At 52.6% G+C, this 68,819-nt stretch overlaps 3 protein-coding genes across 4 annotated transcripts; 2 read left to right on the forward strand and 1 right to left on the reverse strand.

The window, feature by feature from the left end:
- The first annotated feature begins 10,205 nt into the window (after positions 1-10,205).
- On the forward strand, positions 10,206-17,084 carry DUSP19 (dual specificity phosphatase 19). Its single transcript, XM_014892513.2, has 4 exons — positions 10,206-10,490; positions 10,571-10,617; positions 11,911-12,063; positions 15,948-17,084. Exons 1-4 carry the CDS (start codon positions 10,271-10,273, stop codon positions 16,167-16,169), a joined length of 642 nt encoding a protein of 213 aa, XP_014747999.1. The 5' UTR covers positions 10,206-10,270; the 3' UTR covers positions 16,170-17,084.
- Positions 17,085-17,367: 283 nt separating this feature from the next.
- On the forward strand, positions 17,368-26,468 carry NUP35 (nucleoporin 35). 2 transcript variants are annotated; one of them, XM_014892510.2, is made up of 9 exons: positions 17,368-17,966; positions 18,658-18,828; positions 20,550-20,677; positions 22,372-22,432; positions 23,030-23,171; positions 23,548-23,617; positions 23,721-23,849; positions 25,645-25,812; positions 26,173-26,468. In XM_014892510.2, the coding sequence occupies exons 1-9, from the start codon at positions 17,948-17,950 to the stop codon at positions 26,248-26,250; spliced, it is 966 nt and encodes a 321-aa protein (XP_014747996.1). In that variant the 5' UTR covers positions 17,368-17,947; the 3' UTR covers positions 26,251-26,468. The 2 variants fall into 2 exon arrangements, with proteins under 2 accessions (XP_014747996.1, XP_088023849.1); XM_088167723.1 differs by lacking the exon at positions 17,368-17,966 and adding an exon at positions 18,104-18,214.
- A 2,250-nt stretch (positions 26,469-28,718) lies between these two features.
- On the reverse strand, positions 28,719-33,751 carry LOC148223145 (maestro heat-like repeat-containing protein family member 7). The gene is made up of 15 exons (XM_088167503.1): positions 33,503-33,751; positions 33,114-33,172; positions 32,868-33,020; positions 32,537-32,685; positions 32,117-32,264; positions 31,689-31,876; positions 31,463-31,600; positions 31,086-31,200; positions 30,775-30,912; positions 30,337-30,513; positions 30,056-30,211; positions 29,793-29,894; positions 29,338-29,440; positions 29,194-29,250; positions 28,719-28,921 (listed from the first exon to the last, which is right to left on the reverse strand). The coding sequence occupies exons 1-15, from the start codon at positions 33,606-33,608 to the stop codon at positions 28,719-28,721; spliced, it is 1,992 nt and encodes a 663-aa protein (XP_088023629.1). The 5' UTR covers positions 33,609-33,751.
- Between the last annotated feature and the right edge of the window lie 35,068 nt (positions 33,752-68,819).

The following is a 68,819-nucleotide window of genomic DNA, read 5'->3' on the forward strand; positions in this document are numbered from 1 at the left end:
AAGTTAAACTATCTTCATGTACCTACAGAGCCTTTTTGGGCAGGCAGGTACAAACTCTTGATCTACTTTTTTCAGCCTGTGTTACACTTCTGTCCTAGATAAATGGGGTAGCACACAGTTGCAAATGTACAAAAATAACCTATTAGAGGTTACTTTGTCTTCTCCCTTCCTCTCCCTTTCTCCCATGAGAACACAGTGGAATAGCGTGTCCCTCTTTAAATACAATAGCTTTTACAATCTATCCAGCAAAGATTAAAAAAAAATTCCTTCCTTAAATTTACCTTACATTTAAAGGAGGAAAATTTGAACCAAGGAGTATTCAAAGAATGAAGGGGTTTCCCTCACTGTTCCTAGGAATCACATTTACTAGTCAGTGGGGATTTTTGAAAGTTAGAGGTTTATACATGTGACAGAACAGTGCAGTGGCAGATTTTTGTAGATAAAATTGTGTCAAAAAGCAAGCTAGTGGAGAAGAATTACATGAGTACCACCCCAATTGTCTCACCTATGATCAAACTGGGGAAAAGATTGAAAAACCACTACAGTTATCTTCCACATTTCCATCTGTAATGTTTTTTCCATTTGACAAAGAAATATTAGTTCTTTGAGTGTGTAAAAAACCCCAGCTGTTTCATACAGCACAGAAATATAAAACTTAGACCAGACATAGAATATATGACAAAAGTCTATCCCAATATGCAGTGTGAAACCTGTGTGTGAAGAAAGGTAGGACAGGATAAGGCTGTGGAAACTAAGGAGTGCTTCCACTCCAAATAACTGTAGCTAAGAACTGAAGTGGTTATTAAGATTTCCACAATAAAAAATTATGTGCTGCCATCAAACACATCACTCAATAAAAACATATGAGATGAATCTGCATCTTAACTTTAGCTGTTTAAATAGCCTAGTTCGAGTTCTTCTTTGGAACAAAATGCAGACAATTTTCCTTTTGGGGAAACCTGGTACAGTAATTTTCCTGCAGGAAGCATGAGTACTTTGAAAGTACTTATTTCCTAATGATTTGCTCTCTAGGTAAACAGCCCTTGGCTTCCTTTACTGAAACACAGGACTAGATATCAAAGAATTTGCTTGTATAGATGAGTCAAACAACTTGGATTTTGTGTGTTTAAAATTTGCTTTTTCAACTTAAGTAATACTGTTAAGAGTTATAAAGCAGAATGTGAAGTAACAAAAACACTATTTTAAGGATTTCTAACAGGTAATAAAACCATTAATCAGAAGATCTATACCAATCATTGCTAGTGGATTTCCTTACACAGATTAGTTCTACTGCACTTAGAGCTTTCCACATACATTTCTTTAGTGATAAAATGTTTAGGGTTCTGTTGTTGTTGTAATGTTCAGGGTTTTTTAATTTTAAATATTTTTAAGGATGTTAATAGCATAAATACCTTTTAACGTGGTTGAAAGAAATTTGGCTTATAGGTATAACTCACTATATATATCTTCCAGGTTTGTTTTGGTTTGTTTTCCCTGCAATATTTTTTGATGTTGATAATGAAATTGTTAATGATCAAGCATTACTCACACAAAATAATCATGTCTAATCCAGAAAAATCTTTTCCCTTCTTAGTGTTCATGTCAAAAATAGTCTCTTGTTTAACTTGCTGAATTAACGAGGAATTAACAAGGAATGCCATTAGCAAAGTAGAATCAGAGATTTCATCTGCTTCAATTAATGAAGCTCATTGTTTAGAGTTGGACAGAAAACAGCCATTACATCTTATGAAAAATTGTGAAGTTTTAATATTAAGATGAAGCCAAGAACACTTAGTGCTGCTCACAAAGAGTCATTGACTGGTACTCCAAACACTAGATGGCCTTTTTGGTAGGATATTTGTCTTATCAATCAAACTTGAATGGAAATCTTTGATATTTGAGGACTGTTCTAAAGTGAACTTTTGGTGATTTTGAAATTGTGGTTAAAAATATGGGATGGAAAAGGAAGAAAGAAAATTCTCTTCATGACTTGTTTTTACAAGATAGTTCCAAAGGAAAGAAATCTTCCTAGTTAAGATGTTAGCAAGATAGTAAATGAGTTACATCAAATCTATTCATAATGATATCCAAATCTAGTTTTCTACCATTAGTTTAAGTCTAAATGATATACAAATTTTATCTAAAGTAAATCATAAAACATGGCTACATCATCCTGAACTTCATTTATGGTTTACATATAGAAATTAATTTCATATAAAAGTAATAAAATAATGAATTACTTTAATAGGCAATCAGAATGGAAACTTCTGGCTACTTTAAAAGTACATTAAAAGTAAGGTGCGTTTAGGAACAGCTTCTGAGTTCAGGTAAAATGTTTCTGTACATTTTTTACTGAAATATCCAAAGAGAAAACATAATTAAAAACCCCCTGACCTTTCAGTCTGCCTCGTTATTGAAGAAAAAAAAAAAAAAGAAAATAATTAAACACTAAGAGACAGTTTAGGTCAATCTGGGTCATTCTTTGACTCTGGAGTATATAATGAAATTTTTTTTTTCTGAGTGTGCCTCTGTGGGTGTATTCCAGGATGTCATCTCTCTTTCTAGAAATGTCTTTCTTTTAAGTCACCAATTTTCTTCCTTCTGAAGCCCTGGCTTTCAAGCACTTTCATCTATCCTCCAAATGTTGATACATCTGTCTCAGACCTCATGGCAAAAAAAAATCCTAGAAGTACCATTTTCTTTGCTGACACATAATATCTCATTACAAGCTTGGATAACATAGTTTTTTCCCATCAATGCTATTTACAGGTTTGCTTTGCTCTGTCATCTGCAATTTTCATTCTCTCCCAGTTCACAGATGCAGCCTCTGGAGTCAGGGATTTATGTAAATGAAATATGATTTGATGGAAATTTTTAACTTTATCAGGCTGATCTTACTAATTTTTATTATTCACTTGTCCAGAAGGAAAATAAAAACCCAAGAATCTGGGCAGATTAAAAACTCATCAAGTTCACTTCTAGGATCCTGTAGCAAAGGCTCACTTAGCTTCACTGTGTCTTGTATACAGGAATTTAAAGAAATAACATAGGTGACATCCTGCCTCAATATTTTGAGAGAAAAAGGAAAGTTAGGTCTCTTCTTGTGAGTGGAATGGAAGTTATTAGGCAGCTCTGGGCTGGCTGGATCAAACTATAGACATAGAAAGAGGCAGATCTTGGACAGCTTAATTTTCCTCCCCTTTGTGCAGGGAACTGCTTCCAGCACACAAATATTAAGTACAATGCAATGTCAGTGATAAGGTAAGGCAAAAAAAAATACATGAAGAGGAATAGTATTCTCCAGTTTTTTCCTTTCAGGATGTGGGATGCTGTGTTTCTGCATGTTTCACTTCACCTTTGCCCTGATCATAGAAGGCATCTCTTCATGATGAACAGTAAGAGCAGGTACTACTTACAGGCCTAACTACACTAATCTATAAAATATTTTTTCTACTGTATTTACTGTTTTATGATCCTGACTAGAAGTTATAATGGTTTCCATCCTGAACGTGGTGAAACAAAAAAAAACAAAACCTTGCTATGCTTCCTGCTACAAATGGTAACATTAATATTTTATTATGCATGTGGAAGCTACATATTAACAGAAGTTATAAATAAGATGCTACAGGAACTCTGAAGTAAAATTTGATTTTTGCCTTCTTTTATTTTAATTTTGAGGCTGTAGGCTTGGTGTAGCAAGAGAAATTTTTGTGGATTTTTTTTCAATTAGCTCTCTTGTCTTAGAATGACCACTGAAACCTGTAGAGAAACAGAAAGGTTGTGAGACAGATTAATTGCATTTTTGGAGTAGACTGTTAAAAACTGAGGTACAAAATGGAAATTTGAGTATTTTGACAAAAAAAAATAAATTAAGAGCAGTCGTAATAACCACTGAAAAATCATAACCTTTTACTTCATATTTGCCAGCTAAAATAGAGAAAGAAAACTATATTTCAGGTTTCAAAGGATTTGAAAGCATTGCAGAAATTCACTTACATTAACATAACCTCTCAAAGAAGAGCTCAGATTTTCTTATTTCTTTTTGAGCGTCCTGACCCTTACAGGGTTTTTCAGGTTTTACTGCAAGGTTAACTTCTCTTAGGTTGCTTTTTCTGAAGTGAAGGTAAGTGTTTAAAAGGAAATAACACACAAGTGGTGGAGAAAAACTGCCCTGGTGACTGGTGGTCTGTGCTAACTGAATAGTTACTCATCACTCCTTTGCAGAGCAGCTAGCCTGAATGGAAGGTATTTCATACATGTGCATTTTTGTTAAAAAATTCTTGTAGTCTCTTGATATTGTTCCTTTCCCTAACTAACTTTGCCTAACTCCCGCTGAGCTGACATACTTGGTTTTACACCAAGCTACATGAAAAATGTATATATATGTGTGTGTGTGTGTGTGTGTGTATCTCTGTCTACCTTTGCTAACACATGACTGCAGAGAAGCAAGTTCAAGTCCACTTGGAGAACAGAAATCTGGGCACAAATGGAAGTGGAATTCAAATCCTACTTATGTAACATAGACATGAGTTTCCAGACCTTCCTCATACCGAGTCCCCAGGGGTACTCCCTTTGGCTACTAAATATTTTAGTTTTGCATTCTACCCTAGTCCTCAGCGCTCTTCACTAAGTACAATCCCTGATGCGCCATAAAAACACACATCTTTAGATCTGTGAATCTGCTCATTTATATGGATTGCTCACAAAGTGTGGTGAGAGCAGAGAGGAATGTCCTGGTGTTTGTAGGGCCATGCCTTTGGTCATGGGCATGACTTTGCTTCTGGGGAGATTTCCCTGCAGCAATATGAGAAGATATGCCAGTGGAAACACCACTGGCTCAGGATAGCTTTCTAAAAACCAGCAAACTTTGCTGCTTGAAATAAAATATTAAACAAAGAGCAGCTGCCTACCCTTCAGGCCAGGAATACAAGGCAGTGTTTGAAGAAAGTTCGCAGACTTAATAATATTAGAAGCAACTATTGGGCCTCTGTTTGCAGTCTTTAGCAGTCTGCACTGGGCTTCCATATTGTACCTTATCAGAGCTAGATCACCAACTCAGTCCCTCAAACTCCAAAGAGCTGAGGAACTGACTCTGTTTCTGGGCTTGACCAAGATGCATCATATGTTCTTACCTGACATGCTACATAGACAGAGCTGGTCAAGAATGAAGCAGCATATATTAGCAGCATGGCTTTAATGGATGCTTTGATTTGTATGCCAAAGGTATATAGGAAAAGAGGATTATGTAAATGTGTGCTTAGGATATATACTGCCCCTTACAGTGGAAAACCCTCTGCAGCAGTACATGAGCACACACTTATGAAGAAACAAAGCACAAAAAACACGTACAGATGACTCCCACCACCTCTGGTTTCACCCTATTCCCACACACAAGTAACTGCACTTTGTTTAGCCAATAGGGTCTAGCACTTCCAATGTGTTACAAACTGGCAGATCCAGAAATTCAGAACAAACTAACACCTTCCAGCAAAGCCTGGCTAGCTAACAACCAGGTCACAGTATGTGTAACTGCAGCACTTCGTGCAGGAATGCCCTGTTAGCTTTCTGTACACAGCCTTCAGCACAGCCCTGCTTCCCATTTAGTCCAGCTTCTACAGCAACACATTTAAAATGCTATATACTTAGTCTGCTCCTGCTTTCACCCCTTATTCCTGCCATCCTAGGAAAAACCCCCTAAACCCTCAATAAATGGCAAACTTAAAATTTCTTAGGCCTTCACAGTTCACCTCAGCAATTAACTCAGTGCACAAAACTGAGAATCCTTGTGGACTTTTCACTCTTCACTATATTAAGTTCTGTAAGAGGCCTTGCTATAAATTCATTCTTCCTCATAAAATAACATTTCAAGATTTTGTCTGCACTCCACTAGCTTTTTGAAATCTCACTTTCCAGTCAGGATTCCACTTACAATAGATTGTCCAGGCATGTTACTGGATACGAGAACAAAGGAGTTAATATCTGCATCCTCATTCTGGATGTGGGACAAAGGTACACAACCAGGAAAAGGGGACCAATCACTTTCCATCAGCATTGCTGAGACTCTAGTTTTCTTCCAGAATATTCCTTCCCTAGCAGATATTGGCAAGTCTAAAGGATGCAAAACAAACTGATGAGAACAAAGGAGTAGTTGTCTCTCAGCCAAAACCTCTCGACATGAAGGAAAGGGCATGGAGCACAGACACAGGCCACTGAAGGGAAATGGGAGCATGTCATACTCCAGCCACCCTCCCATGTACTACCTTTCCCTGTTGCTCAGGGTGTGAATGATCCTGAGCTTGTGACTCCTAACTGCTTCAGAAAGGGAAAAGCCAGCAGGAATAGGCATCATGTCTTGACAACTTAGGAAAGCTGAAACCAAGACTCTGCTCCAGCTAAGGGCCTCCAGGTTGGTAGGAGACAGCATCCTGGAAAGTATGAAGCAGGTACACTTGGAAGTGTTTATGTGTGTTTTGGCACAAATGGTGATGAAATAGTCCCCCTGCAGAAGGCTACTCCCTCCCAAGTCATCATGGCCAGGAGCTGCCTGTCCCAAGGGGTCCACGTGCCACACAGTGCTTTGATGAAAGTCTGACATATGCAGTGCAATTTAAAGCTTTAAACCATTCTTTGCACTGTTTCAAGTATGAGATCAACTTTCCTGAATACTGTCATCCCCAAATGGCACAATGCACTTCCAAAAAGGCTTATTAGAACTTCATACAATGACATTATTATTTCCCTCCCTCTATTTTAAATACCTCCTCATGCATTTCACTGTCACACTTGCATTTCTCATCACCACACTACATTCATGATTCACACTCATCCAGTCACTAACTGGTGCACAGAGTTATTTTCAACTTCTCTGTTATTTTCAATCAGAGTCTGAAGCAGAGGTATTATTAGAGTTAGATTTTAGCTGACAATAGTTTGATTTTCTCCCCCATTTCTCTTACTCCTCAAAGTAATCTGGCAAATGCAGTTTGAAATGTGATGTAATTTGTGTACTAATTAGGGTTCAGTTCTCCACTTCTGTTAAATTACCAACCTAAGAATCAATTTTCAGTGCGTTTTACACTCCAACATGCATTTTTCAGAGTGCAAGGCTGGTTTTCAAAGTCTCTGGTTATCACTTTTCTGATAGAAGCCAGCTCTTTTGCATCAATAAGTACAGGCAGTACCTAGACCAAAAATAATAGTGGAAGGAAATAGATACAGCAGGGAGATGATGTACTGCCATATGAGCTCTTTGAATATGTACGAGCTGCTTTTTGTAATAATTAGTAATTACAGTACACATTTCTTAATTTGTATACATAGAACAGGTTCTGCTGAATTTCTTGACAGACAAAACAGAAGAATCATAACATTAAAAATTACTTAAAACTACTGCATTTGCATTAATATGTAGCTTATTCAAAACCTGAAGATCCAGAAATACCATAAATACATTCAGCCAAGGAAGTAGAGAAAGCATCCAGCTCCTGCCACGCCTTTAGAGAAGTCTTTTACTCTCAGCAAAGCATCAAGAGGAATATAGGAAATCATCTGTGAACTGAAATCCCAGCTTTAAACTCTAATTCATTATTATATTGCCTTCTACCCTGTAATGAACAGTATTAATAACTTGACATCATCACGGAATGCCTGCTCTATAAGTAGTGTCTATGAATATTCAAGCTGTATCAAATGCTTATGACATGAATGGACACACAAAATAAAAAGATAATAATTCTGCATATAAACATCTGCAGTGTGTTTGGATTTCAGAGAGAAAAGAGCCGCACAGATTTTTTTTGTCCAGTAGGGACCCCTGGTGTTTAAGGCAGTTATAACAAGGATCAAGATCCCTGGCAGAAAATGAATCCATTCCTTTGGAGTCAGCTGCCTTTCTGCATCCGCACCTATTGCATCTTCCTCCTCTAAATACAAGGAACAACACCTAGTTAATTTTGAGTGTCTCACAGATTTGTCTTAGTCTTGCAAATGGTTACACAGCACACTTACGCAGGCCAGAAGTTGGCTACAAAGTACCTGGTTACTCTAAGGGGAGGATGCTGGGGCTTGTCGGCAAGCAAATTTTGCTCAGGCATTGCCAATTTCCTGACACAAGGCTGAATTACCCCAGATCGGGCCAGGAGACATTTCCGAGACAAAGTCCAAGAAGTGGGTATTTGCTTTATTCAGCAGGGACCTCTCCTCCTAACAACGCACACCCAGGCACACAGAAATTACAATACATGGCTACATTTCATGCATATTCATCCTTTTCCTTAGATAAGGTGCGGTTATGCAAACTATTTCTTAAAACTATTTTCATTAGCACCCGCGAAGCGCAGGCTCTGTGCACCCTGGTGGTGGCACTGAGGAAGGCTCCGCATCTTCCTCCTTTGATGAAGGCTGGACGTCTTCACCACTGTGCCCTTTTCACCTTTCTCCTCTAGGCATGTGCTGTTAGTTGTTTCAGCCATTTCCTCACTGGTTTTAGCAAGCTTCCTCCTTCATTTTTTGCAAGCTTTGTTCCCTATTTCTTGCCAAGTTTCATCTAGCTTCTGTATTGGTTACAATGTAGAATTGTATATTCTTGCCCAAGTGTGCCGAGGCTCAATGCTTTTAACCCTTTCAAGATACCCTAAAATCCTTGTCTTTCACAGAGGCAGTGAGCCAACGCAGCCTGAAAACAGCAATGAAATTCTATGTAATTGTTGGCTTGGGCCACCTAAAGCTTTCCTTCGCTTCCTCTCTGATCATCTTCATCAAAATAACTGATAAAGCCTTAACCAAAACAAATCAATCAACTTCTGCATCATTGTTTTACGTTAACTGCTTTGAAGCACAGTCTACTTGTAGCAAAAGGGAACAAAAAAAAAAACAAAAAAACCCCAATATTCCACATCCACTTTCAGAGAGGCCACATATCTACCATGCAGAATGTAACAAAACCTCTTCCTTGTACTTCAAGGTGCCTTTATCATCCTAATCTCTGATCCAGCCCTTTAAATCTCTGTTCCTCTCTCTACACTAAGCATCATCTTTGATTTTATCTTAGTTTAGCTTCTGCAGATAGTGTGTGGGGTATTCTGCTTTTTTTAGATTACCTTGCTTTTGTTTTTTGTTCCTGTTACAAAACTGTCTCTGGCATTCCCAGAAATAATTAATGCTCTTGCAGTTCCTAACAGCGTTCTCTGCTTCTTGAATTGCCAAGGCATTTGTAGACCTCTTTACATGGAACTAAGTTGCCTTTGGTCTGTATTGCATTCTGGGGGATCTTTTCAGAGTCATCATATCCCTCCAGCGTAAATTTGAGGAATATTACAAGAGGAGAAGTACTATAGTAATATGTCCTCATTCTATAAGCCAGCAGAGAGGACTGATAGCAAATTGAAATGTATTTCTGGCTGAATTTATGTTAACAGTATCACCATCTCACTTGGCAAACAAACATTTCACACGCTTATGTAGGCTTCCATTATCTGAAGGGACCTACAAGGAAGAGGGATTCTTTATTGGAAACTTCAGTGATAGGACAAGAAAGAATAGGTTCAAAATGAAAGAGAGGAAATAGATATCTGGAGGAAATTCTTTACAGAATTCCTGCTTTACCACCGTGGAGGGGGTGGTGAGGCAGAAGTGCTCAGAGAAGCTGTAGATTCCCCAGCTCTGGAAGCATTGGAAGCCAGGACCGAGCTCGGAACAACCTGGTCTGATGGAAGGTGTCCATGCACATGGCAGGGAGGTTGGAATGAGATAATGTTTAAGGTCCCTTCCAACCCAACCCATGCTATGACTATGTAACAGCAGTGGAATATTACAAATGATACACTGTAGAGAATACAGGACAACATAGGCATTAAGTTGTTTGGAAATGAGGGGGAAGCAGGCTCACTTTGGCCCTCTTTTCTTCATTTTGCCTCTTTGGTGAAATGTCTAGGAGACATAAGAAACATAAGAAGCTGATTTTGTTTAGTCTTTGGTCACTAGTCAAAGACACTGGGGGGAAAAAACTAACCCAATATATTTAATTCTAACACTTTCCATGTAGCTCTTTACAATGTTTTCCCATGCTTCCCGACAAGCAGGTCCCAGTTAGAGTCAGACAGGCATTGCTGCACAGCCTGGAAAGATGGCTTTTCCATTTAAAGGCTGCTTTAGTTACGACAGAACGGAGCGGGGGGGTCATTGCACGCCGAGGCACCGCCCCGGGGCAGCGTCACCGGCGGCCGGCCCGGAACAGAACGGAACGGAGCGGAGCGGTGCCGGCAGTCGCGCCATGCACTCCCTCGCCCAGGAGATCCGCAGCTTCTCCAGGGCCAACCTGCGCAAGCAGCGCACCCGAGTGACCACGCTGACCGGCCGCAGGATCATCGAGACGTGGCGCGGCGCCTGCCTGCACATGGAGGAGGAGGAGGAGGAGGCGCCCGGCGGCGGCTTCGTGCAGGATCTCAGCGCGGACCTGCAGGTCGGAGTGGTGAAGCCCTGGCTGCTGCTGGGTGAGTGCGGCGGGGGGCGGCGGGCACGGACAGGGGCCGGGCAGGGGCTCAGCGCAGCAACGCTCTCTGTCTCTCCGCAGGGTCGCAGGATGCCGCTCACGACCTGGAGACGATGAGAAAACATAAGGTAGCGTTACACCGACAAACAAATGCATCTCGCGTAATGCGCGCAGTGCGTTTCTCCCGTGAATTAAAAATCCTAAAATAGTCTCTAGCGAATCTGAGGAAAACTGTATCCCACTTGCATTTTCAAAAGGCTGCTCCATTTGCAGGTGGATGGGTTTCTGTTGGCTTCACGAGAAGCTGAAATGCTTTCAGAGAATCCCAGAACCTTCCAAGGGACTTCTGGAGATTATCTAGTCCAAACCCCTTGCCAAGGCAGGGTCACCCAGAGCACGTGACACAGGAACGTGTCCAGGTGGGTTTGGAATGTCTCCAGACAGGGAGACTCTGGGACCTTCCTGGGCACCTGTTCCAGTGCTTGGCCACCCTCAATCTAAAGAAGTTCTTCTCCTGCTGAGGTGAAACTTCTTATGGTTTATCTTATAGCAATTGCTCCTCATCCCGTCGCTAGGTACCACTGAAAAGAACCTTGCTTCCCTGCAAGAGTGATGATTGTTTAGAGCTGTTTAATGGAACAGATTCCTACACTGCCATATGCATTTCCACTTCAGACACTAAGCAGCACCATTCCCCCTTGCCTTATGTGGATTGATGACACTAGAAAAACAAAGCAGCGTCTTTAAGTCTGTCCCAAAATTTTGTCTTTTTACTCTTCTCTGTTGCAATAACGGGGTGATAAGGCCTTCGGACGGTGGTGGTTCTGCAGGACAGGGCATACACCAGGTTGGCATCTGGTGCCACCTAAATGTCACTTTTCTGTAACTTTAAATAACCCACAAGCTGGCTGTAGCCTGGACAGAGCAGAGATGGCAGGAGGCTAGAGGTGGTGTCACCTACCAAGAACAGGTGTAGTTTACTCTGAAATCCTTCAGCAAATGTTTCTGGTAACTAACCAGAAGGAATGTTAAGCTGATGGGTTAGAGCTGGCTTGAAATTTGGGCAACTGTTGGGTGGTCTGTGCTCTCATTCCTATTGCTTTCTCTTTTATTTTCCAACCCTGTGATGAAAACTCCCTTTTCTGTTGAAAATCCATTTTTTAGTCTGTGTTTGAGCACTGTTCTTTTCATTTCCTCTCAGAAAACCCCCGAGATTTATCACATTATGTTTTAGCACACTTTGAAATTTTGCTTGGAGTAAAGCATACCATAGACATTTGTATGTAAAACTGAACATTGCATCAATGTAAGGTAGAGTCTGTGTATGCCTAAAGATTAATTTAACTTTGTTACTGCTTGGTTTGCTTGCTATCTTCAGAAAATGCCTTTTCCTTTTTTTTCCTTTTATTTTTTTGACTTAGGTCACTCACGTTCTAAATGTGGCATACGGAGTCCAGAATGCCTTCCTCAATGACTTTATATACAAGACCATTGCCATTCTGGACCTCCCAGAAACTGATATTACCTCCTACTTCCCTGAATGTTTTGAGTTTATTGAGGAAGCCAAGATCCAGGTATGCTCTATCAATAATTAATGTTAGTAGTTATCCTGTTTAGATTATTTATAACACTACTTAAGAACTAAAGCAGCTTCTTTTATTAAAAGAAGATATACCAAGTGAATAAACCAAATTAATAGTTTTGCCATTGTCTTTTTAAATTTTAAATAGAAAATCCATGTAATTTCTAAGCATTCCTAGAGACATAGTGCTGCTGTTAATCTTCATTCCCTCCAGCACTGCTTTTTCAGAATGACTGTCTTGAGTTTTAGAGAAATGCTTCTTTAGTACAGTTCGACCAGGGTTTGACTTTAGCTTACACAACTGCATCCTAAATCCAAGTCACTACCCCTGACAGAAGGAAATAAAGAAAATTTATTTATCCATTGGGGATGTTGTTTTGGGTTAGAAACCAACCAGGATTAGAAGCAAGAAACAGGGCTTTTACAGATCTGCGTGGTTTATCATCAGGTGTTCACCATCCTTGTGCTTTTCATTATAGAATCATTGAATGGTTTGGGTTGGAAGGGACCTTAAAGATTATCTAGCTCCAACCCCCTGCCATGGGCACAGACACCTCCCCCTAGACCAGGCTGCTCAAAGAACATGCTATGAATCCACATACATACCAAGAATACCAGAAAATGTATTAGTAGTCTTGGAGCCAAAAGTGACTCAACAGCTTACAAAATCCTAAAAGGATGTGATATAGAAAATAGGCTGAAAAACCTTCTGGGTTTTTTTGGCAGAGTTGTCTGTGGCCAGGAACATGCCCAACTCAGAGCTGTTAAATTCAGGTTTACTGTGCAATTTACAACAATCATTGTTTTGGTATCTAAACTATAACTCACCAACCAAACATTATTGCATGTTATTCTACCATATCTATCAGGTTCACTGTTTATGTAGATTGGGATAAAAGATGATCTTGCCCCAGTTTTGTGTCACAGTGTTCTTTCCTTCTCTCATTTATAATTTACAAGCTATGTGATAACATATTGTCACTACGTTACCTTTTCAAGGTTTCTAATTACAGTTTCCAGTTCATTTCTAAATGAGAGTTGCCATTCACAACTGCACAATTTTGCTTTCTGCCTCTGGTGTTTATATCTCAGTTACTATTTTTTAGGTTAAGGAGTTTACAGGAAAACGTTTACAATAACATTTGTAGTTTTCTGATGGAAGAGGTGGATGAAAGAGAAGGTAATTGGTGGAATAGTTGTTCTCCAGGATCAGTTCAGAAAGTACATGATAGTGGTATACAGAGACAAATCTCTGGGTGGTTTGAATTACTTTATTTGCTTTGTCAAAATAGTGTTAAAAGAGCATATGATAAATTGTGTCATGAAGTGCTCTTCTGTTTAAGTAGCCACATTTAAGTAACTACAGAGATACTACTGTTTCAACTCCTAAAATGGGGGAGGAAGACATGTTGACTGGTGGGAGAACATGCTATATAAGAAACTATTTCTAGAACATGGTTAACTCTGTGAAGGAAGTATTGAGAGCATGTGAATTTGAGGATGCTAGTGAAGCCTGCACTGTCCTGTAAGTCATTGCCAGCTGGGTACTTGTAACAGGATTCATGTTTCTAAAACTGTAATGGCTCAAGTCTCTAGACATCATGGTACAAATTCTGATACTGATCAGAGCTCAACTTTTCTTCTAGGCTCCAACTTGGCAGGCAGGTTTTCCATGACATGTTCAGTGACCCATGTCAAGTCATAACACTATGAATGAGGGATACTTTTTAATATGCTTAATATCTAAGAATAAAACTTCTGAAATCTTGTGTTTCCAAAGAGAAAATCTTTGCTTATTCATGAACATCACTCCTTTTTGCTCCCCCTGGCTTTCCTAAGGAAAAAGCCTCCATTTCACTGCAAAGTAAAATGGATCCATAAGGAATTATATTAGCCTTCAACTTCACTAAAACCTTTATGCTTTATTTAAATTTCTTTCCTTGGTGAGGCTTTTTGCCCACTGTGTATAACTATTGTATAATCACCTTTTCTGTTGGTGAAAGGTGATTTCGTTTCTCTCTCCATAAAAATTTAAAAAAACCCCACAACTTGGTCTTGAATCTCACATGATTCTTGCAAGTCCACAGACCATTTCTGGGCAGGAAAACTTTTAGGGTATCAGGATCAGAGCAAGGAGTTCTTGGTAAATAGAGATGAATTTCCTGTTTGCAGTCTGTTTCTCACTTTTATTCTGTATTCATAGCTAATACAAAATAAGAATGACATGCCAAATTAATTTTTGTATGAATTCTAAACAATCGGCTTTAGCAAGGAAAGATAAATATTCTCAGTATTGGAGCTGGTTTAATATTATGGCCCAGATTAATTCATGTTCAATAATTTTCAGGATTCATGGGTATCACGATATAATTTTTGGCAGTGTAAAACAAACCAGTTATTTAAAAAGATACATCAAGCTTAAATGTGAAAGAGGGAAATAAAGCATGAACTGTACAAAGGAAAAGAAAAACTGCTTCCAATGCATTTTATTTGCCCTCAGTGCCTCTGCTTAGAATTTCTCCAACAAGGATAATAACACTCAATTTCATACTTCTTTGTCTTCTTTTTTAAACTGGAAGATTTTTGGAGCAGGAACCATTTTCTGGTCTGTGTGTCTATTAAAATACCAGATAATTGCAGCTCCCTATTCTGTAACATAAACTGTTAAGTTCCTGGAAAGGAACCCTGATACTTAAAGGACCTTTTTGTCTCTGGGTAAAATTCCCACTAAGTAACTTGTGCCTGTTAAGGGCAGACAGAACAGGCTGTTTTTAACTAGAACAGTTTTGTTTAGCCTCAAGTATCTGAACACATCATGTCATGTTTCAGTATTTTCATTTAGAATGTGGAAGTGCTGGGAGTTTAGTGGTTTCTTTTTGTGCCAAAGGGGCATTTGGATTGAGACAGTTTGGACTGAGGCTTTTCCAGGTCATAGTCTGACATACAAACATGACAACATCACAAAGCCTGGGCCTTGCAAACATTGCTTAGGACACGCTAGATTGTCTAGTTGTCTTTGTATTGATTTGAGTTTCTTATTTCTTAACAAAACTTCTAGTGTGTAAAAAGAGCCATTCACGTGTCTCAAAGGTTGTGTGGGAAATATTTTAAGTAGGATAAAACCCATTATATTTATATATAATTCAGGATAAGCCATTGAATTCAAAATTCTGGGATTGAATTCAAATGCCAGAAGAAGCATTTGTGAATTTATGGGGGGTTGAGTAGATTTGGATTTTGCACCCTAGCTCCCAGTTAAGGAGCCTTAGTTGTACCAGTGGTGTAATGGGAAGGAAAAGATCTGTTGCAAATCACACAGTATCTTTAATTTTTCTGTTCCCGTGCATGATCCCTGTTACCCAGAATCTTCCCTCCAGAGTACACAAGAAACATGTGGCTGGAACTACAAGATGTTCTAAAATCTGCCTCTGTGCCTAGGTGTTTGCTGCCTTGCTATGTTTTTAACTTTTAACAAGACACTGTCAAATCCCTTTCCATATTGCCAATAAAATCTATTTCAAAGTTGGCACCCAACTAGATCAGATACTTTAGTATCCCAGGTGCCTGTGATTTGGTTTTTACATGAATGGGCAGCTGTAAGGCTTCAGGAAGAAAGAAAGAGGATGTGTTTTAGTGGATGTGTTTTAGTACTATTGCATGAAGTAAGTTTGACAAATTTGGTAATAATGAAGCATTATGGGTAGAAAAATACTTAATTTCATGCTTATATCTGTGTTTGGACTTATATGTGTAAATATTTGCTTTGAGCTCAGCAAGGAGCTTTGAATAAGTCTTACAAGAATTTTATATCAAGTTTCTTACACTTGTCATCTACCTCATGAATATCCCAACTTATGTTTGATTTCTTTCTTGGAGGATGGTGTGGTACTGGTTCACTGTAACGCAGGAGTCTCCCGTGCAGCAGCTGTAGTCATTGGTTTTCTAATGAATTCAGAAAGACTGAGCTTTGCCAGAGCCTTCTCTTTGGTGAAAAACGCAAGGCCTGCAGCTTGTCCAAATCCTGGCTTCATGGAGCAGCTTCACAAATACCAAGAACAGATTTTAAAGGCAAATGGAAGCATAAACAGTCATGACTGATCCAAAGGGAGAAGTGAAATAACCTGTTTTGACTAGAGAGGAACTGTTGGATGTACTTTAACCTGTCATTTTGAAATCCCCTTTTACATGTGAATTTCCAAGTCTTTATATATTTTTTTCTTACCCTCCTTTGACCCTGTTTTTTTCCAGCATGTCATCAAAAGGCCAAATGGTGTTGTACTGACTTCAGAGAAGTTTTGCCTAAAACCAGAGCACTAATAAAAAGCTACAGCTCCGTTGTTCTTGAAATACTAGAAAACAATAGGTTTGCTTACTGAACCATCAAAAAATGCAGACAAATAGAGAAAGGAAGTAAAATAACTGAGATAAGTTGCTTTCTTTCCAAATCGGTGTATTCCTAGTTGGTTGTAAAATCTAGACAATAAAACGTTCATATAATGAACGACCTTAATATTGGATTTTAAAATTATGTTGCAACTATAAATGATATTATTGAATTTTGTGGACTAGCCAGTCTTTTTTTTTTTTTTAATTAAAACGATGGTCTTTTGAGGATGCTCAAAATGTATAGGATGTTTGAATGCTTTGTGTATTTATATTGTTTCTCATCTAGTAGTGATTTGATTTGCATTAACATGACAAGTCCATGGAACTAGTGGGGGTTTTTTCCTGTAAATCATTTCAGTAGAGATACAAAATATTTTGATAATGATCTATCTCTGCTCATGCTACCATCTTTTTCTTCACATCTGGACCTCACTTGCTGTCTCCTCACTCCATTCCACACCATATGTAAAAACCAGACCTCATAGGGTCTGTAATTTTGGTAATTTTGACCCTCCTGAGAGATCCCAGGCTGAAATCCTCTACAAAATTTTAATAGTATTTTGTGGCTCTTAATGATTTGATATATTAATATGCAACAAAATAAAGAGAACACTGTGTTTGGATAAATTGTGTGCTAAAGTGATTTTTTTAAAGTTTGGTTTCAAGTTTGGCTTTCTGTCCTGGTACCAGTAGTTTGAACTGTACCGCACCATTGTGTTTGAACCACCAGCTCTGTTGTTCTCAACATGAATTGCTCATGCTCAAGAACACGTAGTGACAGGACACGGGGGAATGGGTTCAGAGAGAGAGAGTAGGTTGAGATTAGATTATTTACACTGAGGGTGGGGAGGCCCTGGCTGCTCAGAGAAGCAGAGTAAGCATCCATCGCTGGGAGTGTCCAAAGCCAGGCCGGGCGGGGCTTGGAGCAACCTGCGATAGTGGAAGGTGTCCCTGCCCATGGCAGGGGCTGGATGAGCTTTAAGATCCCTTCCAAGCCAACCCATTTCGTGATTCTATGCTAAACTTTAATGCGAGGATTAGGCAACCCCAGTGCATCTGATGGCTGTTGGCGGTCACTGATCCCCCGTGTCCGAGAGGACCAGCTCACGGCGTTGTCCAGGGGGACGGGTGTGGCGGCGGTGCTGGCAGCCTGGGCCGGGACTGACAGCCCTTTCCCTGGGGAGGCTGCTCTGGGTTCCCGGCCCTTGCGAGGTAACCGCGCTTCCCTCAGCTCTGCTCACCTCCTGCCCTTTCTCGGAGGCACCTATTGCCATGGGGTGCTGAGGCCACAGGCCGGCACAAGGTAACTCCTGACCCCGACAGCCTGACGGCCTAGCAGGGCTCCTCCCTCCCTCACACCATGTCCGGGGACGGGTCGGAAGTGACGGTCGGCAGGAAGCTCTGTGCTTTTTGTGCCGTTTGAAAGCGCCCGGCGGAGCCGCCGCCGCCTCCTCTTTCCCGCCATCCGGCCCGACGTGGCCGCCTTCGCCATGGAGCTGCCGCCCGCAGGTGAGCTGGGCCCAGGGCTCCCCCTCACCCCAAGCGCGTCGCTTTGCTGGGCTCCGCTCAGGGGGGCGCGGCTGCCCGGCGGGTCCCTGTGAGGGGAGCGGGGCCGGAGCCGACGCCCTGCTCGCTCTAGGCGGGGCAGTGTGGGAGACGGCGCCGGTGAGGGGCGGTTCGCGCCGCGGTGATGCGGAAGGAGAGCTGGTTAAACCGATCGGCTGCCGCTTGTAGTCGCGAAAAATGCGGAAAGTGAGGTTGTGGTAAACTACGCTTAGCTGTAAAATGAATGATTAAGCCGCCTTTGAGCTCGTCAATACCTGTAAATATCTCAAAGGCGGGTCGCAAGGGCATGGTGCGCAGCGGCTGGGCGAAGAGTAATGGCCGTAAACCAAAGCACAAGGAGTTCTATGTCAGCATGAGGAAAAACTTATCTACACTGAGGGTGACCGGGCAGTGGAAGAGGCTGTGGAGTCTCCCTTTCTGAAGACATTCCAAACCCATCTGGAGATGTTTCTGTGACCCTGCCTTGGCAGAGGGTTTGGGCCAGATGATCTCCACAGGTCCCTTCCAACCCTAACGATTCTGGGGTTCTGTGTTCTTAATCTCTTGCTGTATCTTGTATTATGTCTCTTTAACAGAGCCCACAATGGAAAAAGTTAGGTTGCTTGTCTTTTTAATTTTAAAATTTTGTTTTCAGGTGCTGAACCAATGACTCTAGGCTCCCCAACATCTCCAAAGCAAGGAACTAGTGCTCAATTCCTGCCTGGGTTTTTGATGGGTGACTTACCTGCCCCAGTGACTCCGCAGCCACGTGCTTTATACGGCCCTTCAGTTGGTGTAATGGAAACAAGGTCTCCGCTACTGGCAGGTCAGAATTTGTTAAATGTTGGAAAATTGTCCTGAAAGATAAAAATTGGTTTGTCTCATCATTCTGCATGACTGTTGCAGATATAAATCCTTATAGATTTATTTCTTTTTATAAGTAAACTCCACTGATTGAATACACTGAGTTCACCACTTATTCAATTATAATAAATGTTTTAAATATGGCAGTTTTGGTATCAGGAAGAGTTTGTTTCACAGGGAAGGTAACATGAACCTCTCCTAATACAGAATCAATTTATGTGATTCTTAACAAGTCAATTACACATATATCAATGTTGAAAACAGAGATACCTGCTGGCATACTAAATGCAGCTTGTGCAAACTGCTGTTTTCTTTCCAGAAATTTTTCTATTTCTTTGAATTCTAAAAGGTCACTTGCAGATTGTCAAACTTATAAAAACTGAGTGGACAAAACCTGAAAATATACTTCTTAATTAGTATCTAGTGGTTGTAGCTAAAGTCTTGATGTCTGCTGTCATTGGACTGGAGTAGTGACTTTTCCTAGCTGTAGATGCTCATTTCTCTTCAACCACCTAATTAATCAGAAGTTCTTACCCCTGTTAGTTTTGTATGTCTGTTTTCTTCTCTGAGACTTAAAATGTTCCATAATTGGAGGTTTGTTGGTCTTCAGCTTCTTGCTCTTTTCTGCCTGGCCAGATGTACTGGGAGCAAACCTCTTATGAAAATATTTATGTAATTGAAGGTAGTCACGTGAATTTCACCAAATTGTTTTTAATGGGTTTATTACAGCCTCAGGGTATCAATTTTAGGAAGAGGGGCGCCAGTAAAATCCTAACACAGTGATCAAGTACATCACCAAAAATGAAAACCTTGATGGGAGAGTGCTTTACATGATGCACATTACTCTATGTAACAGTAGCAGTTCTTGTATGTGTTAAACAGTTCAGAGTAGAGTCTTGAAGCTCAGAATTTAGGATTGAAGAGTACTTTGGAAAAGCTTGGTTTCCAAACGTTTTGCAAGTGAAAACTTGATGCAGGCTACTTTTTTTTCCCCCCTGGGGTAAAGCCACGCAAAGTGTTAAGGTGCATCAAGTTCTTCCAAGAAGTTTAATTCTCAGTTATACAGGAAGTCCTAAAGTTTACAAAATGGGTGGGCAGCTGGTTTAACTTCATCCTGTCTATATGCAAGCTAATCCCTGCTCTAAAGAGTTTACATTTTATTTAACATGAAATTAGCTGGGAAGCCAAGGAATTTGGGCAGTGGGAATGTAATGGTAATTTGCAATGTCTCTGTGCATTCTGGTATGGCTCTTTAACATGTAGGAAGGATATCTCAATTTTTAAAAATCTTGCTTTTGCATCTGTGCTATAGGCAAGTTAGTCTGAAACAATTCAGATAGATTTCTGGCCTGGCTTAAAATTGAAAGATACAGCCATGCTCAGAACTTCAAAAAAAGAAATGTGAACAGTGGATATAATAGGTTAATAAGAGGTCTGAAAGTTCTAAATGGTACTTCTGTAGGATGCTGTTTGAGACACATGATGCTCCTACCTGGAACATTCAAACCTGAACAGTTTAGTAGGACAGATGGTTTTGTTAACCTCCAGTGAAACAATCAACCACCTCAACAGCAATCAACTTGACAACATGGCTGAATTTATTTTTGAACTTTCAAGAGAAACTAGCACTAAAGCAAAATGACAAGTTTTCTCATGCTCTTCTTTTGTTCCTTTGAATTGCAGGAGGGTCTCCCCCACAACCAGTTGTCCCTTCACATAAAGATAAAGGTGGTGCTCCACCAGTTAGAAGCATTTATGATGAGTTATCTAGTCCTGGGCTTGGATCAACACCTCTATCCTCAAGAAGAGCAGTAAGTGTCTTTGGTACTGGGCTGTTCTTAGCAGAAAAGATGTGAGGCAGCTTACTGCCTCGCTGAATTCTCAAACTTAATTGTATAAGCTGCTGTAGGAAAATGACTGGTGACCCTTCAAATCATGCTGTTGCTTAGTCTGGGTTGTTTGGTGTATCTGTTCCTGTTTAAGCTAAACAAGAGCTGTGGTCATGAAGCAAATTCCTGTTATTGCCAATTTTCAGTACAGTAGGAAGTGAAAAATGCAAGTCATTCCTCAGTTATTCTTTGTAATACAAATTTGGTTTGGTTTGTCAGCTTTTCACTTTCTTGTAAATGTATTGGGCTGCTGATTCTCAGGAGGACCCTTTCACAACTTGAAAAGAGGTTGTAGCAAGGTGGAGGCTGGTCTCTTCTCCCAGGTAACAAGTAATAGGACAAGAGGAAGTGGCCTCATGTTGCACCAGAACAAGTTTAGATGGATATCAGAAAAAATTTCTTGACTGAAAGGGTGGTCCGGCATTGGAACACACACCCAGAGAAGTGTTAGAATCATCATCCTTGAAAGTGTTCAAAAATGTGTGGAAGTGGCTTGGGGACAAGGTTTAGTGGTCAAGATGGCAGTGTTAGGTTAATGGCTGGACACGATGATCTTAGAGATCTTTTCCAACCTTAATAATTCCGTGTTTCTGTCATTATCTTTTAGAAGGCAATACAGGCACTTAGAGAAACAGAAGGAATTTTTTTTCTGAGTAGAGTATCTAATCGAAGTTTGGGTAGACAGTTGGGGCTGATTTTGAAAGAGGAACACTCAAATTTCTACAAGGTAAATTTTATAATAAGCTCTGCTGCTTAACTGACTAATAAAGCATTTCTAGGTCCTTTTTCAGTGAACTCTTTAGATTCACTAAAGAGATAGATACACTAAAGGAGAACACTTCACTGAATGAGCAGTCTTTCTATTGAGTGTTGCCTTCTGAAAAGTTTATTCTGAAAGCTGAAGTTCTCTGTGAAGGACAGAATCCTATAGTATCTTAAAGGACTGGATGTCAAATTTCAGAAAATGTTGAGCAGCTGTCAGAACAGATGTTGCTAGGTCTACAGGTACTCCAGGCTGTTCTTGTATCTAAGAAATGCCGTGATTCAGGGTAAAAATAGACTAAAATTGTTTTGGGTGTTGAAATCCTATGTTAAAAAGAAAACAACTACCATCTAAAACTCTTAAGTATACTTTCCTTCTATGCACTTAATAGTTGATCAGGAAAGTAAGTCTAGTAATAGTCTACATACAAGTGAAGGTTATGTTTCCATGATTTCTGAACCCTTTAGGCAGTGAAAATGCTGATAAACTTAGGATACTAATATCCTTCCCATCAGGATGCACATGAATGTGTGAATTATTACAGTGCCGCAATAGTGACATGACTATTTTGAGAAGGTAAACTAAAGGGTTTCTGAGTATTGATACTTCAAGCTTCTTTGTTTCACAAAACATATGTCAAATGTATTATCAAATAGCTTTTCATTAATGCCTCGTGGTAAACTTTTATTAAATATACATGCAAATATCTGTTCTTACTCTTAAAAGTTAGCAATAACTTAAGGCAAACAGTTAATATTATTACCTGGATGTTTAAATCACTTGAAAATTGTCTCTCTTGATCTGAGCAGTATACCTATAAGAATGATTTGTTACTTTCTGTATATTAATGCAGGCCAGCTTTACTTTAACACAGAGCCCATCAGTTGGAATTCTGCCATCAACTCCAGGAGCAGGTAGATGTCCTGTCAGAATTTCTATTTTCTTTTCTTACTGCTTTCTTTAATACAGAAAAATCATTGTTGTTCAAGCTACATCAGTTCCTTGCTGATTTATGAAGAGTTTGTGTATTTGTTAGCTTTTCAAAAGATATATGGGTATGAGTAGGAAATAATGGTTCGTTCTGAAACTGGCTGAGTTTCAAGCAACTTTTTGTGTTCCTTGTTCCAAATGTGGTGTTGAACTGAGCATAGAGGTGGTTGTAATTGAATGAAGAAGCTGAGATCGATGGATTGCCTGCCACCTTCACAAGGTTTGATGTCTTGTGTATGAACTGGTAGCTTCTTTATTCTGTTGGCCTGTACCTATTTGGCAACTGCATTAAGCTGTTGGTGTTTCAAACTCAAAGAGAACACTAGGTTGCTAGTCATGAAAACTTGTTAGTGTGCTTGCAGATGTAAAGTTATGTTAGCCTTACTTTTTCTATCTCTGAGTAAATCCCTATCAAACTCTTCCATGTACAAGGGAAATGCTTGACACTGAATTTATTCTTTTATTATAAACCTCTGTCTCGCAAAAGAAATCTGTTCAACAATACCATTTCAATTTAACAGCTTCAAGCGTGTTCAGTCCTGCAAGTATTGGGCAGCCTAAGAAGACTACTCTGTCTCCTGCTCAGCTAGATCCTTTCTATACTCAAGGTGATTCCCTTACTTCAGAAGATCAGCTTGATGACACATGGGTAACTGTATTTGGGTAAGTCGATTTCCAAAGTATCAGAAAAACCTGGGTGAAGTCTTTACAGCATAGGAGAAAAATACTTGGGCACTGATGTTGTCTGGCGCTGGTATGTGCTGCAGGAAATACAGCTATGGTTAAAGCAAGCAAAGACACACATTTCAATGAGGCACCTTAACTTAAGCTGCACATGATTTTTTCTAGTTAGAAAGGCACCATTCTGCTGTTGGGTTGTGTGGTAAAGTGCCTAGAAGGTGGCATTTCTCAAGTCACTACTTATGATGTCATTACAGTGGTCTTTTCTGGATTTCTATAAATGCTTCATAGGGTTGTATCTTAACACCTGAATTCTTAAATTATTCGTGATTTTTTGAGTATTATTTCTGTCTTTCAGATTTCCTCAAGCATCAGCTTCCTATATTCTACTGCAGTTTGCTCAGTATGGAAACATATTAAAGCATGTGGTATGTCTTAGCTTGACACTTATGTCAGAAAACATTGTGAATTAAACATTTGAAAAGGTACATGTCAAAATTTTCACTTGATCTCATGAATGATCTCATTCAGATGTCCAACACAGGAAATTGGATGCACATTCGATATCAGTCTAAGCTTCAAGCCCGGAAAGCCTTAAGCAAAGATGGAAGAATTTTTGGTGAATCCATCATGATTGGTGTCAAGCCCTGTATAGATAAAGTAAGTTAATAGTTGCTTTTAGTCAAATATAAGGCACTGTCCTTTTGGTCTTTCGTTTTATTTTCCCTCACCTCTTTAATTTTTTTTTTTCTTTTGCATTTGCAAATTGTAGGTAGTTCAACTACATAGATAGTCTGTTACACATTTACATATCTTTTTCTTAAGTATTTGCCAACATTTCCAGCTGAGAAGGATCATTATGGGCAATCTCTGTACTCCTTGGAAGTTACAATGCATAGAATTATATTGCTGTAAGAGGCAAGGAAGTGAAACCATAATATAAGAGAAGTTGAGATAAGTTTCCTGATTGGAATTTGTGGCATTTAGGGCCTGCAATGGATACCTAATGGCAGATTAAGACTGTTGCTGCTCCTAATTGTACCTCTCTATTTTTTACTGTGACCGTGTGCTTCTGGCTCTTGAATTATCTTAGTACTTTGGACTGAAAAATTGTTAGCAAGAAAATCCCAGTCCTGCTCTCCCACCTGCCCTTAGAAAAACATATACTCTCTTTTAAGTAGTAGCTGGGGGTAGACATGGCTCTCTTGTAGTCTTTATATTAACATGAGCTATTAGTGTCTAGGTATTGGCAATATCCTGACCTATAATTCTTGCAGCTCTTTGCACTGAGCACTGTACATTAGCTTAAGCAAATTGCAGTCATTCTTCTCTAGTGCACAGATGTATTTTTTTTGTCTCCTTTAAGGATACATGATACTAAAGAATAATGTAAGCTTTCCAATGTAAACCATTCTGAGAAGGCAGCCCTAGGAATTGAACTTTTTATATTTCTTACACTCAATAAAATGCAGAAATAAGTACTTCTGTGGCCCTTTTCTCTGTGGGCTTCTGCTGGTGGTCTGTCCATGCCTTTTTACTCTTTTGGTGTCCAGTTTGTATCAATGAAGGATACAAACTTCAGCCTGTAAGCTGAAGCTCTGGAAGTAATGATCTGAGACATAAAATTGCCAGGCATCTGATTTTCATTGCTTTTGAACTCTCATTGTGTCTTTTGTAGATAGTATTCGCTTTCATATGGCAATAAATAAATCCATAGTCATTAATTTGTATTTGGAGGCAAAAGATTTCAGGAGAAAATCCATTGAAGGATTGGTTTTGGTAAGACTTTCCTGCAATTGAAAACTAGATATGATGGATTTGACATCAGCTCTTAGGCTTCTGATTTAAAAGTATTAGTTAGTTGCATGAGTTCCCCTTATGCTAAGCAAAGAGTCAACTGCCACCCACAGTGTACACCAATCCTATGTTTATTTTGGAAAGCACTCTTCCGCTGAATTTCTGCTGTCTTTAGGCTGGTAGAATCTTATGCTGCACTGAAATCACATCTCCCCAGGCTGGTTGTTATTCACCATCTTGTTTTCTCTGGTTTCTTGTGGAACTTGTGGTTCCCATCAAGTCACTTTGCTGCCTCTTGCATTCTACCTGCATTCCTTTCTAAACATGAGCTTATGAAACGGGGCCTTGAAGTTTATTGCAAGTCATACAATGTATTTTCTCTGCATTGTTTCGAACTTGGTTGACATTTAGTACAGACAGTGAACAGATTCCAACCTTCCACTACTTTGCAATGGCATAATCAACATGTAAATGATTGCAGTGAGGATAATGCTTGATGGTCATGTGTACCTGTATGTTCTGTACTGACATGCCTTTTGTCTTTTGGGATGCAAATGTTTTACCAAAAAAAAATTTAAATAGTTGATAATTTTAGATAATAATGGTTGGAATACTGCTTTTCTGTATTTATTCACATTCTGTTAACCCTCTATTTAAGAGTTTGATGGATAACTTTGAAAGAAGCTCTGCATCTTCAGTGTCTTCGATTTTCACTCCACCTACAAAATCTGTTGGCACACCAGTACAACCTGCAAATAATACTACGAGGATTTCTACAATGAGACCTCTTGCAACAGCATATAAGGCTTCCACTAGTGACTATCAGGTATTTTGAGGGAAGCAGAATCATGTGTTTTTGTGTTGTCTCCCCTTAGCTCTATGAGGCTGTACAGATACTAACTTCAATGTGACCTTAGCTTTTATCTTTTGCTGTCAGTTCTTTAACGATGTGGTTCAAATACAAGCTCTGTCTGTTCAGTCTCTAAAATAATAATAAAAAATACTAAATTAATGACTTGCCACTTTTCCAGGGATTAAGGGCTTGTTTTGAAAATATTTCAAACACTTTTTGTCAAAATATAGTAGCTCTTAGGAGAAGAAAAAATAAATGGTTAGTGTAAAAAAGATGAACTACATGTTGACTGATTCTCTCTATTTTCTTTTTGTTTTTCTCCCTGCCTTCTAGGTGGTTTCTGACAGACAAACTCCTCGGAAAGATGAAAGTATTGTATCTAAAGCAATGGAATATGTTTTTGGCTGGTAATATACAAGAGGAAGTAACACACTAAGCTGGTCATGGTTTGAACTTTACTACTGGCATTTGTAGTTAGTTGTATAACTACTGGTGGCAGTATTTCATCTTACATAGCACCTGTTATGCCTTCAATTCATTCAGAAGACATGTAGCTTGCACTTTAAATGATGCAGTGTACACACGATTTTACAAACTGAGTAAGTGTAAATAAAAGTGCTTTATCCCTATTTGTGCTCTGATGGCATGATTGTGAAATTTCTCATTTTTTATGCTATGGAGAAGAGACTTGTTTCCCTATAATACACAAAGATTATGGGGTGGGTAAATGTTTTAACTGTAGATATGAGCAGTGGCATTGGTGCTAGAGTAAGCAGATATTGAAATGGCTGTGATTTTATAAGTTTAAATAAAGAAGAGATTAAAATATCTGCTGCTCCCCAGGGAAAAAGAGAAACTTCTGTTTTCAAAGATGAAGAAAGCTTTTGTTTGAACTGTTAAAATCCTTAAAGTGTGCCCCATAAGTTGATATAGTCCTCAATAATGATTGTAGAAAAACTTAATTGAGAAAGGGATTTTTACACAGTGATCAGATTTCTGTTCTCCCAGGCAGCTGATTTCTTGTGGCCTCGATGTTAATAGCAAACTGTTTCTTGTGGAGAAGTCTCCATAGACTGAAGAGAGAAATCTCCTCTCCCAAGTGAATTGGTGAAAAAGCTTTTTTTTTTAAAAATGGTAAACTGACTAATTGGCTTTGTGTACGTTGTCAGTGTAAAAGAAAAGAAGTTGTAGGAGGAGGAGGAGTGTTCTAAAAGTCTTATTCTGAATTTTATTTTTTTTTCTTATAGTTTTTAGTAATAAAGTTTCTCTTTGTACCTCTTAAAGTGAGCCTGTTTTGCCTTCCTCTTAATCCTATCTCACAGCAGGAAATGAGTGAATAATTCTATTGGGTGCACTGGTGATTTGGCCAGTGTTAAAGCCATGACATAAATTGGTGCATTGGCCAGGAAATTTCAAATTGGCAAACCAAAATCTCTACAGTAGGTTTAGATGGGATATTGGGAAACTCATGTTCCTATTCTGTGAGCTACAAAATCTTAACTTTAACCAGCTGATATTTTCACATTAGATGAAAATCCAGAGGGGGGAAAGTAAAAATGGATTAGTCCAGTTCTTCCAATTCTAATGGGAGGTGTCCTGCCCATACCCAGGCAACTGGAACTACAGGATCTTTAAAATACCTTCCAACACAAACTGCTCTGGGATTCTGTGAACTACAATGGTATTCAAGTTCTCAGCTGCTGAGTAAACATCACAGCATCAAAGGAGTTTTAGGACTCCATCTTAGCCTTATATAGTCACCATACCAACTTATCCAATCCCTCAGTCACTGCAGACTGGAATTGGTTCCTTGTCCCAACATTAGTGGCCCAAAGGCAGCAGAATAGGCACTGACAGAGTCAGAGGAGCTCTTTCTTGCTGGAGAAAACAACATATTTAAATTGAAAAAGGGTAGATTTAGGTTAGATGCTCTTGTAAGAACCTTCCAGGACTCGCCACTGTGCATGGAATACTTTTCATGCTTGTTCTGAAGAGTCTTTGGACAATAGAGCACGACCTGGCTCTGACTTGAGGGTCAGCAAACCCCAAACTCAGGTGGAGGAAGAAGAAGCAGCTGTTTTGCAGCCATGCCCAAGACAGACTGGAAGGGTCTCCTCCAGCTGGTCTCACTTTGTTTGGTTTCTGGCTGTGTATGAGGCAGGAGCTGTGATTCCTCAGTTGTGGAGACCAGAACTACACCCAGGATCCCAGCACTGCCTGACAAACCTCAGTACTGTGGGATGGTCACATGTCTGAGCCTCACCCCTCTGCTGCTGCTTCATTTGCTTCCTTTTTAGTACACCCAAAGCTCACTGTAAATCACGCTGGTCTCTGGTTCTGCCCTCTTCCTTTGAGGGGAAACACCACTGTTGTGCTTTCAGGAAGCTATTCTTGAACAACTTCCAGTATTCCAAGCTCCTTTGCCCTCAGTGGATGCTTGCCATGGAATCCCTCTCAGCTGGATTCAGAAAATACTGAAGTGGGCTCTTCTGAAATCCAGGGGTTTTGTCCTACTGCTGACCTTCAGTGTACTCAGCAAGACCTTTAACTCCACAATGTTGTGAAACCAGACCTTAAGGGCAGGGACATTTCCAGCCTGATCTGCCCATGTTCCTCTCTGCACAAAACGCAGCACAGAAAAGAATGGCAGGACAGGGCCTGTGTACTCCAGGGCTCGGGTTTTGCTCCACTTCAGCTCCACAAAGATACAAATAATGTGAAGAAGCTGAAATGTTTATTAATGGAAAGCAAAGCAGAGGGATGAGCTGGGAACAGGAGAAGGGAACAAGAGAAGGGAACAGGAAGGGTCTGAGGGCTGCAGGGATGAAGCAGTAAAGAGGGAAGGAGAGGCCAGGAACCTCCTGAGCTTCCAGGAAAGCTCAGGTGTCCCCAGCATCATCTGGCCCTGGAGCTACAGCTGGTCTCTGGTCTCCAGGTGCTCTCCTCCTGCATGGGATTTGGTACTGTCCTGGTTGTTTCGATCCAGAAGACGAATTTAGTGATGTAGCTCTTTCATCAAACATGACTTGAACTATCAGGTTTGTGTTGGAGGGGCTGTCATCTGTGTTGAGGGCTTGAAGGGCTGAAACAGAGAACAGAGCCACGGTCAGAGTGAGGAAAGCCCCTGAAAGGACCAGCCCACTTAGCTCTTGCCATGACCTGGAGGAAGCAGGAGACAGCAAGGATGAGCGGGAAGGTGCTGCCCATGAATCTCCCTCCCACAGGCCCCTGAAAGGTCTCTGTGCTCTGCCCACGCTGCCCGTCGTGTGCGCAGGCAGCAGAGCCCTCCCAGCCGGGGCGGGGAACGCAGCTGCCAGCGCCAGCTTCCACTGAAACCTCGCTGGCCTCACTCACCCTCACAGATGAGCTGCAGCTCTTCTGGCTGCCCCTTCATGAGCAGCCCAGCGATCCCTAGGAACACAAAGCCTGTCATTGCCCTGGCCCAGATCCGGCTGCAATGGGGCAAGGAGGGACCAAGACCCTGTGCTTGCAGCTCACCGATGGACCTGACGGCGGCCTCTCGCAGGGACTCCTGTGGGCTCTCCAGGTACGGCAGAGCCCGCTGCAGGTGCTCGGCCGCACGACTCCTGTCCTCTGCCAGCTGGAGAGAGCGGCACGGCACGGAGGGAAGGGTTGGCGCGGGCTCTGTCCCTTGGCCCCCGGCCTCGCCTGCCCGCACAGCCCTGAGCGGGGCAGAGGGCCCGGCAAGCCGCGGTGCTGCCCCGCAGCAGAGCCCGGCTGCCTCGGGGCTCCATCAGCTCCTGGCCTGGGGCCAGAGGAGCCTGGAGAAGAGCCCGCCGTGCCAGCCCAGGGAAGGGAGCAGCGTGTGGGCCGCAGGCCGGTGCCCCTGGGTGCAGCACCGGGCAGCGGCCACAGCTGCCAGCCCCACAGAGTGGGCGCCGTGGGCAGGGGGCTTCTCCCTGCTGGGGCTGGGGTTTGCAGGCTGTCCTTACCACACGCTCGCCAAAGCTCCACGGGTCCTCCATCTTCAGCAGCTGCTTAAGATCCTTCCTCTTCAGGAACTTTACTACAGAAAGCAGTGTTTCCCGAGAGGCCTGCAGAGCAGCAGAGACCCAGAGATGGCACCGCAGCCCAGGGCACAGGACCTGCCTCCCTGTGCCAAGGCCAGGAGGACGCTGGAGCCCATGAGGTGCCAGGGTGCAGGGAGACAGCTGAGCCCCCTCCCAGGAGGACACCAGCGCCCAGGAGTCCTCACCTCTGCCACACGCATGTTCTCATCGTGGCAGTGGAAGAAGAGCGGAAGCAGGCTCTCACTGACAAGCATCTTGAGACGTTTTTTACCCTTTCTCACTACTGATTCCATCACGTCTTTGTAGAGGCGAATGGAGAGCAGCTGCACATGGTGGTTGTCCTGTTGGAAAGGAAAAAACTCAGCACTGCATTCTCCAGGCCCCTCTGTGCACAGGCCCAAAATCCACAGTGCACCACACTTGCAGGCAGCACCCAGTGGCCGTGGCTGGGGGAGCAGAGCCTTACATGGTCAAAGAGAGGCTGGAGCACCTCAGCCAGTTTTGGGGCCGTGGGGCTGGATACTAGGATGTCTTTGTTGAGGAGTACATTCCTTAACACAGAGAGGGTCATCCTGACCACATCTACATCTTCATTCCTCAGTAGCTCCACAAGACTTCCAGACAGGCTGCACATTTTTTTGGCCTGTGTGGAACACAAGGCTATGCTGTGAATCCATGAACAGCTGCACCACCAACACTGCTCCAGTGGTGCAACCCCACGCTCCTGCTGCTGCCATGGAGCCCAGGGGCCGAAGGTCTGTCCTGAAGCACTCAGGAGAGCTGAACAGCAATGCAGGAGAGAGGGGAGCAGCTGCCACGGCTCCCAAAGCCCAGCCCAGCCCAAGGGGCTGCTTTCCCCAGCCCCACGCTGCCAGCACAGCTTCAGCCGCTGCTGCCTTCTCACCATCGAGGGGTCCTTGCTGAGCTGCACGAGGCCTCTGAGCGCCAGGCGACGCATCTCCCTGGACGTGCTCTGCAGTTGCCTTGCCATGATGTCCAGGATGGTGTCACCCCATTCATTGAAGTTCAGGAAGTCCAGGACCTGAAAGGCACAAAGCAGTGAGCGGGGTGCCCAGCTGGCAGGAGCTCAGAACTGCACAGGGCTGAGCCGAGGCAGCAGCACAGGGCACGGGCAGCGTCGCAGGCAGCTGCAGCTCTGAGAGGGCAGAGAGGTGGGAGGCAGCTCGGCGAGGCTGCGCTGCCCGTGGGGCTCACCTCCACAAGGAACGCCATGGCAGCAAGATCCCAGAGTGGCTCCTCCCTGCTGAGCCGCCTGATCAGGCGGAGTGCAATGCAGGAGCACATGGGTATGGAGACACGGCGCATCTCTCTGGCAGGGGGAAAGAGGCACCATCACCCCCGAGAAGAGTGGGTAAAGCTCTCCCAGGACTGACTCACACAGGTCTGGTCTTTTCCCAAGCACCCCGTGGGCGCTTTGGGAGGCGGCTGTTCCCGGGCACCCTCCTCTCCCAGCCTTTTCCAGTCTGCTCGTTGGTCTCTTTGTGACAAAGCCCTCTCACCCATGCCCATGGGAACTGTGTGGGGCATCCTGGGCACAAATGCCGGGGGCAGCAGGGACAAGTGGGTCTCACCTGGCCAGCAGACCCATTGCATAGTGGTGGGTGTCAGCATAGAGCAGGGTGTCCCAGCCACCTTTGCGTTCCATTGCCACCACTATATCCAGACACTTCAGATGGTGGAGCAGTGCCCTCACAGTCTGCACTGCAAACCTGTGTGCAGAGCAAAGGCCAGGTCATGCTGGCAGCCCAGGCCTCAGCCCTAGGGCGTGGGAGTGACAGGAGGACTGGGATGGAGCACCTGTTCATACTAGTGGGAAGGTTGTGTTCCTCCTGACATTTCCTCCAGAAATTATCAACCTCCTCTGGCATCTGCTCTGTACTGATGAAAACTTGGAAGAGCAGAGCCACGAGAAGATGGGGGGAATATTCCATAAATGGCTCTGGGCACCAGGGTAGGCGGAGAATCTCCCAAATCACCCTGGTTGCCTGCAAAGGATAAACCACCCAGAGGTAACACTCAGTGCCGAGTGAAAGGGCCCAAGTGTATGAGGGAGAGGCCGGGAGAGACACACAGGGAGCACCCGGCCTGGTGCCCCTGAACCTTGCCCCTAACCCAGGTGTCAGCCCAGTGCCTGAGACAGGAAGATGCATTGCAGTGGGGGAGAAGATGGACAGGCATCAGAGAGGCAACCTCGGTGCAAGCAAATGTCTGTTTCAGAAACTCACAGCCAGGGCAAATACATCCTTATTGTCTCCATCAGAGGTGTACATTCTGCGCACCGGCCAGTCCTCCAGCACACAGAGCAGTGTTGGCAGCACCTTTTCCATTGTTGTTCCCGATGAGGCTATGGTCTTCCACATGGTTGCAGCACCTCTGCAGGATGAGAGCTGTGTGTCAGGGGGGGTCTCAGCCAGAGCACCATGGCCTAGGCAGCCACAGGGGCCCAGATGACAGAGCTACAGTGCTCTGAAAGGCAGGGAGGGAACATGGCAGGAGGCTTAGGGGCTGACAAGCCAGGAAGTGGAGGGTCCAGTGGCTTCTGGAAGTCTCTGCCTCTCTAGCAGACCCCATTGGACTGGCTGTACAGGGTGATGGGCCCTGCAGGCTGGTTAGACCTGAGCCTTCAAGGCAGATGGGCCCTGTACCTGTCACATGATGGGGCACAGCGCAGGAGGGTCACAGCGACATCAGTGGAGTGTGCATCAGTCAGCCTCAGGATATCCATGAACAGCCTGTCGTCTGGAGGTCCATTGGAGACTAGCCTCTGGTGCATGTTCCTAACAAAGCCTGGCACCTGGAGAAAGCATGGGGAGACTTGGACAGCTGCCAGAGGGAGCAACTTCTCAGCTTCCTCTGAGAAGAGCTTCCCTTCCCACAAAACTGGGCTGAACTCAAAACCTGAGGAGGACCAGTGGAACTGGCTTGATGCACCATGCAATTCCTAGGGACACCCAGTCCTGGCCACAGGTCACTTACTTGACTTGAACTAGAGACAACTCTCTCCCCAAAAAGATCCAGGCTGGGAGCAGAAGCTATGCTTTGAGGGAGTGCAGGGCCACGCTCTGCCTCACCCTTGGTCAACATGGTGATCATCTCTTGACACCAAGAGCCTGTGAGATTGGTAAACTTCTGCAAAACAAAGAAAATAGGGAAGAGATGGATGATCCATTGAGTGCTCCAGTGGTGAGGCTGGGCAGAGAAGGTAGGGATGGATGTTGGTACCTGGCCTGCAGAGCGCCAGCAGCTAAGGGCAGAGTCCTGCTGTTGTGTGCGGTCCCTCCCTGCATCCGGAAAAGAGCAAAGAATGCCAGAGCTGAGGGGCTGCGGGAGAGGCTGGAGAACACAGGCCAGCCCTGCATTCCCAGGCAGGGACAGCCCCAGGATGGCCCAGGGATGGAGTATGGCTGCCAGGGGATTCAGCCCCAGCCACTCTTCTGAGCTATCCATGGGCATGTGAGATGGATGGGATGGGATGGGATGGGATGGGATGGGATGGGATGGGATGGGATGGGATGGGATGGGATGGGATGGGATGGGATGGGATGGGATGGGATGGGATGGGGCCAAGCTGACTGCAGGCACCAGCCCTGTGGGCCAGCTCTGCCACTCACCCTTCTGCAGCAGCTGGATCTGCTCCATCTCATTATGTTGCTGTGGCAGAGCAACACAAGGACATTTTTCCATTTTATTGGACAGACAAGGGGGTCTTTCAGCCATGTCAATGTCTGGATTTATGGCTAGTTGCAGGAGAGATGCCAAGGAAAAGCACCAGGTGAACAAGTGCTGCAGCTGTGCCTTGAAGGGACCTAAAGTAGAGAAGTCTTGGGAAGGCTACAGGACAGCAAGTCCTGCAGTCTGCTCTCAAGGCCTCCGGCAAAAGTGACAGGAGACATTTTCCAAACGCTCTGGGTCAGCAAGTCCTACAGACAGCCCATGAGGACACCTGCAAAAAAGAAATCTGGGGAAGACTATAGGTCACCGAGTCCCGCAGTCTGGCCTCGAGGTCACCTGCACAGATAACACTTTGGAAAAGCTCGGGGTCAGCAAGGAACGAGCTGGCTCGTGGGGGCTCCTCACAGCACCGCTCTCTCCGTCCTCTCCCGACGAGTGCACTGAGCACTGTGGGGTGGCCGTGTCAACGCCGGCACCTATGTCACGACATGTCACAAAGGGTCGCCCTTGTACACTCTGTCCCTTTCCTATTGCACGGTGACCACGCTGCACTGTGTCACAAAGAGCCCTAGGACACACCTCCACGTGCCCTGGGGACACTCCCATCCCCCCCCAAATTGCCCCAGCTTGCAAGGAAGACGTTCCGACAAGGTTCAAAGACAACCCAACAGGAACTTTAGGAATGGCTCAAACAACAAGCAGATGCTCCTCTGGCCTGCCTGCTCAGGGCTGCAGAAGGAGCCCCCACGGTTGCTGATGCAGCTGCAGCAGGAAGGGCACCGGGGCCTTCCACGGGAGCTGCCAGGGCCTCTCTGGGACAAGACCTGGTGCTGGGTGGCCGTCACACACACAGGAGTGTGACGCAGACGCGGGACCTATGGCCCAGGACACGAGTGCTGCTCTGAGCCCTGGGGCCCTGGGAGCACTGAAATCAGCAGGTGGGGCAGAGTCCCTGCCAAAGGAGACCTGCCACCCCCAAGCCCTGCCAATGCTGGTGCCTGCTCCTGCCACAGACACCTGTGTCCCCGGGGGTCTTCTCTGCCAGAGGACAGCCAAAATCCACGTGCCTTGGTGTGTGCGCTCCTTTCTGCAGATAAGGTCATTGGCAGGAGCACCTGCTGGCAACACCTGGGTCTCTGTCAGAAGGCAGAAGCTGTTACTCCTTCCTGGAATGATTATTGCTTGGAAGTGATTCTGCACAGCACAAAAACCCCATCCACTGTCGACTTTCACAGCACAATTAGATTCTTACGGAGATCCTGTCAAGTTTCCTTCTGTTCCTCTGACTGCTTTTCTTGCTTTCTGGTAAAAATCATCAGCCCAGCGTGTGATGCCCAATGCTCCCAGGTTGCCGCCTGTGTGGCTGTGGCCAGGCGCTCACGTCCAAACACAAGCGGGTGCCTGCTGGGCAAGGGAACGGACAGGCACTGGCAGTGAATTTCCCTGGTGAACCTGCGAGGAACCTGGGCAAGTGCAGAAGATAGGGATAACTCTGGGGTGAGACAAGCTGTTCTGTGTCTCTGATGATGGTGCCAGCACCATGAAGGAACAGCCAAGACAAGCACTGGGAGCAAACATATCCTGCCGCTTGCTTCTGTTCGATGGACACGGAACACACTTGTTCCCACGGCTCCACAAGACTTGATGCAGTAACAAGAAGGGGGCTGTGCATTGGTAGAGAACGTCCTCCAGCAAGACCAGAGCAGAATCCTCACTCAGCAGAGCCTGAGCTTGTGACCTGGGCCATCTGTTCCAGCAGACGCCAAAGCGCTTACTTCCCACCATCCCTGAACCTCAGGCACACGAGTCCTGCTTTTCTTCAGCATCTGCTGCTTTTTGAGCAAGTTCTCCATTTCGAGTTCAGAAGCTCCCGCTGTTTTGATGAAGGTGCCCGAATGGAGGAGAGTGTCAGCAGCTGCAGCCCGAGGCTCGTGTCCCATCAGAGTCTCTAACGATGGCACCAACGCTGCTGCCTTGCGACGGCCGACGAGGTGCAAGGTGAATGTACGCTCAAGCACAGCCACCGAAGTCAGTCAGGGGGACAGGCTGCAGCTGAAGCTGCCAAGCGTTGCTGTGAGGCTGGCAAGTCAAGAGAAAGCCATGGTGACCACTTTCCCTGACACCCTTTGCCAAGCCACGAAAAATTGTGGCCATAGCATCCCCTCTTTTGGCATCTTGGCTGGTGTGGAAGTCTTCCTGAGCAGGTACAAGCCTTCTGGGTGCTGCTGTTCCTGTGCACACTCTGGTGATTTTTCTCCGGTGTCCAGAGCCTCGTTGACAGCAGCAGCTCCGCAGGCCAGCTCCAAGAGACATCGTCCTTGCCACGGTGGCAGCAGCTCCGTGGCCCCCGAGCTCAGTGTCGGAGGGGTCTCGGCCACACGGCACCGTGGTCTGGGCAGCTCTGCGGACCCGGGCTGATCGCCAGTGCTGCCACTTCCCACTGCTTCTCGCCTGCAGCAGCCAGTGGCCATGCTCCAGCAGGGCCTTCTTGGTCTACTTGTCCCTCCTTGTCCCTAGCCAAACCAGCCTGGGCATCTCAGGGGTGTCCCCACCATCCTGCTGAGGCCAGGCCTCGAGGGCTTCTGCCACAGGCACCAGACACGCGTCGGGGAAGTGCCAGAGCAGCCGGCTGGCAGCAAGAAGGCGGCTGTCTGGGGGCTGCTTAGGGCCTCTGCCACCCAATTGCTCAGGGCTTCCTGCCAACCCCTCCACACAAATCCTCCTGTCCCGTCACAGCCTCCTGCCACCCAGCGCCACACGCATCCCCCCTCGCGCCTTCCCACTGCCTTCTCCTGGCAGGCCTTGGCAGCACCCCAGCCCTTCGTGGCCTCCCACTGTCCCGTGCCCTGCAGGCCTCCCCCAGGCCTGCCTGGCTGCTGAAGGAGCTCCTGAGGAGCCACATCAAGAGGCACCTCAGAGGCCTCAGCAATCCAGCCAGCAACACACGGGCAGGGCACAGATGGCGCTTCCTGCCTGGGAGAGGGGTGCTGGCAATTGCCAAGGACCAGTCTCTCAGGGATCCCCGCCGCAGCTCCGGCCTCTGCTCACCCGCTCAGTCGGAAGCCTTCTGCACATCCACCAAAGGCCAAGGGCCTTTTGGCCACTTTCCCTTCCACACCGCACGCTTGGCCAACTTGCCGAGCACAAGCACCCTTTTTGCCCTCCTCCCCATTGGCCTGAAGACTCTGGGCACCAAAAGAAAGCTCCTGGACCTTTGTGTATGACAACAGCAATTTACTAATCCTACAATGGGGTGAAGGGGAGTGCTTGATGTGCAGAGGTGTTCCCTGCAGGCTCAGGTGGCCCCAGCAGACGCATCCTCCCAGATCAGTTCTCCAGAGAGCTCATGCAGGATATCCAGCCAGCGCGACACAGGGTAGGCCGTGACTTCCAGAGCCGGCGGAATCCATCTCGCACCTGCTGGAGTCGGGAGGATGGAATGCTCTGTACGGCTATGTTGACGTACAGAGTCTGAAGAGCCAGGCATGAGACGGCAGGGCTGATGTCATATGCCATGTCCTGAAGAGCTGGAAGAGAGAGGAACAGAGCCACAATCAGAGAGCCTGGATCTGCAGGGACCCGGGGAGACCCTCCTGGCCCATCCGTCCCACACGGCAGCTCTTGCCATGGCCTGGAGGAAGCAGGAGACAGCAAGGATGAGCGGGAAGGTGCTGCCCATGAATCTCCCTCCCACAGGCCCCTGAAAGGTCTCTGTGCTCTGCCCACGCTGCCCGTCGTGTGCGCAGGCAGCAGAGCCCTCCCAGCCGGGGCGGGGAACGCAGCTGCCAGCGCCAGCCCCCGCTGACAGCCCGCTGGCCTCACTCACCCCTGCACACGAGCTGGAACTCTCGCTGCTGCTCTCGCAGGAACCGCCCGGCCATCCCTGGCAACACAGAGCCTGTCACGGCCCCAGCCGCACAGCTGCCCCACAGCGGCGCTGCCAGCCCTGTGGCCACAGCACCGCCTTGCCGTGCAGGGCTCCAGCCGGGCCCTCGCCGCATCCTGACTCCCGAAGACGCGGCTGGGAGAGGGCGGCAGCAGCCCCGAGGGCAGGCGGGGCTCCAGAGCCCCGGCCCGGATGGCGCTGCCGGGGCAGCAGGCGGGGCTGGGGCCGAGCTGCGGCGGGGCGGGGCGGGGCGGGGCGGGGCGGGGAGGGAGCCGGGCTTGTGGCTCACCGATGAACCTGACGGCCGCCTCTCGCAGGGGCTCCTGTGGGCTCCGCAGGTACGGCAGGGCCTGGCGCAGCAGCTCGGCCACTCGGCTCCTGTCCTCTGCCAGCTGGAGAGAGCGGCACGGCACGGAGGGAAGGGTTGGCGCGGGCTCTGTCCCTTGGCCCCCGGCCTCGCCTGCCCGCACAGCCCTGAGCGGGGCAGAGGGCCCGGCAAGCCGCGGTGCTGCCCCGCAGCAGAGCCCGGCTGCCTCGGGGCTCCATCAGCTCCTGGCCTGGGGCCAGAGGAGCCTGGAGAAGAGCCCGCCGTGCCAGCCCAGGGAAGGGAGCAGCGTGTGGGCCGCAGGCCGGTGCCCCTGGGTGCAGCACCGGGCAGTGGCCACAGCTGCCAGCCCCACAGAGTGGGCGCCGTGGGCAGGGGGCTTCTCCCTGCTGGGGCTGGGGTTTGCAGGCTGTCCTTACCAAGCACTCGCCAAACCTCCACATCTGGTCTGTCAGCAGCAGGCGCTCAAGATCCCTCCTCTTCAGGAAGCTTAGCGCACAAAGCAGCGCTTCACAAGAGGCCTGCAGAGCGGCAGAGACCCAGAGATGGCACCGCAGCCCAGGGCACAGGACCTGCCTCCCTGTGCCAAGGCCAGGAGGAGGCTGGAGCCCGTGAGGTGCCAGGGTGCAGGGAGACAGCTGAGCCCCCTCCCAGGAGGACACCAGCGCCCAGGAGTCCTCACCTCTGCCACACGCATGTTGTCGTCATGGCAGTTGAAGAAGAGTGGGAGCAGGCTCTTGCTCACATGCATCTTGAGGCGCTTTTTACCATTTGCCTCTACCGACCTCATCACCTCTTGGAAGAGTTGGATGGAGAGCAGCTGCACATGGTGGTTGTCCTGTCGGAAAGGAAGCAAAAGCCCTCCACATCAGCTGCTCCAGGCCCCTCTGTGCACCGGCCCAAAAATCCACGGAGCACCTCACTTGAGGGCAGCACCCAGTGGCCGTGGCTGGGGGCACAGAGCCTTACGTTGTCCAGCAGCGGCCAGAGCGCGCCAGCCAGCTGCAGGGCGATGGGGCTGGGTATTGCGAGGTCTCTGTGCAAGAGCAGAAAGCTGAGCACCACGACGGTCATCTCAACGATGTCTTCGTCGGCATCCCACAACAGGTCCGCGAGGCTTTCAGTCAGGCTGCGCATTCTCTTGTACTGCATGGAAGACAAGGCTGGGCAAGCCCACGCTGCTGCTGCTGCTGCTGCTGCCGCCATGGAGCCCAGGGGCCGAAGGCCTGTCCTGAAGCACTCGGGCAGCTGAACAGCAACGCAGGAGAGAGGGGAGCAGCTGCCACGGCTCCCAAAGCCCAGCCCAGCCCAAGGGGCTGCTTTCCCCAGCCCCACGCTGCCAGCACAGCTTCAGCCGCTGCTGCCTTCTCACCATCGAGGGGTCCTTGCTGAGCTGCACGAGGCCTCTGAGCGCCAGGCGACGCATCTCCCTGGACGTGCTCTGCAGTTGCCTTGCCATGATGTCCAGGAGGCTGTCACCCCTTTCATTGAAGTCCAGGAAGTCCAGGACCTGAAAGGCACAAAGCAGTGAGCGGGGTGCCCAGCTGGCAGGAGCTCAGAACTGCACAGGGCTGAGCCGAGGCAGCAGCACAGGGCACGGGCAGCGTCGCAGGCAGCTGCAGCTCTGAGAGGGCAGAGAGGTGGGAGGCAGCTCGGCGAGGCTGCGCTGCCCGTGGGGCTCACCTCCACAAGGTAGGCCATGGCGGGCAGCTGCCAGTCTGAAATGTCCTGGCTGAGGATCTCCAAGAGGCAGGAGATGATGCTGCAGCACCAGCTCATGGAGACACAGCACATCTCCCTGGTGGGGGGGAAAAAAGGCATCATTGCCCCTGAGCCGGGTGGGCAAAGCTCTCCCAGGACTGACTCACACAGGTCTGGTCTTTTCCCAAGCACCCCGTGGGCGCTTTGGGAGGCGGCTGTTCCCGGGCACCCTCCTCTCCCAGCCTTTTCCAGTCTGCTCGTTGGTCTCTTTGTGACAAAGCCCTCTCACCCATGCCCATGGGAACTGTGTGGGGCATCCTGGGCACAAATGCCGGGGGCAGCAGGGACAAGTGGGTCTCACCTGGCCAGCAGACCCATTGCATAGTGGTGGGTGTCAGTACAGAGCAGCGTGTCCCAGCCACCCTTGTCTTCCATGGCTACCACCACATGCTCGCACTGCACTCGGCAGAGCAGGACCTTCAGGGTCTGCACTGCAAACCTGTGTGCAGAGCAAAGGCCAGGTCATGCTGGCAGCCCTGGCTCCTGCCCTGGGGGCATGGGAGGGATGGGGAGACCGTGAGAACTGGGATGGAGCACCTTTGGGGATTGGTGGCAAGTCCCAGTTGCTCCTGGCACCCCTTCCAGAAGGTATCAACCTCCTCTGGCGTATCCAGTGTGCTAATGTAAACTTGGAAGAGCAGACACAGGAAGAGATGGGGAAAATTCTCCAGCACTATAGGTGGGCAGCAGGTCAGGTTGAAGACCCTCCACAGTGTCACGGTTGCCTGCAAAAAATAAACCACCCAGAGACAACACTCAGTGCCAAGACATCCGTGTGGCAGGGCCCGAGCATGCGAGGGAGAGGCCGGGGGAGACAGCGCGGGGGCAGCCAGCCTGGTGCCCCTGAACCTTGCCCCTAGGGCAGGTTTCAGCCCAGTGCCTGAGGCAGAGAGATGCACTTGGGGGGAGGACAGAGAGCCAGCTGCTGGAGAGGTGGCCTAGGGGCAAGCCAAGGTCAGTTGCAGGAACTCACAGCCAGGGCAAAGACTCCTGTGCTGTCCCCATCGGAGGTGTACACGCTGTCCTCTGGCCAGGTGCTCAGCACGTTGAGGAGTATCTTCAGCGCCGGCTCCGCAGTCCCAGCGGAGGACATGATCACTCCCCACATGGCCGTAGCAGCTCTGTGGGGTCAGAGCTCTGTGTCAGGGGGGTCTGGGCCACAGCACTGTGGCCTGGGCTGCTGCAGGGGCCCGCACTGGCCCTCGCTGGCAGCACCCAGCCAGCCCACGTGGATGCAGGCATCCTGAGGGGCAGGGGGGGAGCGTGGCAACACGCTCAGGGGCTGGCATGCCAGCACTGGCAAACGGAGGAGCCGGAGGCTCCTGGAACTGTCCGCCTGTCTGGCAGTCACCAGGGACAGGCTCTACCGGGTAACGGGCCGGGGAACGCTGAGCCCTCAAGGCAGGTGGGGCTGCCGTACCTGTCACCCGATGGGGCCCAGCGCAAGAGAGTCATGAGCACATCGTAGGGGTAGTCCTTGGTCAGCTCCAGAAGGGCCTTGTCCAGCCTGTGCCCAGCAGACTCATTGGCCGTGAGCCACTTGTGGATGTACCTCACCATGGCTGGCACCTGCAGAAGGCCCGGCGAGACTTGGACACCTGCCCGAGCAGCAACTGCCCCAGCTTCCCCTGAGAGGTGCTGCCCTTCCCACCACATTGGGCTGGGCCTCAAAAGCTGAGGGAACCCAGCAGAGCTGGCTTGAGGCACCACACAGTTCCTGGGGTGATCACGCCCCGGCCACAGGCTGCTTACTTGCTTTGGATTGGAGATGCCCTTCTCCACAAGCAAATCCAGCATGGCAGCACCGGTCTCAGCACTGAAGAGCTGAAAGTTTGCCCAGAGCCCAATGCCCACACCGGTGGTCTCTTCCCGCCAAATGCTCATGATGAATTCATAGATCATCTGCAGGAGAAGGGCAGGAAGAGAGGGAGAATCCATGGAGTGCTCCAAGCACGGTGCTGGGCTGAGCAGTGACAGCAGGCCCAGCCCAGGTGGGGATGGCTGCAGTACCTGCGCTGTTCTGCGGAAGCGGCCACGGGCAGGCTCCTGCTCTTGTGTCGGCTCCGTGGTGGCACCTGGCAAAGAGCGAGCACAGCCAGGGCTGAGGGGCTGTGGGAGACGCCTGAGAACACAGGCCAGCCCTGCATTCCCAGGCAGGGACAGCCCCGGGATGCCCCAGGCATGGGCTGTGGCTGCCAGGGGGTTCAGCCCCAGCCGCTCTTCTGGGCATCCATCCGTGGGCGTGTGGGATGGGATGGGGTGGGATGGGATGTTATGGGGCTAGGCTGACTGCAGGCACCAGTCCTGTGGCCCAGCTCTGCCACTCACCTTCCTGCAGCAGCTGGATCTGCTCCAGCTCTTCAGGCTGCTGTGCTGAGGGAGCTGCAGCCTCCTCCTCCTCCTTCACCCAGGCCAGCTTGGGCACTCTGGGAGGTGTCTGCTCCATGTCACTCTTTGGAGTTTGGTTGTTTGCAGGAGAGATGTCTTGTAAAAGCTCCAGATGAGCAAGTGGTGCAGTTGTGCCTTGAAGGCACCTGCAACAGAGAAGCCTTGGGCAGGCTAGAGGACACTAAGTCCTGCAGTCTGTCCTCGAGGGCACCGGCCGCAGGGATGGCAGATGCTTCGGAAATGCTCCGGGTCGCCAAGTCCCGCAGTCTGGCCTCGAGGTCACCTGCACAGATAACGCTTTGGAAAAGCTCGGGGTCAGCAAGGAACGAGCTGGCTGTGTGGGGGCTCCTCACAGCACCGCTCTCTCCGTCCTCTCCCGACGAGTGCACTGAGCACTGTGGGGTGGCCGTGTCAACGCCGGCACCTATGTCACGACATGTCACAAAGGGTCGCCCTTGTACACTCTGTCCCTTTCCTATTGCACGGTGACCACGCTGCACTGTGTCACAAAGAGCCCTAGGACACACCTCCACGTGCCCTGGGGACACTCCCATCCCCCCCCAAATTGCCCCAGCTTGCAAGGAAGACGTTCCGACAAGGTTCAAAGACAACCCAACAGGAACTTTAGGAATGGCTCAAACAACAAGCAGATGCTCCTCTGGCCTGCCTGCTCAGGGCTGCAGAAGGAGCCCCCACGGTTGCTGATGCAGCTGCAGCAGGAAGGGCACCGGGGCCTTCCACGGGAGCTGCCAGGGCCTCTCTGGGACAAGACCTGGTGCTGGGTGGCCGTCACACACACAGGAGTGTGACGCAGACGCGGGACCTATGGCCCAGGACACGAGTGCTGCTCTGAGCCCTGGGGCCCTGGGAGCACTGAAATCAGCAGGTGGGGCAGAGTCCCTGCCAAAGGAGACCTGCCACCCCCAGGCCCTGCCAATGCTGGTGCCTGCTCCTGCCACAGACACCTGTGTCCCCGGGGGTCTTCTCTGCCAGAGGACAGCCAAAATCCACGTGCCTTGGTGTGTGCGCTCCTTTCTGCAGATAAGGTCATTGGCAGGAGCACCTGCTGGCAACACCTGGGTCTCTGTCAGAAGGCAGAAGCTGTTACTCCTTCCTGGAATGATTATTGCTTGGAAGTGATTCTGCTCAGCACAAAAACCCCATCCACTGTCGACTTTCACAGCACAATTAGATTCTTACGGAGATCCTGTCAAGTTTCCTTCTGTTCCTCTGACTGCTTTTCTTGCTTTCTGGTAAAAATCATCAGCCCAGCGTGTGATGCCCAATGCTCCCAGGTTGCCGCCTGTGTGGCTGTGGCCAGGCGCTCACGTCCAAACACAAGCGGGTGCCTGCTGGGCAAGGGAACGGACAGGCACTGGCAGTGAATTTCCCTGGTGAACCTGCGAGGAACCTGGGCAAGTGCAGAAGATAGGGATAACTCTGGGGTGAGACAAGCTGTTCTGTGTCTCTGATGATGGTGCCAGCACCATGAAGGAACAGCCAAGACAAGCACTGGGAGCAAACATATCCTGCCGCTTGCTTCTGTTCGATGGACACGGAACACACTTGTTCCCACGGCTCCACAAGACTTGATGCAGGAACAAGGGAGGGCTGTGCATTGGTAGAGAACGTCCTCCAGCAAGACCAGAGCAGAATCCTCACTCAGCAGAGCCTGAGCTTGTGACCTGGGCCATCTGTTCCAGCAGACGCCAAAGCGCTTACTTCCCACCATCCCTGAACCTCAGGCACACGAGTCCTGCTTTTCTTCAGCATCTGCTGCTTTTTGAGCAAGTTCTCCATTTCGAGTTCAGAAGCTCCCGCTGTTTTGATGAAGGTGCCCGAATGGAGGAGAGTGTCAGCAGCTGCAGCCCGAGGCTCGTGTCCCATCAGAGTCTCTAACGATGGCACCAACGCTGCTGCCTTGCGATGGCCGACGAGGTGCAAGGTGAATGTACGCTCAAGCACAGCCACCGAAGTCAGTCAGGGGGACAGGCTGCAGCTGAAGCTGCCAAGCGTTGCTGTGAGGCTGGCAAGTCAAGAGAAAGCCATGGTGACCACTTTCCCTGACACCCTTTGCCAAGCCACGAAAAATTGTGGCCATAGCATCCCCTCTTTTGGCATCTTGGCTGGTGTGGAAGTCTTCCTGAGCAGGTACAAGCCTTCTGGGTGCTGCTGTTCCTGTGCACACTCTGGTGATTTTTCTCCGGTGTCCAGAGCCTCGTTGACAGCAGCAGCTCCGCAGGCCAGCTCCAAGAGACATCGTCCTTGCCACGGTGGCAGCAGCTCCGTGGCCCCCGAGCTCAGTGTCGGAGGGGTCTCGGCCACACGGCACCGTGGTCTGGGCAGCTCTGGGGACCCGGGCTGATCGCCAGTGCTGCCACTTCCCACTGCTTCTCGCCTGCAGCAGCCAGTGGCCATGCTCCAGCAGGGCCTTCTTGGTCTACTTGTCCCTCCTTGTCCCTAGCCAAACCAGCCTGGGCATCTCAGGGGTGTCCCCACCATCCTGCTGAGGCCAGGCCTCGAGGGCTTCTGCCACAGGCACCAGACACGCGTCGGGGAAGTGCCAGAGCAGCCGGCTGGCAGCAAGAAGGCGGCTGTCTGGGGGCTGCTTAGGGCCTCTGCCACCCAATTGCTCAGGGCTTCCTGCCAACCCCTCCACACAAATCCTCCTGTCCCGTCACAGCCTCCTGCCACCCAGCGCCACACGCATCCCCCCTCGCGCCTTCCCACTGCCTTCTCCTGGCAGGCCTTGGCAGCACCCCAGCCCTTCGTGGCCTCCCACTGTCCCGTGCCCTGCAGGCCTCCCCCAGGCCTGCCTGGCTGCTGAAGGAGCTCCTGAGGAGCCACATCAAGAGGCACCTCAGAGGCCTCAGCAATCCAGCCAGCAACACACGGGCAGGGCACAGATGGCGCTTCCTGCCTGGGAGAGGGGTGCTGGCAATTGCCAAGGACCAGTCTCTCAGGGATCCCCGCCGCAGCTCCGGCCTCTGCTCACCCACTCAGTCGGAAGCCTTCTGCACATCCACCAAAGGCCAAGGGCCTTTTGGCCACTTTCCCTTCCACACCGCACGCTTGGCCAACTTGCCGAGCACAAGCACCCTTTTTGCCCTCCTCCCCATTGGCCTGAAGACTCTGGGCACCAAAAGAAAGCTCCTGGACCTCTGTGTATGACAACAGCAATTTACTATTCCTACAATGGGGTGAAGGGGAGTGCTTGATGTGCAGAGGTGTTCCCTGCAGGCTCAGGTGGCCCCAGCAGACGCATCCTCCCAGATCAGTTCTCCAGAGAGCTCATGCAGGATATCCAGCCAGCGCGACACAGGCTAGGCCGTGACTTCCAGAGCCGGCGGAATCCATCTCGCACCTGCTGGAGTCGGGAGGATGGAATGCTCTGTACGGCTATGTTGACGTACAGAGTCTGAAGAGCCAGGCATGAGACGGCAGGGCTGATGTCATATGCCATGTCCTGAAGAGCTGGAAGAGAGAGGAACAGAGCCACAATCAGAGAGCCTGGATCTGCAGGGACCCGGGGAGACCCTCCTGGCCCATCCGTCCCACACGGCAGCTCTTGCCATGGCCTGGAGGAAGCAGGAGACAGCAAGGATGAGCGGGAAGGTGCTGCCCATGAATCTCCCTCCCACAGGCCCCTGAAAGGTCTCTGTGCTCTGCCCACGCTGCCCGTCGTGTGCGCAGGCAGCAGAGCCCTCCCAGCCGGGGCGGGGAACGCAGCTGCCAGCGCCAGCCCCCGCTGACAGCCCGCTGGCCTCACTCACCCCTGCACACGAGCTGGAACTCTCGCTGCTGCTCTCGCAGGAACCGCCCGGCCATCCCTGGCAACACAGAGCCTGTCACGGCCCCAGCCGCACAGCTGCCCCACAGCGGCGCTGCCAGCCCTGTGGCCACAGCACCGCCTTGCCGTGCAGGGCTCCAGCCGGGCCCTCGCCGCATCCTGACTCCCGAAGACGCGGCTGGGAGAGGGCGGCAGCAGCCCCGAGGGCAGGCGGGGCTCCAGAGCCCCGGCCCGGATGGCGCTGCCGGGGCAGCAGGCGGGGCTGGGGCCGAGCTGCGGCGGGGCGGGGCGGGGCGGGGCGGGGCGGGGAGGGAGCCGGGCTTGTGGCTCACCGATGAACCTGACGGCCGCCTCTCGCAGGGGCTCCTGTGGGCTCCGCAGGTACGGCAGGGCCTGGCGCAGCAGCTCGGCCACTCGGCTCCTGTCCTCTGCCAGCTGGAGAGAGCGGCACGGCACGGAGGGAAGGGTTGGCGCGGGCTCTGTCCCTTGGCCCCCGGCCTCGCCTGCCCGCACAGCCCTGAGCGGGGCAGAGGGCCCGGCAAGCCGCGGTGCTGCCCCGCAGCAGAGCCCGGCTGCCTCGGGGCTCCATCAGCTCCTGGCCTGGGGCCAGAGGAGCCTGGAGAAGAGCCCGCCGTGCCAGCCCAGGGAAGGGAGCAGCGTGTGGGCCGCAGGCCGGTGCCCCTGGGTGCAGCACCGGGCAGCGGCCACAGCTGCCAGCCCCACAGAGTGGGCGCCGTGGGCAGGGGGCTTCTCCCTGCTGGGGCTGGGGTTTGCAGGCTGTCCTTACCAAGCACTCGCCAAACCTCCACATCTGGTCTGTCAGCAGCAGGCGCTCAAGATCCCTCCTCTTCAGGAAGCTTAGCGCACAAAGCAGCGCTTCACAAGAGGCCTGCAGAGCGGCAGAGACCCAGAGATGGCACCGCAGCCCAGGGCACAGGACCTGCCTCCCTGTGCCAAGGCCAGGAGGAGGCTGGAGCCCGTGAGGTGCCAGGGTGCAGGGAGACAGCTGAGCCCCCTCCCAGGAGGACACCAGCGCCCAGGAGTCCTCACCTCTGCCACACGCATGTTGTCGTCATGGCAGTTGAAGAAGAGTGGGAGCAGGCTCTTGCTCACATGCATCTTGAGGCGCTTTTTACCATTTGCCTCTACCGACCTCATCACCTCTTGGAAGAGTTGGATGGAGAGCAGCTGCACATGGTGGTTGTCCTGTCGGAAAGGAAGCAAAAGCCCTCCACATCAGCTGCTCCAGGCCCCTCTGTGCACCGGCCCAAAAATCCACGGAGCACCTCACTTGAGGGCAGCACCCAGTGGCCGTGGCTGGGGGCACAGAGCCTTACGTTGTCCAGCAGCGGCCAGAGCGCGCCAGCCAGCTGCAGGGCGATGGGGCTGGGTATTGCGAGGTCTCTGTGCAAGAGCAGAAAGCTGAGCACCACGACGGTCATCTCAACGATGTCTTCGTCGGCATCCCACAACAGGTCCGCGAGGCTTTCAGTCAGGCTGCGCATTCTCTTGTACTGCATGGAAGACAAGGCTGGGCAAGCCCACGCTGCTGCTGCTGCTGCTGCTGCCGCCATGGAGCCCAGGGGCCGAAGGCCTGTCCTGAAGCACTCGGGCAGCTGAACAGCAACGCAGGAGAGAGGGGAGCAGCTGCCACGGCTCCCAAAGCCCAGCCCAGCCCAAGGGGCTGCTTTCCCCAGCCCCACGCTGCCAGCACAGCTTCAGCCGCTGCTGCCTTCTCACCATCGAGGGGTCCTTGCTGAGCTGCACGAGGCCTCTGAGCGCCAGGCGACGCATCTCCCTGGACGTGCTCTGCAGGCGCCTTGCCATGATGTCCAGGAGGCTGTCACCCCTTTCATTGAAGTCCAGGAAGTCCAGGACCTGAAAGGCACAAAGCAGTGAGCGGGGTGCCCAGCTGGCAGGAGCTCAGAACTGCACAGGGCTGAGCCGAGGCAGCAGCACAGGGCACGGGCAGCGTCGCAGGCAGCTGCAGCTCTGAGAGGGCAGAGAGGTGGGAGGCAGCTCGGCGAGGCTGCGCTGCCCGTGGGGCTCACCTCCACAAGGTAGGCCATGGCGGGCAGCTGCCAGTCTGAAATGTCCTGGCTGAGGATCTCCAAGAGGCAGGAGATGATGCTGCAGCACCAGCTCATGGAGACACAGCACATCTCCCTGGTGGGGGGGAAAAAAGGCATCATTGCCCCTGAGCCGGGTGGGCAAAGCTCTCCCAGGACTGACTCACACAGGTCTGGTCTTTTCCCAAGCACCCCGTGGGCGCTTTGGGAGGCGGCTGTTCCCGGGCACCCTCCTCTCCCAGCCTTTTCCAGTCTGCTCGTTGGTCTCTTTGTGACAAAGCCCTCTCACCCATGCCCATGGGAACTGTGTGGGGCATCCTGGGCACAAATGCCGGGGGCAGCAGGGACAAGTGGGTCTCACCTGGCCAGCAGACCCATTGCATAGTGGTGGGTGTCAGTACAGAGCAGCGTGTCCCAGCCACCCTTGTCTTCCATGGCTACCACCACATGCTCGCACTGCACTCGGCAGAGCAGGACCTTCAGGGTCTGCACTGCAAACCTGTGTGCAGAGCAAAGGCCAGGTCATGCTGGCAGCCCTGGCTCCTGCCCTGGGGGCATGGGAGGGATGGGGAGACCGTGAGAACTGGGATGGAGCACCTTTGGGGATTGGTGGCAAGTCCCAGTTGCTCCTGGCACCCCTTCCAGAAGGTATCAACCTCCTCTGGCGTATCCAGTGTGCTAATGTAAACTTGGAAGAGCAGACACAGGAAGAGATGGGGAAAATTCTCCAGCACTATAGGTGGGCAGCAGGTCAGGTTGAAGACCCTCCACAGTGTCACGGTTGCCTGCAAAAAATAAACCACCCAGAGACAACACTCAGTGCCAAGACATCCGTGTGGCAGGGCCCGAGCATGCGAGGGAGAGGCCGGGGGAGACAGCGCGGGGGCAGCCAGCCTGGTGCCCCTGAACCTTGCCCCTAGGGCAGGTTTCAGCCCAGTGCCTGAGGCAGAGAGATGCACTTGGGGGGAGGACAGAGAGCCAGCTGCTGGAGAGGTGGCCTAGGGGCAAGCCAAGGTCAGTTGCAGGAACTCACAGCCAGGGCAAAGACTCCTGTGCTGTCCCCATCGGAGGTGTACACGCTGTCCTCTGGCCAGGTGCTCAGCACGTTGAGGAGTATCTTCAGCGCCGGCTCCGCAGTCCCAGCGGAGGACATGATCACTCCCCACATGGCCGTAGCAGCTCTGTGGGGTCAGAGCTCTGTGTCAGGGGGGTCTGGGCCACAGCACTGTGGCCTGGGCTGCTGCAGGGGCCCGCACTGGCCCTCGCTGGCAGCACCCAGCCAGCCCACGTGGATGCAGGCATCCTGAGGGGCAGGGGGGGAGCGTGGCAACACGCTCAGGGGCTGGCATGCCAGCACTGGCAAACGGAGGAGCCGGAGGCTCCTGGAACTGTCCGCCTGTCTGGCAGTCACCAGGGACAGGCTCTACCGGGTAACGGGCCGGGGAACGCTGAGCCCTCAAGGCAGGTGGGGCTGCCGTACCTGTCACCCGATGGGGCCCAGCGCAAGAGAGTCATGAGCACATCGTAGGGGTAGTCCTTGGTCAGCTCCAGAAGGGCCTTGTCCAGCCTGTGCCCAGCAGACTCATTGGCCGTGAGCCACTTGTGGATGTACCTCACCATGGCTGGCACCTGCAGAAGGCCCGGCGAGACTTGGACACCTGCCCGAGCAGCAACTGCCCCAGCTTCCCCTGAGAGGTGCTGCCCTTCCCACCACATTGGGCTGGGCCTCAAAAGCTGAGGGAACCCAGCAGAGCTGGCTTGAGGCACCACACAGTTCCTGGGGTGATCACGCCCCGGCCACAGGCTGCTTACTTGCTTTGGATTGGAGATGCCCTTCTCCACAAGCAAATCCAGCATGGCAGCACCGGTCTCAGCACTGAAGAGCTGAAAGTTTGCCCAGAGCCCAATGCCCACACCGGTGGTCTCTTCCCGCCAAATGCTCATGATGAATTCATAGATCATCTGCAGGAGAAGGGCAGGAAGAGAGGGAGAATCCATGGAGTGCTCCAAGCACGGTGCTGGGCTGAGCAGTGACAGCAGGCCCAGCCCAGGTGGGGATGGCTGCAGTACCTGCGCTGTTCTGCGGAAGCGGCCACGGGCAGGCTCCTGCTCTTGTGTCGGCTCCGTGGTGGCACCTGGCAAAGAGCGAGCACAGCCAGGGCTGAGGGGCTGTGGGAGACGCCTGAGAACACAGGCCAGCCCTGCATTCCCAGGCAGGGACAGCCCCGGGATGCCCCAGGCATGGGCTGTGGCTGCCAGGGGGTTCAGCCCCAGCCGCTCTTCTGGGCATCCATCCGTGGGCGTGTGGGATGGGATGGGGTGGGATGGGATGTTATGGGGCTAGGCTGACTGCAGGCACCAGTCCTGTGGCCCAGCTCTGCCACTCACCTTCCTGCAGCAGCTGGATCTGCTCCAGCTCTTCAGGCTGCTGTGCTGAGGGAGCTGCAGCCTCCTCCTCCTCCTTCACCCAGGCCAGCTTGGGCACTCTGGGAGGTGTCTGCTCCATGTCACTCTTTGGAGTTTGGTTGTTTGCAGGAGAGATGTCTTGTAAAAGCTCCAGATGAGCAAGTGGTGCAGTTGTGCCTTGAAGGCACCTGCAACAGAGAAGCCTTGGGCAGGCTAGAGGACACTAAGTCCTGCAGTCTGTCCTCGAGGGCACCGGCCGCAGGGATGGCAGATGCTTCGGAAATGCTCCGGGTCGCCAAGTCCCGCAGTCTGGCCTCGAGGTCACCTGCACAGATAACGCTTTGGAAAAGCTCGGGGTCAGCAAGGAACGAGCTGGCTGTGTGGGGGCTCCTCACAGCACCGCTCTCTCCGTCCTCTCCCGACGAGTGCACTGAGCACTGTGGGGTGGCCGTGTCAACGCCGGCACCTATGTCACGACATGTCACAAAGGGTCGCCCTTGTACACTCTGTCCCTTTCCTATTGCACGGTGACCACGCTGCACTGTGTCACAAAGAGCCCTAGGACACACCTCCACGTGCCCTGGGGACACTCCCATCCCCCCCCAAATTGCCCCAGCTTGCAAGGAAGACGTTCCGACAAGGTTCAAAGACAACCCAACAGGAACTTTAGGAATGGCTCAAACAACAAGCAGATGCTCCTCTGGCCTGCCTGCTCAGGGCTGCAGAAGGAGCCCCCACGGTTGCTGATGCAGCTGCAGCAGGAAGGGCACCGGGGCCTTCCACGGGAGCTGCCAGGGCCTCTCTGGGACAAGACCTGGTGCTGGGTGGCCGTCACACACACAGGAGTGTGACGCAGACGCGGGACCTATGGCCCAGGACACGAGTGCTGCTCTGAGCCCTGGGGCCCTGGGAGCACTGAAATCAGCAGGTGGGGCAGAGTCCCTGCCAAAGGAGACCTGCCACCCCCAGGCCCTGCCAATGCTGGTGCCTGCTCCTGCCACAGACACCTGTGTCCCCGGGGGTCTTCTCTGCCAGAGGACAGCCAAAATCCACGTGCCTTGGTGTGTGCGCTCCTTTCTGCAGATAAGGTCATTGGCAGGAGCACCTGCTGGCAACACCTGGGTCTCTGTCAGAAGGCAGAAGCTGTTACTCCTTCCTGGAATGATTATTGCTTGGAAGTGATTCTGCTCAGCACAAAAACCCCATCCACTGTCGACTTTCACAGCACAATTAGATTCTTACGGAGATCCTGTCAAGTTTCCTTCTGTTCCTCTGACTGCTTTTCTTGCTTTCTGGTAAAAATCATCAGCCCAGCGTGTGATGCCCAATGCTCCCAGGTTGCCGCCTGTGTGGCTGTGGCCAGGCGCTCACGTCCAAACACAAGCGGGTGCCTGCTGGGCAAGGGAACGGACAGGCACTGGCAGTGAATTTCCCTGGTGAACCTGCGAGGAACCTGGGCAAGTGCAGAAGATAGGGATAACTCTGGGGTGAGACAAGCTGTTCTGTGTCTCTGATGATGGTGCCAGCACCATGAAGGAACAGCCAAGACAAGCACTGGGAGCAAACATATCCTGCCGCTTGCTTCTGTTCGATGGACACGGAACACACTTGTTCCCACGGCTCCACAAGACTTGATGCAGGAACAAGGGAGGGCTGTGCATTGGTAGAGAACGTCCTCCAGCAAGACCAGAGCAGAATCCTCACTCAGCAGAGCCTGAGCTTGTGACCTGGGCCATCTGTTCCAGCAGACGCCAAAGCGCTTACTTCCCACCATCCCTGAACCTCAGGCACACGAGTCCTGCTTTTCTTCAGCATCTGCTGCTTTTTGAGCAAGTTCTCCATTTCGAGTTCAGAAGCTCCCGCTGTTTTGATGAAGGTGCCCGAATGGAGGAGAGTGTCAGCAGCTGCAGCCCGAGGCTCGTGTCCCATCAGAGTCTCTAACGATGGCACCAACGCTGCTGCCTTGCGATGGCCGACGAGGTGCAAGGTGAATGTACGCTCAAGCACAGCCACCGAAGTCAGTCAGGGGGACAGGCTGCAGCTGAAGCTGCCAAGCGTTGCTGTGAGGCTGGCAAGTCAAGAGAAAGCCATGGTGACCACTTTCCCTGACACCCTTTGCCAAGCCACGAAAAATTGTGGCCATAGCATCCCCTCTTTTGGCATCTTGGCTGGTGTGGAAGTCTTCCTGAGCAGGTACAAGCCTTCTGGGTGCTGCTGTTCCTGTGCACACTCTGGTGATTTTTCTCCGGTGTCCAGAGCCTCGTTGACAGCAGCAGCTCCGCAGGCCAGCTCCAAGAGACATCGTCCTTGCCACGGTGGCAGCAGCTCCGTGGCCCCCGAGCTCAGTGTCGGAGGGGTCTCGGCCACACGGCACCGTGGTCTGGGCAGCTCTGGGGACCCGGGCTGATCGCCAGTGCTGCCACTTCCCACTGCTTCTCGCCTGCAGCAGCCAGTGGCCATGCTCCAGCAGGGCCTTCTTGGTCTACTTGTCCCTCCTTGTCCCTAGCCAAACCAGCCTGGGCATCTCAGGGGTGTCCCCACCATCCTGCTGAGGCCAGGCCTCGAGGGCTTCTGCCACAGGCACCAGACACGCGTCGGGGAAGTGCCAGAGCAGCCGGCTGGCAGCAAGAAGGCGGCTGTCTGGGGGCTGCTTAGGGCCTCTGCCACCCAATTGCTCAGGGCTTCCTGCCAACCCCTCCACACAAATCCTCCTGTCCCGTCACAGCCTCCTGCCACCCAGCGCCACACGCATCCCCCCTCGCGCCTTCCCACTGCCTTCTCCTGGCAGGCCTTGGCAGCACCCCAGCCCTTCGTGGCCTCCCACTGTCCCGTGCCCTGCAGGCCTCCCCCAGGCCTGCCTGGCTGCTGAAGGAGCTCCTGAGGAGCCACATCAAGAGGCACCTCAGAGGCCTCAGCAATCCAGCCAGCAACACACGGGCAGGGCACAGATGGCGCTTCCTGCCTGGGAGAGGGGTGCTGGCAATTGCCAAGGACCAGTCTCTCAGGGATCCCCGCCGCAGCTCCGGCCTCTGCTCACCCACTCAGTCGGAAGCCTTCTGCACATCCACCAAAGGCCAAGGGCCTTTTGGCCACTTTCCCTTCCACACCGCACGCTTGGCCAACTTGCCGAGCACAAGCACCCTTTTTGCCCTCCTCCCCATTGGCCTGAAGACTCTGGGCACCAAAAGAAAGCTCCTGGACCTCTGTGTATGACAACAGCAATTTACTATTCCTACAATGGGGTGAAGGGGAGTGCTTGATGTGCAGAGGTGTTCCCTGCAGGCTCAGGTGGCCCCAGCAGACGCATCCTCCCAGATCAGTTCTCCAGAGAGCTCATGCAGGATATCCAGCCAGCGCGACACAGGCTAGGCCGTGACTTCCAGAGCCGGCGGAATCCATCTCGCACCTGCTGGAGTCGGGAGGATGGAATGCTCTGTACGGCTATGTTGACGTACAGAGTCTGAAGAGCCAGGCATGAGACGGCAGGGCTGATGTCATATGCCATGTCCTGAAGAGCTGGAAGAGAGAGGAACAGAGCCACAATCAGAGAGCCTGGATCTGCAGGGACCCGGGGAGACCCTCCTGGCCCATCCGTCCCACACGGCAGCTCTTGCCATGGCCTGGAGGAAGCAGGAGACAGCAAGGATGAGCGGGAAGGTGCTGCCCATGAATCTCCCTCCCACAGGCCCCTGAAAGGTCTCTGTGCTCTGCCCACGCTGCCCGTCGTGTGCGCAGGCAGCAGAGCCCTCCCAGCCGGGGCGGGGAACGCAGCTGCCAGCGCCAGCCCCCGCTGACAGCCCGCTGGCCTCACTCACCCCTGCACACGAGCTGGAACTCTCGCTGCTGCTCTCGCAGGAACCGCCCGGCCATCCCTGGCAACACAGAGCCTGTCACGGCCCCAGCCGCACAGCTGCCCCACAGCGGCGCTGCCAGCCCTGTGGCCACAGCACCGCCTTGCCGTGCAGGGCTCCAGCCGGGCCCTCGCCGCATCCTGACTCCCGAAGACGCGGCTGGGAGAGGGCGGCAGCAGCCCCGAGGGCAGGCGGGGCTCCAGAGCCCCGGCCCGGATGGCGCTGCCGGGGCAGCAGGCGGGGCTGGGGCCGAGCTGCGGCGGGGCGGGGCGGGGAGGGAGCCGGGCTTGTGGCTCACCGATGAACCTGACGGCCGCCTCTCGCAGGGGCTCCTGTGGGCTCCGCAGGTACGGCAGGGCCTGGCGCAGCAGCTCGGCCACTCGGCTCCTGTCCTCTGCCAGCTGGAGAGAGCGGCACGGCACGGAGGGAAGGGTTGGCGCGGGCTCTGTCCCTTGGCCCCCGGCCTCGCCTGCCCGCACAGCCCTGAGCGGGGCAGAGGGCCCGGCAAGCCGCGGTGCTGCCCCGCAGCAGAGCCCGGCTGCCTCGGGGCTCCATCAGCTCCTGGCCTGGGGCCAGAGGAGCCTGGAGAAGAGCCCGCCGTGCCAGCCCAGGGAAGGGAGCAGCGTGTGGGCCGCAGGCCGGTGCCCCTGGGTGCAGCACCGGGCAGCGGCCACAGCTGCCAGCCCCACAGAGTGGGCGCCGTGGGCAGGGGGCTTCTCCCTGCTGGGGCTGGGGTTTGCAGGCTGTCCTTACCAAGCACTCGCCAAACCTCCACATCTGGTCTGTCAGCAGCAGGCGCTCAAGATCCCTCCTCTTCAGGAAGCTTAGCGCACAAAGCAGCGCTTCACAAGAGGCCTGCAGAGCGGCAGAGACCCAGAGATGGCACCGCAGCCCAGGGCACAGGACCTGCCTCCCTGTGCCAAGGCCAGGAGGAGGCTGGAGCCCGTGAGGTGCCAGGGTGCAGGGAGACAGCTGAGCCCCCTCCCAGGAGGACACCAGCGCCCAGGAGTCCTCACCTCTGCCACACGCATGTTGTCGTCATGGCAGTTGAAGAAGAGTGGGAGCAGGCTCTTGCTCACATGCATCTTGAGGCGCTTTTTACCATTTGCCTCTACCGACCTCATCACCTCTTGGAAGAGTTGGATGGAGAGCAGCTGCACATGGTGGTTGTCCTGTCGGAAAGGAAGCAAAAGCCCTCCACATCAGCTGCTCCAGGCCCCTCTGTGCACCGGCCCAAAAATCCACGGAGCACCTCACTTGAGGGCAGCACCCAGTGGCCGTGGCTGGGGGCACAGAGCCTTACGTTGTCCAGCAGCGGCCAGAGCGCGCCAGCCAGCTGCAGGGCGATGGGGCTGGGTATTGCGAGGTCTCTGTGCAAGAGCAGAAAGCTGAGCACCACGACGGTCATCTCAACGATGTCTTCGTCGGCATCCCACAACAGGTCCGCGAGGCTTTCAGTCAGGCTGCGCATTCTCTTGTACTGCATGGAAGACAAGGCTGGGCAAGCCCACGCTGCTGCTGCTGCTGCTGCTGCCGCCATGGAGCCCAGGGGCCGAAGGCCTGTCCTGAAGCACTCGGGCAGCTGAACAGCAACGCAGGAGAGAGGGGAGCAGCTGCCACGGCTCCCAAAGCCCAGCCCAGCCCAAGGGGCTGCTTTCCCCAGCCCCACGCTGCCAGCACAGCTTCAGCCGCTGCTGCCTTCTCACCATCGAGGGGTCCTTGCTGAGCTGCACGAGGCCTCTGAGCGCCAGGCGACGCATCTCCCTGGACGTGCTCTGCAGGCGCCTTGCCATGATGTCCAGGAGGCTGTCACCCCTTTCATTGAAGTCCAGGAAGTCCAGGACCTGAAAGGCACAAAGCAGTGAGCGGGGTGCCCAGCTGGCAGGAGCTCAGAACTGCACAGGGCTGAGCCGAGGCAGCAGCACAGGGCACGGGCAGCGTCACAGGCAGCTGCAGCTCTGAGAGGGCAGAGAGGTGGGAGGCAGCTCGGCGAGGCTGCGCTGCCCGTGGGGCTCACCTCCACAAGGTAGGCCATGGCGGGCAGCTGCCAGTCTGAAATGTCCTGGCTGAGGATCTCCAAGAGGCAGGAGATGATGCTGCAGCACCAGCTCATGGAGACACAGCACATCTCCCTGGTGGGGGGGAAAAAAGGCATCATTGCCCCTGAGCCGGGTGGGCAAAGCTCTCCCAGGACTGACTCACACAGGTCTGGTCTTTTCCCAAGCACCCCGTGGGCGCTTTGGGAGGCGGCTGTTCCCGGGCACCCTCCTCTCCCAGCCTTTTCCAGTCTGCTCGTTGGTCTCTTTGTGACAAAGCCCTCTCACCCATGCCCATGGGAACTGTGTGGGGCATCCTGGGCACAAATGCCGGGGGCAGCAGGGACAAGTGGGTCTCACCTGGCCAGCAGACCCATTGCATAGTGGTGGGTGTCAGTACAGAGCAGCGTGTCCCAGCCACCCTTGTCTTCCATGGCTACCACCACATGCTCGCACTGCACTCGGCAGAGCAGGACCTTCAGGGTCTGCACTGCAAACCTGTGTGCAGAGCAAAGGCCAGGTCATGCTGGCAGCCCTGGCTCCTGCCCTGGGGGCATGGGAGGGATGGGGAGACCGTGAGAACTGGGATGGAGCACCTTTGGGAATTGGTGGCAAGTCCCAGTTGCTCCTGGCACCCCTTCCAGAAGGTATCAACCTCCTCTGGCGTATCCAGTGTGCTAATGTAAACTTGGAAGAGCAGACACAGGAAGAGATGGGGAAAATTCTCCAGCACTATAGGTGGGCAGCAGGTCAGGTTGAAGACCCTCCACAGTGTCACGGTTGCCTGCAAAAAATAAACCACCCAGAGACAACACTCAGTGCCAAGACATCCGTGTGGCAGGGCCCGAGCATGCGAGGGAGAGGCCGGGGGAGACAGCGCGGGGGCAGCCAGCCTGGTGCCCCTGAACCTTGCCCCTAGGGCAGGTTTCAGCCCAGTGCCTGAGGCAGAGAGATGCACTTGGGGGGAGGACAGAGAGCCAGCTGCTGGAGAGGTGGCCTAGGGGCAAGCCAAGGTCAGTTGCAGGAACTCACAGCCAGGGCAAAGACTCCTGTGCTGTCCCCATCGGAGGTGTACACGCTGTCCTCTGGCCAGGTGCTCAGCACGTTGAGGAGTATCTTCAGCGCCGGCTCCGCAGTCCCAGCGGAGGACATGATCACTCCCCACATGGCCGTAGCAGCTCTGTGGGGTCAGAGCTCTGTGTCAGGGGGGTCTGGGCCACAGCACTGTGGCCTGGGCTGCTGCAGGGGCCCGCACTGGCCCTCGCTGGCAGCACCCAGCCAGCCCACGTGGATGCAGGCATCCTGAGGGGCAGGGGGGGAGCGTGGCAACACGCTCAGGGGCTGGCATGCCAGCACTGGCAAACGGAGGAGCCGGAGGCTCCTGGAACTGTCCGCCTGTCTGGCAGTCACCAGGGACAGGCTCTACCGGGTAACGGGCCGGGGAACGCTGAGCCCTCAAGGCAGGTGGGGCTGCCGTACCTGTCACCCGATGGGGCCCAGCGCAAGAGAGTCATGAGCACATCGTAGGGGTAGTCCTTGGTCAGCTCCAGAAGGGCCTTGTCCAGCCTGTGCCCAGCAGACTCATTGGCCGTGAGCCACTTGTGGATGTACCTCACCATGGCTGGCACCTGCAGAAGGCCCGGCGAGACTTGGACACCTGCCCGAGCAGCAACTGCCCCAGCTTCCCCTGAGAGGTGCTGCCCTTCCCACCACATTGGGCTGGGCCTCAAAAGCTGAGGGAACCCAGCAGAGCTGGCTTGAGGCACCACACAGTTCCTGGGGTGATCACGCCCCGGCCACAGGCTGCTTACTTGCTTTGGATTGGAGATGCCCTTCTCCACAAGCAAATCCAGCATGGCAGCACCGGTCTCAGCACTGAAGAGCTGAAAGTTTGCCCAGAGCCCAATGCCCACACCGGTGGTCTCTTCCCGCCAAATGCTCATGATGAATTCATAGATCATCTGCAGGAGAAGGGCAGGAAGAGAGGGAGAATCCATGGAGTGCTCCAAGCACGGTGCTGGGCTGAGCAGTGACAGCAGGCCCAGCCCAGGTGGGGATGGCTGCAGTACCTGCGCTGTTCTGCGGAAGCGGCCACGGGCAGGCTCCTGCTCTTGTGTCGGCTCCGTGGTGGCACCTGGCAAAGAGCGAGCACAGCCAGGGCTGAGGGGCTGTGGGAGACGCCTGAGAACACAGGCCAGCCCTGCATTCCCAGGCAGGGACAGCCCCGGGATGCCCCAGGCATGGGCTGTGGCTGCCAGGGGGTTCAGCCCCAGCCGCTCTTCTGGGCATCCATCCGTGGGCGTGTGGGATGGGATGGGATGGGATGTTATGGGGCTAGGCTGACTGCAGGCACCAGTCCTGTGGCCCAGCTCTGCCACTCACCTTCCTGCAGCAGCTGGATCTGCTCCAGCTCTTCAGGCTGCTGTGCTGAGGGAGCTGCAGCCTCCTCCTCCTCCTTCACCCAGGCCAGCTTGGGCACTCTGGGAGGTGTCTGCTCCATGTCACTCTTTGGAGTTTGGTTGTTTGCAGGAGAGATGTCTTGTAAAAGCTCCAGATGAGCAAGTGGTGCAGTTGTGCCTTGAAGGCACCTGCAACAGAGAAGCCTTGGGCAGGCTAGAGGACACTAAGTCCTGCAGTCTGTCCTCGAGGGCACCGGCCGCAGGGATGGCAGATGCTTCGGAAATGCTCCGGGTCGCCAAGTCCCGCAGTCTGGCCTCGAGGTCACCTGCACAGATAACGCTTTGGAAAAGCTCGGGGTCAGCAAGGAACGAGCTGGCTGTGTGGGGGCTCCTCACAGCACCGCTCTCTCCGTCCTCTCCCGACGAGTGCACTGAGCACTGTGGGGTGGCCGTGTCAACGCCGGCACCTATGTCACGACATGTCACAAAGGGTCGCCCTTGTACACTCTGTCCCTTTCCTATTGCACGGTGACCACGCTGCACTGTGTCACAAAGAGCCCTAGGACACACCTCCACGTGCCCTGGGGACACTCCCATCCCCCCCCAAATTGCCCCAGCTTGCAAGGAAGACGTTCCGACAAGGTTCAAAGACAACCCAACAGGAACTTTAGGAATGGCTCAAACAACAAGCAGATGCTCCTCTGGCCTGCCTGCTCAGGGCTGCAGAAGGAGCCCCCACGGTTGCTGATGCAGCTGCAGCAGGAAGGGCACCGGGGCCTTCCACGGGAGCTGCCAGGGCCTCTCTGGGACAAGACCTGGTGCTGGGTGGCCGTCACACACACAGGAGTGTGACGCAGACGCGGGACCTATGGCCCAGGACACGAGTGCTGCTCTGAGCCCTGGGGCCCTGGGAGCACTGAAATCAGCAGGTGGGGCAGAGTCCCTGCCAAAGGAGACCTGCCACCCCCAAGCCCTGCCAATGCTGGTGCCTGCTCCTGCCACAGACACCTGTGTCCCCGGGGGTCTTCTCTGCCAGAGGACAGCCAAAATCCACGTGCCTTGGTGTGTGCGCTCCTTTCTGCAGATAAGGTCATTGGCAGGAGCACCTGCTGGCAACACCTGGGTCTCTGTCAGAAGGCAGAAGCTGTTACTCCTTCCTGGAATGATTATTGCTTGGAAGTGATTCTGCTCAGCACAAAACCCCATCCACTGTCGACTTTCACAGCACAATTAGATTCTTACGGAGATCCTGTCAAGTTTCCTTCTGTTCCTCTGACTGCTTTTCTTGCTTTCTGGTAAAAATCATCAGCCCAGCGTGTGATGCCCAATGCTCCCAGGTTGCCGCCTGTGTGGCTGTGGCCAGGCGCTCACGTCCAAACACAAGCGGGTGCCTGCTGGGCAAGGGAACGGACAGGCACTGGCAGTGAATTTCCCTGGTGAACCTGCGAGGAACCTGGGCAAGTGCAGAAGATAGGAATAACTCTGGGGTGAGACAAGCTGTTCTGTGTCTCTGATGATGGTGCCAGCACCATGAAGGAACAGCCAAGACAAGCACTGGGAGCAAACATATCCTGCCGCTTGCTTCTGTTCGATGGACACGGAACACACTTGTTCCCACGGCTCCACAAGACTTGATGCAGGAACAAGGGAGGGCTGTGCATTGGTAGAGAACGTCCTCCAGCAAGACCAGAGCAGAATCCTCACTCAGCAGAGCCTGAGCTTGTGACCTGGGCCATCTGTTCCAGCAGACGCCAAAGCGCTTACTTCCCACCATCCCTGAACCTCAGGCACACGAGTCCTGCTTTTCTTCAGCATCTGCTGCTTTTTGAGCAAGTTCTCCATTTCGAGTTCAGAAGCTCCCGCTGTTTTGATGAAGGTGCCCGAATGGAGGAGAGTGTCAGCAGCTGCAGCCCGAGGCTCGTGTCCCATCAGAGTCTCTAACGATGGCACCAACGCTGCTGCCTTGCGACGGCCGACGAGGTGCAAGGTGAATGTACGCTCAAGCACAGCCACCGAAGTCAGTCAGGGGGACAGGCTGCAGCTGAAGCTGCCAAGCGTTGCTGTGAGGCTGGCAAGTCAAGAGAAAGCCATGGTGACCACTTTCCCTGACACCCTTTGCCAAGCCACGAAAAATTGTGGCCATAGCATCCCCTCTTTTGGCATCTTGGCTGGTGTGGAAGTCTTCCTGAGCAGGTACAAGCCTTCTGGGTGCTGCTGTTCCTGTGCACACTCTGGTGATTTTTCTCCGGTGTCCAGAGCCTCGTTGACAGCAGCAGCTCCGCAGGCCAGCTCCAAGAGACATCGTCCTTGCCACGGTGGCAGCAGCTCCGTGGCCCCCGAGCTCAGTGTCGGAGGGGTCTCGGCCACACGGCACCGTGGTCTGGGCAGCTCTGGGGACCCGGGCTGATCGCCAGTGCTGCCACTTCCCACTGCTTCTCGCCTGCAGCAGCCAGTGGCCATGCTCCAGCAGGGCCTTCTTGGTCTACTTGTCCCTCCTTGTCCCTAGCCAAACCAGCCTGGGCATCTCAGGGGTGTCCCCACCATCCTGCTGAGGCCAGGCCTCGAGGGCTTCTGCCACAGGCACCAGACACGCGTCGGGGAAGTGCCAGAGCAGCCGGCTGGCAGCAAGAAGGCGGCTGTCTGGGGGCTGCTTAGGGCCTCTGCCACCCAATTGCTCAGGGCTTCCTGCCAACCCCTCCACACAAATCCTCCTGTCCCGTCACAGCCTCCTGCCACCCAGCGCCACACGCATCCCCCCTCGCGCCTTCCCACTGCCTTCTCCTGGCAGGCCTTGGCAGCACCCCAGCCCTTCGTGGCCTCCCACTGTCCCGTGCCCTGCAGGCCTCCCCCAGGCCTGCCTGGCTGCTGAAGGAGCTCCTGAGGAGCCACATCAAGAGGCACCTCAGAGGCCTCAGCAATCCAGCCAGCAACACACGGGCAGGGCACAGATGGCGCTTCCTGCCTGGGAGAGGGGTGCTGGCAATTGCCAAGGACCAGTCTCTCAGGGATCCCCGCCGCAGCTCCGGCCTCTGCTCACCCGCTCAGTCGGAAGCCTTCTGCACATCCACCAAAGGCCAAGGGCCTTTTGGCCACTTTCCCTTCCACACCGCACGCTTGGCCAACTTGCCGAGCACAAGCACCCTTTTTGCCCTCCTCCCCATTGGCCTGAAGACTCTGGGCACCAAAAGAAAGCTCCTGGACCTTTGTGTATGACAACAGCAATTTACTAATCCTACAATGGGGTGAAGGGGAGTGCTTGATGTGCAGAGGTGTTCCCTGCAGGCTCAGGTGGCCCCAGCAGACGCATCCTCCCAGATCAGTTCTCCAGAGAGCTCATGCAGGATATCCAGCCAGCGCGACACAGGCTAGGCCGTGACTTCCAGAGCCGGCGGAATCCATCTCGCACCTGCTGGAGTCGGGAGGATGGAATGCTCTGTACGGCTATGTTGACGTACAGAGTCTGAAGAGCCAGGCATGAGACGGCAGGGCTGATGTCATATGCCATGTCCTGAAGAGCTGGAAGAGAGAGGAACAGAGCCACAATCAGAGAGCCTGGATCTGCAGGGACCCGGGGAGACCCTCCTGGCCCATCCGTCCCACACGGCAGCTCTTGCCATGGCCTGGAGGAAGCAGGAGACAGCAAGGATGAGCGGGAAGGTGCTGCCCATGAATCTCCCTCCCACAGGCCCCTGAAAGGTCTCTGTGCTCTGCCCACGCTGCCCGTCGTGTGCGCAGGCAGCAGAGCCCTCCCAGCCGGGGCGGGGAACGCAGCTGCCAGCGCCAGCCCCCGCTGACAGCCCGCTGGCCTCACTCACCCCTGCACACGAGCTGGAACTCTCGCTGCTGCTCTCGCAGGAACCGCCCGGCCATCCCTGGCAACACAGAGCCTGTCACGGCCCCAGCCGCACAGCTGCCCCACAGCGGCGCTGCCAGCCCTGTGGCCACAGCACCGCCTTGCCGTGCAGGGCTCCAGCCGGGCCCTCGCCGCATCCTGACTCCCGAAGACGCGGCTGGGAGAGGGCGGCAGCAGCCCCGAGGGCAGGCGGGGCTCCAGAGCCCCGGCCCGGATGGCGCTGCCGGGGCAGCAGGCGGGGCTGGGGCCGAGCTGCGGCGGGGCGGGGCGGGGCGGGGCGGGGCGGGGAGGGAGCCGGGCTTGTGGCTCACCGATGAACCTGACGGCCGCCTCTCGCAGGGGCTCCTGTGGGCTCCGCAGGTACGGCAGGGCCTGGCGCAGCAGCTCGGCCACTCGGCTCCTGTCCTCTGCCAGCTGGAGAGAGCGGCACGGCACGGAGGGAAGGGTTGGCGCGGGCTCTGTCCCTTGGCCCCCGGCCTCGCCTGCCCGCACAGCCCTGAGCGGGGCAGAGGGCCCGGCAAGCCGCGGTGCTGCCCCGCAGCAGAGCCCGGCTGCCTCGGGGCTCCATCAGCTCCTGGCCTGGGGCCAGAGGAGCCTGGAGAAGAGCCCGCCGTGCCAGCCCAGGGAAGGGAGCAGCGTGTGGGCCGCAGGCCGGTGCCCCTGGGTGCAGCACCGGGCAGCGGCCACAGCTGCCAGCCCCACAGAGTGGGCGCCGTGGGCAGGGGGCTTCTCCCTGCTGGGGCTGGGGTTTGCAGGCTGTCCTTACCAAGCACTCGCCAAACCTCCACATCTGGTCTGTCAGCAGCAGGCGCTCAAGATCCCTCCTCTTCAGGAAGCTTAGCGCACAAAGCAGCGCTTCACAAGAGGCCTGCAGAGCGGCAGAGACCCAGAGATGGCACCGCAGCCCAGGGCACAGGACCTGCCTCCCTGTGCCAAGGCCAGGAGGAGGCTGGAGCCCGTGAGGTGCCAGGGTGCAGGGAGACAGCTGAGCCCCCTCCCAGGAGGACACCAGCGCCCAGGAGTCCTCACCTCTGCCACACGCATGTTGTCGTCATGGCAGTTGAAGAAGAGTGGGAGCAGGCTCTTGCTCACATGCATCTTGAGGCGCTTTTTACCATTTGCCTCTACCGACCTCATCACCTCTTGGAAGAGTTGGATGGAGAGCAGCTGCACATGGTGGTTGTCCTGTCGGAAAGGAAGCAAAAGCCCTCCACATCAGCTGCTCCAGGCCCCTCTGTGCACCGGCCCAAAAATCCACGGAGCACCTCACTTGAGGGCAGCACCCAGTGGCCGTGGCTGGGGGCACAGAGCCTTACGTTGTCCAGCAGCGGCCAGAGCGCGCCAGCCAGCTGCAGGGCGATGGGGCTGGGTATTGCGAGGTCTCTGTGCAAGAGCAGAAAGCTGAGCACCACGACGGTCATCTCAACGATGTCTTCGTCGGCATCCCACAACAGGTCCGCGAGGCTTTCAGTCAGGCTGCGCATTCTCTTGTACTGCATGGAAGACAAGGCTGGGCAAGCCCACGCTGCTGCTGCTGCTGCTGCTGCCGCCATGGAGCCCAGGGGCCGAAGGCCTGTCCTGAAGCACTCGGGCAGCTGAACAGCAACGCAGGAGAGAGGGGAGCAGCTGCCACGGCTCCCAAAGCCCAGCCCAGCCCAAGGGGCTGCTTTCCCCAGCCCCACGCTGCCAGCACAGCTTCAGCCGCTGCTGCCTTCTCACCATCGAGGGGTCCTTGCTGAGCTGCACGAGGCCTCTGAGCGCCAGGCGACGCATCTCCCTGGACGTGCTCTGCAGGCGCCTTGCCATGATGTCCAGGAGGCTGTCACCCCTTTCATTGAAGTCCAGGAAGTCCAGGACCTGAAAGGCACAAAGCAGTGAGCGGGGTGCCCAGCTGGCAGGAGCTCAGAACTGCACAGGGCTGAGCCGAGGCAGCAGCACAGGGCACGGGCAGCGTCGCAGGCAGCTGCAGCTCTGAGAGGGCAGAGAGGTGGGAGGCAGCTCGGCGAGGCTGCGCTGCCCGTGGGGCTCACCTCCACAAGGTAGGCCATGGCGGGCAGCTGCCAGTCTGAAATGTCCTGGCTGAGGATCTCCAAGAGGCAGGAGATGATGCTGCAGCACCAGCTCATGGAGACACAGCACATCTCCCTGGTGGGGGGGAAAAAAGGCATCATTGCCCCTGAGCCGGGTGGGCAAAGCTCTCCCAGGACTGACTCACACAGGTCTGGTCTTTTCCCGAGCACCCCGTGGGCGCTTTGGGAGGCGGCTGTTCCCGGGCACCCTCCTCTCCCAGCCTTTTCCAGTCTGCTCGTTGGTCTCTTTGTGACAAAGCCCTCTCACCCATGCCCATGGGAACTGTGTGGGGCATCCTGGGCACAAATGCCGGGGGCAGCAGGGACAAGTGGGTCTCACCTGGCCAGCAGACCCATTGCATAGTGGTGGGTGTCAGTACAGAGCAGCGTGTCCCAGCCACCCTTGTCTTCCATGGCTACCACCACATGCTCGCACTGCACTCGGCAGAGCAGGACCTTCAGGGTCTGCACTGCAAACCTGTGTGCAGAGCAAAGGCCAGGTCATGCTGGCAGCCCTGGCTCCTGCCCTGGGGGCATGGGAGGGATGGGGAGACCGTGAGAACTGGGATGGAGCACCTTTGGGGATTGGTGGCAAGTCCCAGTTGCTCCTGGCACCCCTTCCAGAAGGTATCAACCTCCTCTGGCGTATCCAGTGTGCTAATGTAAACTTGGAAGAGCAGACACAGGAAGAGATGGGGAAAATTCTCCAGCACTATAGGTGGGCAGCAGGTCAGGTTGAAGACCCTCCACAGTGTCACGGTTGCCTGCAAAAAATAAACCACCCAGAGACAACACTCAGTGCCAAGACATCCGTGTGGCAGGGCCCGAGCATGCGAGGGAGAGGCCGGGGGAGACAGCGCGGGGGCAGCCAGCCTGGTGCCCCTGAACCTTGCCCCTAGGGCAGGTTTCAGCCCAGTGCCTGAGGCAGAGAGATGCACTTGGGGGGAGGACAGAGAGCCAGCTGCTGGAGAGGTGGCCTAGGGGCAAGCCAAGGTCAGTTGCAGGAACTCACAGCCAGGGCAAAGACTCCTGTGCTGTCCCCATCGGAGGTGTACACGCTGTCCTCTGGCCAGGTGCTCAGCACGTTGAGGAGTATCTTCAGCGCCGGCTCCGCAGTCCCAGCGGAGGACATGATCACTCCCCACATGGCCGTAGCAGCTCTGTGGGGTCAGAGCTCTGTGTCAGGGGGGTCTGGGCCACAGCACTGTGGCCTGGGCTGCTGCAGGGGCCCGCACTGGCCCTCGCTGGCAGCACCCAGCCAGCCCACGTGGATGCAGGCATCCTGAGGGGCAGGGGGGGAGCGTGGCAACACGCTCAGGGGCTGGCATGCCAGCACTGGCAAACGGAGGAGCCGGAGGCTCCTGGAACTGTCCGCCTGTCTGGCAGTCACCAGGGACAGGCTCTACCGGGTAACGGGCCGGGGAACGCTGAGCCCTCAAGGCAGGTGGGGCTGCCGTACCTGTCACCCGATGGGGCCCAGCGCAAGAGAGTCATGAGCACATCGTAGGGGTAGTCCTTGGTCAGCTCCAGAAGGGCCTTGTCCAGCCTGTGCCCAGCAGACTCATTGGCCGTGAGCCACTTGTGGATGTACCTCACCATGGCTGGCACCTGCAGAAGGCCCGGCGAGACTTGGACACCTGCCCGAGCAGCAACTGCCCCAGCTTCCCCTGAGAGGTGCTGCCCTTCCCACCACATTGGGCTGGGCCTCAAAAGCTGAGGGAACCCAGCAGAGCTGGCTTGAGGCACCACACAGTTCCTGGGGTGATCACGCCCCGGCCACAGGCTGCTTACTTGCTTTGGATTGGAGATGCCCTTCTCCACAAGCAAATCCAGCATGGCAGCACCGGTCTCAGCACTGAAGAGCTGAAAGTTTGCCCAGAGCCCAATGCCCACACCGGTGGTCTCTTCCCGCCAAATGCTCATGATGAATTCATAGATCATCTGCAGGAGAAGGGCAGGAAGAGAGGGAGAATCCATGGAGTGCTCCAAGCACGGTGCTGGGCTGAGCAGTGACAGCAGGCCCAGCCCAGGTGGGGATGGCTGCAGTACCTGCGCTGTTCTGCGGAAGCGGCCACGGGCAGGCTCCTGCTCTTGTGTCGGCTCCGTGGTGGCACCTGTCAAAGAGCGAGCACAGCCAGGGCTGAGGGGCTGTGGGAGACGCCTGAGAACACAGGCCAGCCCTGCATTCCCAGGCAGGGACAGCCCCGGGATGCCCCAGGCATGGGCTGTGGCTGCCAGGGGGTTCAGCCCCAGCCGCTCTTCTGGGCATCCATCCGTGGGCGTGTGGGATGGGATGGGGTGGGATGTTATGGGGCTAGGCTGACTGCAGGCACCAGTCCTGTGGCCCAGCTCTGCCACTCACCTTCCTGCAGCAGCTGGATCTGCTCCAGCTCTTCAGGCTGCTGTGCTGAGGGAGCTGCAGCCTCCTCCTCCTCCTTCACCCAGGCCAGCTTGGGCACTCTGGGAGGTGTCTGCTCCATGTCACTCTTTGGAGTTTGGTTGTTTGCAGGAGAGATGTCTTGTAAAAGCTCCAGATGAGCAAGTGGTGCAGTTGTGCCTTGAAGGCACCTGCAACAGAGAAGCCTTGGGCAGGCTAGAGGACACTAAGTCCTGCAGTCTGTCCTCGAGGGCACCGGCCGCAGGGATGGCAGATGCTTCGGAAATGCTCCGGGTCGCCAAGTCCCGCAGTCTGGCCTCGAGGTCACCTGCACAGATAACGCTTTGGAAAAGCTCGGGGTCAGCAAGGAACGAGCTGGCTGTGTGGGGGCTCCTCACAGCACCGCTCTCTCCGTCCTCTCCCGACGAGTGCACTGAGCACTGTGGGGTGGCCGTGTCAACGCCGGCACCTATGTCACGACATGTCACAAAGGGTCGCCCTTGTACACTCTGTCCCTTTCCTATTGCACGGTGACCACGCTGCACTGTGTCACAAAGAGCCCTAGGACACACCTCCACGTGCCCTGGGGACACTCCCATCCCCCCCCAAATTGCCCCAGCTTGCAAGGAAGACGTTCCGACAAGGTTCAAAGACAACCCAACAGGAACTTTAGGAATGGCTCAAACAACAAGCAGATGCTCCTCTGGCCTGCCTGCTCAGGGCTGCAGAAGGAGCCCCCACGGTTGCTGATGCAGCTGCAGCAGGAAGGGCACCGGGGCCTTCCACGGGAGCTGCCAGGGCCTCTCTGGGACAAGACCTGGTGCTGGGTGGCCGTCACACACACAGGAGTGTGACGCAGACGCGGGACCTATGGCCCAGGACACGAGTGCTGCTCTGAGCCCTGGGGCCCTGGGAGCACTGAAATCAGCAGGTGGGGCAGAGTCCCTGCCAAAGGAGACCTGCCACCCCCAAGCCCTGCCAATGCTGGTGCCTGCTCCTGCCACAGACACCTGTGTCCCCGGGGGTCTTCTCTGCCAGAGGACAGCCAAAATCCACGTGCCTTGGTGTGTGCGCTCCTTTCTGCAGATAAGGTCATTGGCAGGAGCACCTGCTGGCAACACCTGGGTCTCTGTCAGAAGGCAGAAGCTGTTACTCCTTCCTGGAATGATTATTGCTTGGAAGTGATTCTGCTCAGCACAAAACCCCATCCACTGTCGACTTTCACAGCACAATTAGATTCTTACGGAGATCCTGTCAAGTTTCCTTCTGTTCCTCTGACTGCTTTTCTTGCTTTCTGGTAAAAATCATCAGCCCAGCGTGTGATGCCCAATGCTCCCAGGTTGCCGCCTGTGTGGCTGTGGCCAGGCGCTCACGTCCAAACACAAGCGGGTGCCTGCTGGGCAAGGGAACGGACAGGCACTGGCAGTGAATTTCCCTGGTGAACCTGCGAGGAACCTGGGCAAGTGCAGAAGATAGGGATAACTCTGGGGTGAGACAAGCTGTTCTGTGTCTCTGATGATGGTGCCAGCACCATGAAGGAACAGCCAAGACAAGCACTGGGAGCAAACATATCCTGCCGCTTGCTTCTGTTCGATGGACACGGAACACACTTGTTCCCACGGCTCCACAAGACTTGATGCAGGAACAAGGGAGGGCTGTGCATTGGTAGAGAACGTCCTCCAGCAAGACCAGAGCAGAATCCTCACTCAGCAGAGCCTGAGCTTGTGACCTGGGCCATCTGTTCCAGCAGACGCCAAAGCGCTTACTTCCCACCATCCCTGAACCTCAGGCACACGAGTCCTGCTTTTCTTCAGCATCTGCTGCTTTTTGAGCAAGTTCTCCATTTCGAGTTCAGAAGCTCCCGCTGTTTTGATGAAGGTGCCCGAATGGAGGAGAGTGTCAGCAGCTGCAGCCCGAGGCTCGTGTCCCATCAGAGTCTCTAACGATGGCACCAACGCTGCTGCCTTGCGACGGCCGACGAGGTGCAAGGTGAATGTACGCTCAAGCACAGCCACCGAAGTCAGTCAGGGGGACAGGCTGCAGCTG

The sequence above is a fragment of the Sturnus vulgaris genome, chromosome 7 (genome assembly GCF_052056855.1).
Source record: "Sturnus vulgaris isolate bStuVul1 chromosome 7, bStuVul1.hap1, whole genome shotgun sequence".
In the NCBI taxonomy this organism is placed as follows: domain Eukaryota; kingdom Metazoa; phylum Chordata; class Aves; order Passeriformes; family Sturnidae; genus Sturnus; species Sturnus vulgaris.

Bases quoted from the DNA above. Each gene is read 5' to 3' on its own strand.
- DUSP19 (XM_014892513.2), top strand. From the start codon at position 10,271: ATGCACTCCCTCGCCCAGGAGATCCGCAGCTTCTCCAGGGCCAACCTG. The intron at 10,491-10,570 runs GTGAGTGCGGCG...GTCTCTCCGCAG, and splicing joins GAAGCCCTGGCTGCTGCTGG to GGTCGCAGGATGCCGCTCAC. The intron at 10,618-11,910 runs GTAGCGTTACAC...TTTTTGACTTAG, and splicing joins AGACGATGAGAAAACATAAG to GTCACTCACGTTCTAAATGT.
- NUP35 (XM_014892510.2), top strand. The intron at 20,678-22,371 runs GTAAGTGTCTTT...ATATTAATGCAG, and splicing joins CTCTATCCTCAAGAAGAGCA to GCCAGCTTTACTTTAACACA. The intron at 23,172-23,547 runs GTAAGTCGATTT...TCTGTCTTTCAG, and splicing joins ACATGGGTAACTGTATTTGG to ATTTCCTCAAGCATCAGCTT.
- LOC148223145 (XM_088167503.1), bottom strand. From the start codon at position 33,608: ATGGCTGAAAGACCCCCTTGTCTGTCCAATAAAATGGAAAAATGTCCT. The intron at 30,212-30,336 runs GTAAGGCTCTGC...CCTTTCCAACAG, and splicing joins TCCAGCCTCTCTTTGACCAT to GACAACCACCATGTGCAGCT. The intron at 28,922-29,193 runs GTGAGTGAGGCC...TCTCTGTTTCAG, and splicing joins GCTGCAGCTCATCTGTGAGG to CCCTTCAAGCCCTCAACACA.